The 61,526-nt window shown below is 26.3% G+C and overlaps 3 protein-coding genes across 4 annotated transcripts; all 3 read right to left on the bottom strand.

The window, feature by feature from the left end:
* Positions 1 to 3,668: 3,668 nt before the first annotated feature.
* LOC126907493 (uncharacterized) lies at positions 3,669 to 7,919 on the bottom strand. Of its 2 annotated transcripts, none has more exons than XM_050688836.1 (7): positions 7,332 to 7,919; positions 6,930 to 7,033; positions 6,521 to 6,670; positions 6,248 to 6,380; positions 5,955 to 6,173; positions 5,767 to 5,868; positions 3,669 to 3,822 (listed from the first exon to the last, which is right to left on the bottom strand). In XM_050688836.1, exons 1-7 carry the CDS (start codon positions 7,483 to 7,485, stop codon positions 3,794 to 3,796), a joined length of 891 nt encoding a protein of 296 aa, XP_050544793.1. In that variant the 5' UTR covers positions 7,486 to 7,919; the 3' UTR covers positions 3,669 to 3,793. The 2 variants fall into 2 exon arrangements, with proteins under 2 accessions (XP_050544793.1, XP_050544784.1); XM_050688827.1 differs by lacking the exon at positions 3,669 to 3,822 and adding an exon at positions 5,460 to 5,578.
* Positions 7,920 to 11,985: 4,066 nt separating this feature from the next.
* Positions 11,986 to 12,327, bottom strand: LOC126893542 (uncharacterized). The gene has a single exon (XM_050663857.1). It carries the CDS (start codon positions 12,325 to 12,327, stop codon positions 11,986 to 11,988), a length of 342 nt encoding a protein of 113 aa, XP_050519814.1.
* A 6,620-nt stretch (positions 12,328 to 18,947) lies between these two features.
* On the bottom strand, positions 18,948 to 50,972 carry LOC126893533 (uncharacterized). The gene is made up of 16 exons (XM_050663847.1): positions 50,776 to 50,972; positions 43,365 to 43,554; positions 38,515 to 38,647; positions 32,531 to 32,774; positions 31,349 to 31,501; positions 29,905 to 29,989; positions 29,277 to 29,419; positions 28,453 to 28,640; positions 26,865 to 26,871; positions 25,651 to 25,840; positions 24,596 to 24,725; positions 24,062 to 24,305; positions 23,857 to 24,003; positions 23,705 to 23,786; positions 20,224 to 20,366; positions 18,948 to 19,270 (listed from the first exon to the last, which is right to left on the bottom strand). The coding sequence occupies exons 1-16, from the start codon at positions 50,866 to 50,868 to the stop codon at positions 19,124 to 19,126; spliced, it is 2,319 nt and encodes a 772-aa protein (XP_050519804.1). The 5' UTR covers positions 50,869 to 50,972; the 3' UTR covers positions 18,948 to 19,123.
* Between the last annotated feature and the right edge of the window lie 10,554 nt (positions 50,973 to 61,526).

The following is a 61,526-nucleotide window of genomic DNA, read 5'->3' as shown; positions in this document are numbered from 1 at the left end:
TTTTTTTTTTTTTATTTTTTCTCCGACATTTTCTTTAAGATTATTTAAATGATACAATATAATTTGTAGTCTTGTATAGTAAATTATAATAATAAATTAAAATAATAATTAATATTTCTTATTCTATCTTTTCTAGTCACTCCACTCATCCATCTAAGCATTCTTATCTCTGCTACACTCATTTTCTGCTCTACTTTCTTATCAACCACCCAACACTCTGAACCATACATCATAGTTGACCTCATTACAGTCTTGTAGAATTTACCTTTCAGCCTCATTGGAATTCTTATATCGCATATGACGCCAGATGCTTTTCTCCACTTTAACCACCCGCACTTAAATCAGTGTCTTACATCCTCGTCAATACTACCACTCTTTTGCACAACTTACCCGAAATACTTAAAACTCTCCACCTCTCCAATCACGTCCTCGCCTATTGTCACTGAACTCCTCATTTCACCTACTTCGTGTTCTCCTTTGTCAAACTCGTACTCTATATACTCTGTCTTACTTCTAGTTATTCTTAAACCCTTTTCTTCAAGAGCTGATCTCCACACCTCTAGCCTTTAATTAAATTCCTCCCTATTTTCTCCTATTAACATTATATCGTCAGCAAACAACGTGCACCACGGCACCTCTCCTTGTATTTCTCAAGTAATTTCATCCATTACTATAGAGAATAAGTAAGGGCTTAAAGAAGAACCTCGGTGTACTCCTACTCTTACCCGAAAACCTTCTGATATTCCTCTTACGCTTTTTACTCTGGTACAACTGCCATCATACATATCTTCTATTATATTAATGTACCTTTTCGGGACTCCTTTTCTCATTAATGCCCACTTTAAAACCTCTCTCGGTACTCTGTCATACGCTTTCTCTAAATCTGTAAATACCATATACAGCTTTTTCTTTTTTTCCCTAAACTTTTCTATTAGTTGCCTCGAACAAAATACTGGCTCCATTGTTGACTTACCAGGCATAAATCCAAACTAGTTTTTAGATACCGATGTCTCATTTCTTACTCTTATCTATTACCTTTTCCCAAATTTTCATACTATGACTCATAAGCTTTATGTCTCTATAATTTCCACACTCTTGTATGTCTCCTTTACCTTTAAATATCGTCACCACAATACTACTCCTCCATTCATTTGGAATTTTCCCTTCTAATAAGATTTTATTTAAAAGTTCCTTCAACCACCTTATGCCAACACCGCCTAATATTTTCCATACTTCTACTGGCATTTCATCTGGTCCTACTGCTTTATTCTTTTTCATTAATGCCACAGCCTCCCATACCTCTTTCTCACAAATTAAATCTACCGGTCCCTTATTCCACGACATATCCTCTAATGTCTCTTTTGGGTACTCCTCATTCAATAATTTTTCAAAATACTCTTTCCATCTTTTGTTCACATCATCATCACTCATACATTTATATTAAAAACAAAAATTTGAGTTTTAAATTCTACAGAGATATTTTGTTGTTTCACGTTTTTTTTTTAAATTTAAGTTTATTATTAAGGATTAATTCTTAAGTTATAGTCATTTTTTTGTTAATAACATATGTATATATTTTAATTACTTAATAAAGTATAAACTAATATAGCTTGTAAATTTAATATTCAATAAGAAAATAAGTATAATAAAATATGGTAATAGGTAATGAATGATGCTCGAAGGAAATACACAACCACTAAAGGAAAGTTAATATCTAAATGACTCGATAAAACATTATTAAGATAAGAATTACATTATCGTTAAAATTTTAGCTAATAATTGTTTGGTCTATTTTATGACCCAATTAATAAATAATAAATTTTATGGACTTATATAGTTATTGATGAAAGCATGAGTTGAAGTCTGTATTCATATGTACATTGTAAATATAATAATTTATTTATTTATAGGGATTTTTTACCCCTATTGTGTGAACACGCACAGAAAAAAGTAATATATATGTTTTAAATATTACGTCATATATATATAAGTAAAATATGTATACAGGGTGTTCAGTAAGTCATCCTATGTGTAACAACTATTTTGTTGGTATAATAAGATAATAATAAGATGACAATCGGGTTATTGTAGTATCCTTGCACCTCGTAATAAACCTTTTGAAAATTTGTCTTAAGTTTTTTGTGAAAATTATTCATGTATTTGTATGTTTACAACTTTTCCAAACAGTGGCGTTTTTAGGGGTAGACCGTGGCCTAGGGTAGCATTTTTTTCAAATTAAGAACTAGACTTATTAAATTTATTATTATTATGTATTTAATTATTATATTAATTAATAATATAAAAATAAACAATTAAAGTTATAATATAAAATGTATGTAACACTTTATTTTCGAAAATTTAAGTATTGTTTTAAAGTGTATTAATAATTTTTAATTTAACATGTATGCAATTGGAAATACATTTTTTTTATAGTTTGTGTAATTAAATTATTTATATAATTTTAGCGAATTACGTAAACTAAATTCACATCAAGTAAATTAAATGAACAAATTATAAATGTATATAAATTAGTAATAAATTATTGTTATTAAAAAGTAATATATTAATTAAAAATAAATATTTTAATAGTAAAAATCAAGTTGTATAAATTTAATATTCAAAATATTTATTGATGTTATTACAATAAAATGCAATCAATCGTGGAACATAAACATTCATCGAACAATACCTAGAAGGCCGTATACCTAATTGCACAATAAGAATCTGTTTGACGAACGTATACGTTCGACGATCGTGTCCGTTCGAGGAACGTACGGACGATTCAAAAATAGGCCCTTAGATAATTTCAAATTTTAAAGAATACAACCAATCTCAAAAACAGAATGATAATAAACAAAAATTCATTCATCGTTGTATCAATTTTCGGGTGCGTTATAAAAGTTTTATGTGTTTGGTAAAAATACCAATGAAAATGATTTTAAAAGAAGGTGAAAACAGTCAATTTAAAAATTCAAATAATTTTACCTCTTTTATGAAGTGTGCTATAAGAATGTTAATACTAAACATTGACTAGTCTTAACATTAAAACTCTATAGTGTGTTATAATTTATAAGAAAACACTTCTAATATGTTAATATGATTTTTTTATGTAAATAACTTCAGAAAATAATAGCTAATTAAAATTTAAAAAGTATCCTAAGTAATAGCTATGTTATATTTTTATATTTTATTATTAGTTATATATTTTTTATTTTTAAAGAATAATAAAAAGTTGTTTTAATAACAATATAAATATCTAAAATTTATATTTATTTTTACAATTATAGTAACCATTGGTACAAATATTTAAATATAATTATAAAATTTTTAAATTTTAATATTTAATTTATATTGGAAATATTACGTGAAAAAAATTAGTAAATTGTTTTAATTTATCAAATTTTAAATCCTGATATCTTAAAAAATGAAAATTTAACATTTGAAATATTTAATATTGATAGTAGTATTAAAATACCCTTTCATTTTCTTAATAACAAGAAAAATGATTATGTCTGTTTCTATTTTAATTTATTATTATAATTTACTATACAAGACTACAAATTATATTGTATCATTTAAATAATCTTAAAGAAAATGTCGGAGAAAAAATAAAAAAAAAAAAAAAAAAGGTAACACGAGATAATTTTTCTCAATTTTTGAGGGTAATTTCTTCGACTAGATACATTTTGTATTGTTCATAAAAATTGGTCCAGTGAGAGCTGAGATTGAGTGGTAACAGACAAAAAAAAAGCTATCATAGTAATATTAATACCTCCTCAGCTTCGCGTCGAAGCTAAAAATTATAACACAACCAATCTTCACCTAAAATGTAAAACATATTAGTTTTTTTTTTGAATTCAGAATTGGAATAAAAACAAGAAATTATGTAAATTAAGTCTTTAGCAATCAGAGCACGAATTATTTCATTTAAATAAGTATAGAAGTATATATAAAACAATATAATAATTTAAATAAGATTTAGTAATAAACCTAAATAAATTATCTTGATTAGACTGACCGTGTAAATTAATTTCAAAACCAAACAAAATTAGTGTTTTTTTGTCTAAGAGTTTTCATAGTAAGGAGTCCTAATTCATTACTAATATCTTTATAATCTAGTTAAATTTATTTTAAGTACTATTTTCTTTAAGTAGGCCCGAGCTATTCGAATACATCAATGATAACTAAACATTCGCCTTTGCTTTTCTTAACCCTAATCAATTTATATTAATTTGGGTTTTAGTTTTGTGGTGGGGTGTTTGATCAGTAGAGTAAAATTAGGTCTTGAAAAAAGTAGATACATCAGTTTAAATTTATAATTGGTTGATTTTTTTACTTATTTGAATCCATTATTGTTTGCATAATTTACATAACATAGCTATTTGAACGTAAGTATACTTCAGTTAAGATAATTTTATATTAAAATAAAGGATCTTTTAACGATAAAAGTGTGTTGAAGAGAATTTTATTTATTTTTTAAACTAATGAGTTTTAAGCTGTTAGAAAAATTTAGTACTCCTTCCATTTGTCGATAATAATAAAAAATTACTGAAAACAAATTTTTATAAATACAAATTTAGTTATAAATTCAAAAAAATTGTGAAACTATTTATGAATCATCAATCAGCTATTATTATTATTATTAGTTAAAATTATTAAGAATGTAGATAAATCCATTAACATTAAAATTTGTAATTGACCAACTTTTTCACTTATATTTCCTATAATTGTTTATTATACAGTTTTTGTGTTCACACAACATAGCTATTTAAATATAAAATTATTTGATTTAAGATAACTTTATATTAATATATATATTTATTTAATAAAGCAATGTAACAAAGAAAAATAACATAAAATAATAATAACAATAAGCTTGTAAAACATAAGAAAATATTAGGAAGTATAAAAGTGTATTAACAAAAATATCAATTTAATGTGAAAATTAGGAAATTTTATATAAGCCATTTAAGCAATTTCTATCATAAGTAATTATAAAAATAGTTGGCCGGCTATAATTTCTTCTCTGTGTCTTAATCTTACAGAAGGCATAAGACTCGCATTTATAGGAGTTGTGTCTCCACGAGCCATTTTTTCGGCTAGCTCAACCGTAAATGGACCACAATCATATCCATTAGTTTGACGAGTCGTCTCACCGATTTTTAAAGTCCACGACGAAGCTGCTCCCTTTTTATCCATTTCCCAGTCAGTTAGATACTCTTTAAACACCTTAGGATAAGGACCATTATATGACTTAAGACTGTCATATGATGTCACAGTTCTTTCAGGTACGTTAACAACAGTCAATATCCAATGTCCCCCATACACATTCATTGGCACAAAAGGTAATTTTAATGTATGAATATCTTTTTTTATCCATTTTCTGACAGCTGGATAACCTCCTCGAAGATATGCTGGTATAAAATCGGTAACGACGCATGAACTTCGCCATTTGACCTTTTCACTATCAATTTAAGATAATCATTAATTGTATCCGAAGTGTACTAAGATTTAGGCGACTTAAACGAAGGTGCATTATACTGATCGTGAGTATTTGTGTTCTGATCATGCGTTACTTCTACAAGAGTAAACACATTTAAAAACTTCTCATAAATTACTTAAGCTAGCTAAATGGTTTAATATGAGTTAAATTTTTACTAGGTTTTGGAATATAAGATTAAACAGAATTAAACATAATATGTGTTATGGATTTTTCTATGTGAAATAAATATTAAAGAAATTAATAAAAAAAAAATATTAATTTACCTATTTCTTTCTCCGGTATTTCATCAATTTCGACAACGGACACGGCAGGAATGTTAACGTCATTCGTATTTGAAGCCGAAACTTCCGAACTAACTTTCGGCTCTAAAATATTAATGTTTTAAAATAGTGTTTAATTGTTACAATAAACTAATGAAAGGTCAATTTTTTAAAATAGAATTATTGAATACTTTTTATGACTTTTTCATCTTTCTCCGATGAATTTCTTTTCAAATTTGGTCTTACAACAGTGTTACCGGATAACTCTAGGAGTTGTTCTTTTATTCCACATTTTGTGGGTTGTAAATTAATTATTTTTTCTTCTGGAGTTTCTTTTATTTTATCAGTGGACACGTCTGGTAATGTAACGTCATTTGAAGTTATTGAAGGTTCATTATTAGCTTCTAACTCTTTAAGTTTTAAGGGTTTAAAGTATAAAATAATTGTTTCAATAATCGAAATGTAGGTTAAATTTATTATGTACTTTTAATGACTTCATCATGTTCTTCAGATAAGTTACTTTCTATGTAAAGGCGACCAGTATCATTGGACGATACTTCAACGGGTTGCTTTTTTTCTTCGCATTTATTGCGATGCAAGTGATTCTTATGAAAACTCTTAACGTAACATAAGAACATATTAAATTATACGATAAATTTTAGTTCATTTATTTAAAAAATCTACGTTAAGTCAAAAGAAATGTTTAGAGTACATATATACTTTATAAAATATAAAAAAAATGCAGAATAAAATCTACTTTTCCTAATAAATATGCTGGTATTGATGGTGCTTTGTCATTTAGAATTGGTATATAACTTTTTTTTGCAGGAACTGATAGTTTTTCTTTATATTTTCCAGATTTTTCATTCTTAATGAGTGTTGCAATATCTCCTCGCTGTATCAATTTCTAGGCGTAACCAATGATAAATTAAAATGAATAAATGGAATATATTTAATATTTTAATATAATCTTCTATTAAATGTCTTTTTTCTATAAAAATCTTATTGAAAATTAACAAGATTAAAATATTAAAATTGAAATTATTTAACATTTTTTACTGATATATCGAAAAATAATACATTTATACAGCTGCTCTAAATAATTACAAATATTAAATTATTGCTGAATATTGTGAAGGTCGATATATCTATACAATTTTAATTACCACTTTTTCTGCAATAATTTCATCACTTTCAATTTGTTTTCGATAGTTACGTTTTTTTGGTTTAACCGAATTTGTTTCAGGGTTAATATTTCCACCAGAATTTGCTGTAAACAGAATTTTATTTTTAAAGTTATTAATGAAACGAATTTTGAAAATGTTTACGATGAAAAAATGCATTGATGTAGATATTATATCTACTCTGATGTTAATAATTTACTGAAATAATGAATAATATAAAAAAAAATTTTAATTAGATTATAGTACAATAAAAAAATAATTATTATTTATCAAAAAGAGAATAATATTTTTTAATTTGTTGTTATATTTTATATCAAAGCGTTTTCCCGTTTTTTGATAATTAGTTTAATTAATCTTAATAGTGTTTACAGTTATTAATTTCACCTTCGGACTTTTTTGATTTTTGGGGTTCTTCTGAACAATCAACGACTAAATTGGAACTCATGAAACGACGATTCCATAATTCTTCAATTCTGCGTTTCACAACATTCATATTTGTTTCATAAATATGACTTTCCGTATTGTTTTCGTTTGCCATATTAATAATTAGTTAAATAACTCTGAATGCTTACTCGAGATGATAGCTTATTTTTACGGGCAAAAACAAACTGAACTCAAATGTCAACATAGTCAACGTTTATATCTGATTGTCATGGACACTTAATTCATTGAATTCTTATATTATAAGCCACTTAAATATTTCAAAAATAATTGTAAATCATTTAAAGAATTGATTGGAGGTGATGTAAATACCATAGTGGTATAATTATCATTATAATGTTCGTATTATTTCAACAGTTATTTCTATGAATATCGAAAATTTGTATTAATTTATCTTTTATGTTAAAAACTTGACGTCTTACATAATGTGAAAAAAGAGTTAATAATATTACTACAGCTTTTTTTTTTAGTTTTAGGTGACTGTGTCCTTAATGCATTTTTTTAAAGGGTTATTAAAGATAGTGATAATTTTTATTAATCTAAAAATATATAGTATGATTTTTTGTTAAAATTTCAATTAACTTTAAAACGGTTATTTGTTTTAAAAATGATTTTTCGTTAAAAAGTAAATGATTTTAATATTCATTAAGTCTCTTTCAATAATTATATAAAATGAATATTGTAAGAAATCTTAGGATGATTAATCATATCCTTCTTAGATACACCATTTTACTATATAATTGTGTATTAAATGCCAATGGTTTGTAATTAAAAAGTGCATTGTAAATCTAATTAAATTCCGTAGGGTTATACCTTTAGTTAAATAAATTTTTGTGTTCAATTTGATTATTGATCAAATTGAAAAATCAACTTGATAATATAAATATTATTAAAAATAAAAAACAATAGAAACGCTATAAAAATATATTTATACCGCCAATGGAAAGTTATAGTATCACAATTTTTTGATAATATTCCTACTGTTATTTGAAGCAAACTCTTTACGATTATAAATAGCCACTTAACTCAATTAAAACAGACCCCATTCTAACGATTTTATCATTTATGATCTAACTTCCTCTGGCGTTATAAAGCTGACTTTGAACTTTTATAAGTTTACTAATACTAACACGACTTACGTCGCTTACTACTGACGCGTGGCCAAGTCAATACCTAGAGGCCGTGCCTCAAACTACACGATCGCAATGTAATTATTATTATAAGCGGGATTATTATTAAATTAATAAAAATTATTCGTACGCTCAAATTTATGTTTATTATTTTTTTTTATATTTCTCGTTACGCACGGAACGATGTCTCGCGGTGTACTGGTTTTAGATAAAAATACAATATGAGATAAGCATCATTTAGTTTAGCGGCCGTTCGATATAACATAGGCCGCAACATACTGCCTGACATTTTACGCTTTGCTAAAATACAGAATAATTCATAATAAATATAAATAAGAATAAATAACATCAACAATAAATGACAAATAGTAATTGAGAAAAAAAAAATAATAATAACAATAGGATAATAATAAAACGGTAGCACAGTGGGGTCGTGACACAATGGGAACGTGGCATAGTTGGGTCAAGTATAATGATATCTGACAGTGATTAAAAACACTATCATAAGAAACGCTTTGATGCAAATCTGTAGATAGTGTTTAATTTTAAGAGATTAGTAGATTATTTCAAAAGCAACCATAACTCTTATTCCCTTAATTTTATCCCGTTTTATAATTATAATATATGAATACATAATAACTATAGTAATTAAATTTAGTATGAAATTGATATTCAATAATATAATATTGTAATTTTTACGGAGATATTATGGAAATAAAAAGGAGTGTATGTTTATATACTTTTAACGCGTATAAAAATTTAAAGGCATTGATGCAATACTTTTTAATAAAAAAATTTTGTTACTTATGAATAAATACACAAGACTACAAGGAACTTTCATCAGAAACAAATATATACTTGTCTAAATCAACTTTTCGTGATGTTTTCAAATGTGCAAATAATTTTTTCTATTTAATTCTATAACTTTTCCTAAAAAAAAATAATTACGAACACAAAAAAATTTGTTTTAAATTAATACTGATTTTGATTATTAATATGTTAAAAATAAGGGAAATGACATTAATTAAATTTTAATTAATTTTAATTTTTAATTAGATTTTAATTTTTAACCTATTTTTGTAATCGTTTAAAGTTGATTTTTGTGAATGTTTGTAATAAAAAAAAAATTAATTTATTTTATCATAATTTTTAGCTCAATTGGCAAGTTTGAAATTGACATCATTAAATAGAAAATTTTATGAGAATTAAAAAAATTGTATCGTTAAGATTAATATGCAGTTAGGAAGTTTTATAAATACTAAATAGTATTTATTATACTAATTATAAATAAATATTTATAATAAATTTATCAGAATAGCTCAATATTTTTTTTGCATTTTTATCTTAATAGATAACTTAAATAGAAGTAATAGTAATCATTTCCTAATAACTTTTAGTGTTTAAAAAGATTCTGCAATTGAGATATTCAGTACTTAATTAATTTTAATGATTTGCTTTAACTAAATAAACCAATCAAAACAAAGTTGTTAGAAAGATTTACTCGATTGAGCGTATAATAAAATTTGATTATAATTGTAAAAATCCATTAAGAGAAACTAACAATCATTTTTTTTAGATATGATTTATATAGCAACATGTTACCAAAAAATTTGTAATATTATAGTCTAGTAGTAGCACACACAAATAGAGTAAAAAAATTATTAAATTACAAAGTAAAATGATTTAATTTTGTAGTTGAAACCTATCATATCAAACTTGATTCGTCAATAAATACTTTGAAAACATTAGAAATGAATGATTTTAATTGTTTGTATGGAGAACATGGGATAACTAACTGTTTAATTGATAAATTAGAATTTTTTTTTCAATTTTTGAGGGTAATATCTTCAACCTAGACACGAAATGTAGTCATTTGACGTATCGTTGAAAAAAATAGGTCAAGTTAGAGCAGAGAAAATAAATGATAGTCACAAAAAAATATCTTCTCAGCTTTGCATCGAAGCTAAAACTTAAAATATAGTAAAATAATTTTAATATGAATAAAAAATTTCTTCTCGCGAGTGGCGACTACAGTGATGGGATCCTTGATCATTATTCAAGTTATTGAATCTAAATGAGATAAAAATCAAAGCAGTTGAAAATTTATTCTAACTTAAAAAGAATTAAGAAAAAATGCAAAAAGTTTATTGCCATACGAGGGATGGAACCTTGTACCTCAAACGTGTAAAACACAAGTTTTACTAACTCGGCAATCGTACGTTGCTACCGTTGGTAGAATAAATTGGCTATTTAAGCTAGTTCAAATTTCAAAATTAATTTTCTCGACTTCAAAAATCAAAAAAATTTAAATAAACTTAACTTTCTATACTATATTAATTTTTTATTTATATAATATTTATGAAATCTGTACTCCCCTTGTCAGGTATTTTAAAATAAAATAAAATACAAAATTCAGAATTTTAACACAAAAATAGCTTATTTTTGAATACGGTAGTCATTTTTACTATGAAGACAAATCCAGAGGTCAAATTTTTATTTTCAAATAAAAGTATATTACATAAGCTTTAATTTAAGATATATATAAAAGTGTCAGTCTTTCCGGAACATTTTCAAAAGTTAAGTTGAAAAAGTTCTNAATTTAAGATATATATAAAAGTGTCAGTCTTTCCGGAACATTTTCAAAAGTTAAGTTGAAATAGTTAATTTTTTGTGAAAAACTTGTCATTTTAACTCCCCCCTGTGGGCTTGTAAAGGGTTAAATGTTCACAAAAATATATAAAATGATAGGTAAATACCTAAGGTATCTATAAAAAAAAATTATATTGATTTGGTCATTTTTAAAAAAGTTATGGCAATTTTAAGTAATAAAAATTGAAAAATTGTCGAAAATTAGCGATTTTTTAATTTTTAATTTTTTGTGGGATTTCCCCGTTTACAGGGAACGAGGGAATTTTTTTCAAATGATGAGGTTAATGTCTTCGACTAGATACGATTTGTGATCTTTTGACATATTTTTCATCAAAATCGGTCCAGCGAGAGCTGAGATTGAGTGTTCACAGACACAAAAAAAAAAAATAATAAAAAGAATAAAAAAAACACATCATAGTAAAATTAATACCTTTTCAGCTTCGCATCGAAGCTAAAATAAATAGTAATAACAACTATATAATATATGTACAAGCGACAAAAAAAAATAAAAAAAAAAAATCTATATATACATACATACATTTATAATTTTATTATAGCTGATCTTCTTGTGTTGGTAACGGACACAATAAACGAACTGACCGCTTTATCTCACCTTTTACAGTTTATACCCATACTATCCGTGTTATGCCGTCGTTTCCTGGCACTAATTTCACAATGCGTACCAGACTCCATTGTAGTGGTGAAAAATTGCTCTCTTTGATCAACACCATTGTGCCTACTTTTGGACTGCATCCTGTAGCCTTAGATCACTTTGCTCTGCATTATAATTGTGAAAGATATTCAGACTTCCATTGTTTCTAAATTTGCTGAACCATTTGAGTAACTCGATGCCACCTGCGTAATCTATTTGGCGTAGTTGTTATCAGTTTCGGCTCAGGTGGCTCATTCAACCAACCGTTATCTAAGAAATGAGTGGACATAAGAGTATTTAAGTCAGAGGGGTCCGTCGATAATGGAGTATATGGGCGTGAGATTAAGCATGCTTCCACTCTAACTAGACCAGTGTTTAGTTCTTCATACGTTAGAGTGGCTTCGCCAAATGATCTTTTAAAATGGGTTTTAATTGATTTGACAGCACTTTCCCACAGACCGCCAAAATGTGGACTGCGGGCAGGAATAAAATGCCAACTTACTACCATTTCATTAACGATACTTTGTGTTGTTCTGTTTTGAATAATACTTCTAGCTCTTTTAATTTGTTGTTAGCTCCTATGAAGTTCATTGCATTATCCGAGTATAGATATCGACCTACTCCTCGCCAACTCCAAAATCTTCGCAATGCACCCAAAAATGATTCCGTGGTAAGATCACTCACCAGTTCAATATGGGTAGCTCGAACTGCTACTAAAAGAGACTGTGGGCAAGCGTGCATCAAGCAGATATGTTTGTGCTCGAAGATTAATTTAGTTATATTTGATTTAGCCGGGAGAACTATTGGATTCTTCTTACTGTACGAAAGCGACGTAGCATTGTTTAGACGCCCTCCAACGCGAATTACACCGTTTTCATCTAGTAATGGATTAAGAAAATATAATTTACTGTTCGGTTTGACTATTTCTTTACATCTTAATTTTATTAAATCCTCTTTAAAATACAAATGTTGAACAATATTTAATAAAGTCGTTTTCGCGTTGTTTACAGGGCCGGATTTAACGGAGGGTTTTAAGGGCACTTGCCCCGGGCAGCAGATGTTTGGGGGCAACCGGATGCCGAATACTATAAAAAAATTTTAAACTTTTTAACCCTCGGCTTATGAAAAAATCAACTTTAAAAAATAAATATTGTTTTGTATTTATATAATTTTGGCTGCAAAATTAATACCGATATACGTCATATGATAACATTATGACATTGGGGCATACAGCACACATTGACCCCCTTACAAGGCATAAGGGATGAACTTAAAAAGTATTACATATTTAATAATTCAAGAATAATGTGTAACTAAAGATAACAAAAAAAAAAATGTTTAAATATATTTATTCTGTAAGTAATTGAGTGGGTTATGATAAAAAAATCACTCTGTATATGTTCATTTGTGATTTAAATATTGTCTACTCTCGTTACTTATTGGATATACCATTAGCCGTCATCTTCTAGGTGATCCACTCCCGCATCTATAATAATGATTTAAACAGGTTTAAGGTAAAACGGTATTCTAGTGCGGTGCACAACTAGCTGTCCTACGGTCTAGCTGCCTCGTACAAAACAACAATGAATATTTTCAAAATCAATTTTAATTTTATTTCATCATAATTCTGATTTTTAATATTGATTTAAATTTTTTTTTTTTGGTTTCGAATTTATAATCAAATATAGGGAATTCGAATTTCAAACTATGAAAAGAGTTCAGGCAAGTGGCGTTGCTAACCGAAAATTAAAAAAGCAAAAAGAAGAAAAAATTGAAAATGAAATTAAAAAAACAAAATGCATACCTAGTTTTTTAAGTCAGACTTATTACAAAGCGAAAATAAAGCTTCTGATACTTCTGAGACAATTATTAATCCGACATTCATGAATGATACTAGTATTGAAAAATCAACAAACATTAATGATACTAGTGCTGAAAAAATAGAATCTTTGAATGTCGAAATATTTACAACAGATTCTCAAATTTGTGAAAATGTTTCTGTCATGCTTAATGAAGAAAATTCAAATTATGTGGACAGTGTTTCGCATCTTGTTAAATTTAATCAAATACCCTATTCTCTTCAAATTCAAGATACTTCTGAAACAGAGACAACTCAAAATTCTCCAATTGAAATGATGACTGATATTGGATTATGGCCTGAAAATATGTCAACATATGTAGATTATTGGATTAACAAAGATATTATACATTTACAAAATTGCAATGAAGAGCTAATTAAAAAAAAATCTTTGGTGCAAAAAAATAGTACTGGTAAATGGACTCGTAAGTGTAACACTGGAATGTTTAAGCGAAAATGTAAAAATGGTGACTTAATTAAACGATCATGGTTATGCTTTTCCCCTTCCAAAGCCACCTTTTCTGTTCAATATGTAAATTATGTCATCAACTACATTGCGTACACAGTTTAACACAGAAGGATTTTTCAACTGGAAAAATTCTAACGAACAACTTCTCGAACATGAGACTTCAAAGAATCATCTCAATGCATTTATAGCGTTTAAAGATCGTTCAGTTATTCTAGGTCGTATTGATGCTGAACTTCAAAAACAAATGAGTGAAGAAAAATTTTATTGGAAAAAGGTTTTGACTAGACTTGTAAGTGTTATCAAGTTTTTATGCAAGTGTGGGTTGGCTTTACGACGAGATAATGAGATTATTGGATCTCAAAGTAATGGGAACTATCTTGGTTTGCTAGAATTTATTGCCGAATATGACGAGTTTTTAAAAAAACATATTCAAGAAACCGGTAATTGTGGAAGTGGCAATACTAATTATTTATCCTCAACTATTTGTGAAGAACTAAATGTATGCGATATCAAGTATTCAACACCATAATTTCGCGCATAAAAAAATCAAAGTACTATTCCATATCTATAGATTCATCGCCTGACTAAGGTCATGTTGATCAACTAACCATAATTTTTCGATTTATGGAAGGCCCTAATCCTGTTGAAAGATTTTTAAAGTTTTTGCCAAATCAAGGACATAAGGCTCAAGAAATGTTTGATGGTATAATGAAATTTTTTGAAGAATGTAATTTAGNATGAAGTTTTTTGAAGAATGTAATTTAGGCATAAAAAATTGTCGAGGTCAATCTTATGACAATGCGTCAGCTATGAGTAGGAAATATAATGTTCTTCAAAGCAAAATAATTGCTGAAAACAGTTTAGCTACGTGGGTTCCTTGTGCTGCCACCCATTCTTTAAACTTAGTAGGTAATAATGGTAACTAATTGTAGTGGTGAACGCTCTTTTTCAAGGTTGAAGATCATTCAAAATAGATTAAGGACTTCAATGCATGAAGGGAGATTAAATTTTTTATCTATTATGAGCATTGAAAATGATGTACTAATTTTTTTAACATTTGATGAAGTTATAGAAGACTGCAGGAAAAAAATCAAGAAAAGTACCAAATTTATAAAAATATATTTTTATTTAACATTTTTGATTTAAATAATTTTGATTGTACTATTTACTACCTACTGCCAATAAAAATTTTAAAGTATTAAATTTAATTAAACTTTTATTGTAATTTATAATTAATGTAGCTGTTATGGAGGTTGAATTTAAAAATTTTAATAAATTAAATTGTAAGATTATTATATTTATTTTTACTCTTCAAATTATGAAGGTTTAATAAATTTATTGTAATATTGCTATCTTTAAATGAATTTTGAAATTTGTGTTACATGAACAGCAGTGTTTCAAACTTGAAATAAACACGTTTTAGTTATTAAGTGCAAGTTTAGGAATTTTAAAACTTTTATCCTTAACTAATTCGATAATGAGTATTTTTTTATTATTTTACTGTTAGGGGCCTCAAAAAAAAATTTGCCCCGGGCATCCAAAAGTTTAAATCCGGCCCTGGTTGTTTAGCTCATTTAATTCAATTTCAACCGCTATTTTTATTTTTTCAATGACGCGCCTTTTCCGCCGTAATAGGTAAGTGGTAACGCGTATTAATTTTATAAAACAAGAAAATTTATTTAGTAGAAAATATTCCTTTTTGTTCGACGGTATTCTTAAAAATACCTGTCTTTCCTCAGTTGCTCCAATGTCGATTTTTTCTGGACTTGATGGCCAGACGTTTTCGTCTAGATTAATCCTTGCCGGACCATTCCACCACAATTCGTTGTTGCGTAATTTATTTGATTGACAGCTGATACGATCACATTCCTTTGGCGGTGCAGTAAAAACGCAAGTTAGAATTTAAATAAAAAACCACTTATGGCTTTTAATTCAAAGACCAAAGTTACTCCCCCAGAGGTATCGGAGCCTCAGGGGGTGACAGGAATGAGTGGAAAAGGTTCCAAAACCGTACCCAACTTAGTGGGCTCACTCCGGTCGTCACCAAGCGACCACGAAGTCCAACGCGTGGGCCTTTTATTGCTACTGGTGCAGTGCGGAGGAGAAGCCGCAAGAAGAAGAAGTGGGTTGGATGATGCGATCATTAACGGAGGACGACGTTAATAAACGGAGGACTTCGAATAGATGATCGACGACTGGAAGGTTTATTCCTCTTGGAAAAAGATTAAACCGTGGTACGAGCGCCTACCTTACTTGCGCATGAATAGCAGGAAGGACAGCGAAAACAATTTCTCTATAGGTCGCTTCATTGTAGAAACCGATTTATAGGGTGATAGAAGTTTTGCGTCCCCTGGCAAAACAACAAGCGGAAATAGTAGATGATCATGTAGCTAGCGATGAGGAGGCCATCACGAGAGATGTTTCGTTTGAAGAGGACCTGGTAGATCGGAGTACCAAAACTTTCGATGAGGACGAGGCGCATAGTATTAAATGAAAGGAGATGTCGCCAGCAAGTCCGGAGGGAGAGGTTCTAGATATGGACCACTCACCTGCTGCAGCACTCTTACCGCAGGTGACGCCAAGGATGTCATTGCAAGCAAAGCGGCGGAGGAAGTATGCCGATGAGGACATAGCTGCCCTTGAAAAAGCATTGGCCAAGCATAGACAGATCCTTGCGGATATGCGCACTTTAGTCGCCGCTAACCGCAACGTCCATGTGGGCATGAAAAATTGGACCACGCAGCTAGGAAAAGATCACACAGATAGTAGGCCTTTTGGAACCACTACGAGAGAACGTGTGCGAGTCGGACGGAGGACTTCCTGGTTCACCTACCTATGAAAGCGGAAGAACGGGTATTGAGTCTGAGGTGACGACCACACTGCCAAAGCCGCGTATATCAATGAATCCGTCAAAACAGGGCCGTGGGACCCACGACTGAAAAAGAAGAAGAATCGGAGGGGACTAGGAGAACAACGTGAGCTCGATAACCCCCCTCATCAGTTGCGATACAACAGGGGATTGAGCCCCGTCCAGCTGTAGCGTCACGGAGGAAAGCGCGGGAGCGGCCGCTCGCAGCTCCCTCCCCGACGGAGGAAAAGGTAAAGCTGACGACTAAAGCCAAGCTCTTACCTACGCTTAGTCAAAGGGTGAGGCAAGCTGTTACCTCAAAACCGGAAGCCGTACTGGTGAAGCTCAAGGGTGATCGGTCTTACGCAGAAGTCGCGAGAAAACTCATCCAGGCATATCCAGGCGTAGACATCCAGGCCCTTCAAGAAAACCAGACAGGGTGACATTGAGCTACGAGTTCCGAGAGGACAATTCGAGCTCGCTGTAGCCGCACGGAGCGCTTTGGGAGATGTTGTGGTGGTGACCACCATCGGGAAACCTGTGGAGATTACCATACAGGACATTGCACCGGAGACCACGATGGAAGACGTCGGCCAGGCGCTTCGGCAGGCGCAGGAGGCCGAGAACGTAGAGATAGTCCGGGTGGTCACTGGATTCGGTGGCAGCCTCACAACTGTTGCTCGGGTCTCTCGGACATTCGGACTACATTTAGACCGAGTCGGACGGGTGCTCGTTGGCCTGGTGCGCTGCCGGGTTAGACTCCGGTTTTGTCTAGAGCGGTGCTTCCGGTGTCATGGGTATGGCCACTTCACTCGGGAATGCAATGGGCCTAACAGATCGTCCCTTTGCTTGTCATGCGATGCGGCGGATTACCGTGTGAGCAATTCCACGGCTCCACCACACTGTGCTTTGTGAGGGGTGGTCCGGGGGTTCGGCGCATTTTCTGGGCATTACCTGAGTACAAGTTATACTTTTAAATATGCATTGACTTATTGCATCAAACGGGGAAAGAATCCAATATCACGCTGTCTTATTGTAAAAAAAATAAATTTTGGACCTGTGTATAAAAAGACAGAATGGTAATAATTAATTATCAAAGTGATTAAATGTGACGATTTTGGTAATAGTAACAGATGTGTAGCTTTTTTAGGTACCAAAGAGCACCACAATCGTCCACCAATGAGTAACAATCCATCTGCGTCTAAATTGTAGCGAGTTGAGCTATGGACGGCGGTTTGATTGTAGCATTTTGTTTTGACAATATTTTTAACAAACTAACAAAATAGGTTATTGCGTTAGACAAATAGTAACATGAATCACACAAAATTGTTCAATCAATATAATCGTACCTGTATTACATTTTCTAACTATACCAATAAAACGAAAACTCTATGAAATCGAATGCTGTATTTTTGTTAATGATAAGAAACAATAGATAATCATCAGATAATGTTTCGTGGATAATAAGCGATACGTGTTTTACGTCAAGCAAATCGGCAGTGTACAAGAGCATAAATTTCGAGTCCCAGCCATTCACTTTTAGATAGATGTAAAAATAATGGACCGTTTTAATGAACATTGCCCTGTACCATTGCATCAGATAGATTGCGAGACGAAGGATGAGCTTTATTCTCGGCTGTACTAACATGCAACCAATTGCAATCTGCTGTCAATTGATGAATTGACTAATGGATTTCCCTTCACACTACATGTTGTAGGTACTTAGTGAAAATATTTATAATCAAAATATAGAGGGCGATAGACAGTTAATTATTCCAATAAGATTCAAAATAAAATTAGTAAAAATTGAAATATAAACAATAATACTTTATCCTTTTGCGAAAACTAATGTGGGTTTGAGATTTGCTTTAATCAAAGAAGTCCTACGTAGGATTTGTTTTTTGAAATATATTTTATATCAGCAAATTTATAATACACATAAGTAGCCAACAATATTCGAAAAATTCAAAAGTAAGTTTATTTTAACAAAATGTTTATTTACACTATAAATATTATACTAAGAAAAATTGGCAACTTGTATTAAAAAAAATATTACCAAAATAGTCTCTTTAATATTTAAAAATAAAATATTCCTAATATAAAATACTTTCCATAGTTATAATTTCAAACTAATTATTCTTTAACAACATATTTACTATGTATAAGTTAACATCTTTTGCATAGGGACTCAATGTATATGACTGATGGGTAAATACTTCTGTGATAAAGTGAACGTCAATAACATTAGGAAGTTGTTTGGCTAGCCATTGATTATCCTGAAATAAATATAAGTTATAATTTAAAGCAAATGCAAAACTAATTGTCAATAATTGATTATAATACATTTTAATTTAAAAAATTTGTTTTTTTAAAACTTGGCGATATTAAAATTTTATGTTAAAGTAAACTGATGTAAAAGTGTGCACTTTTTTTTCTATCATATATAACTTGAAGTATAATCTAGTTACAAACAATTTTAATTTATTTTAGCTAAATAAACTATCTGAAAATACAGTTCAATATTAATTATGAGATAAGAACTCCATTTATCAAGTAATGAAATAAAACAAAATGAAAAATAAAAGCATATACTAACTCTATTAATGAAGTAAGACTTCAGTTATTATTGAGTTAAAATTGGAGTAAATTTAATTAAATTAACTGTCAAAGTTATATTAAATAGTGTATAAATCTTATATATCTTAAAATAAATATAAAATTTATTATTTTAGAGCTACGTTGGACAATAACCAAATCAAATTTTTTACTTTAAAATTTATGCTAAAAGTCGTATGAAAAAATAAAAATATCACTACTCAATATTGATTAATAAAAACATTCTAACTAAGTCACAATTTAAGTCTTATAAAATTATTTTCTGAACTTATAATATTATTCTTAAAAAGTGATAAATATATTATAATAGTATGAACGTTTTATCTTCAAAGCGAAATTGAGAAGGTATTATTTTACCATGAATTTTTTTAAAAACACTGATCTTAATGAAATTTCAATATAATATACAATAGGCAATATGATTTTTTTGATATAAATTTTTTTAAAAATTTAATGGAAAACCTAAGTATTTGAAGAGTATCAAAGGGAATACCCACGCACGTAAATTTTTTTTCAACTTGATTGTTAAAAATGTTCCAAAAAATTCTATTCATATCTTTCTATTAAATAAAATCACAAAAAAGTTAATTAACTTGAAAGTACTTGGATTTACCTTTGGTGTTGATACTGCATCATATTTGGAATGAACAATGATTGTTGGTACTTCAACTTTAGATATGTTGTAAACTGGTGGCTTAGATGAGTTGTAATGTTTGAAGTTTTCAACTTTACCGTAATCAAATTTAAAGAATTCGTCTAAAAGAGTTATAAAGTTTATTCTTCTGTTTTCTAGAGTACTAGATAAAACCGTAGTTGTTCCAATTTTATAATAAACTCAGGCCCGGATAAAGTGGAACAAAAGATAGTGACCGCGTCAAAGCCCATCAAAAATTATACTAGCCTATCATAATGACATACAGTTTTTCTGGATTCTTTCTTTTTTTTGCTTATACGTTTTTATTATGGTAGCGATATAAAGATATTATTATCTTTTTAGTGCCGAGGGATAATTATCTTAGCTTTCCATTAGATAAATGATATTACAGTTTTTTTTAGTAACATTTGCAATAAATTTTTAACACAAGTAAATTTAGTATGGTATTTAAAATTTTTACATTCAGTTAACTAATGATACATAATAAACTAAACAAAGTTATTAATTAATAAATATGTGTGTTAACAAGACAAAACAAAATGATAATAAAATTCAAATAATAATTTTAATACTTTTTAACAACCATAAAAATTAATCATCAAATCATTAAACAAATTTTTATCTTTACAAGTATCAAAAATGATATTAGATATTTTTTAGACTCGCAATCATAAAATTTTTAAGTTAACCCCGGAGGTGAAAATTATTAATTAAAAGCCTATTACGACAATTAAAGAAGTTTACTTGTTTTCAAAACTTACATTTGTACCGAGATTTACTGTAGACATTTCTTTAGAATAAAGCTATTAACTAAATATACTGTGTTCAAAATCAATTAGACATTCATTTTCTCAAAGACTATGGAAAATTTTACTGTTTTATAAAGAGAAAAATTATTTTGTTAATAATATGATAATATATTAATAATAATATGAGGGGAAATTTTTTTTTTATTACTTCAGGCTTAAAAACTTTAAATTTAATTTTCTTAAATAGCGTAGAATGGTCTAAACTACAATTCACTGATTATGGAATATGTCATTATAGAAATTAATTATTCAAAATTTTAAAAATAATTAAGATCTGCTATGTAATATTAAAAATATCAATAAAATATTTAATGATAAGTAACTAGAAAAAAAAACGAATTTTGAAAATTGGTAGAGCACATTTTCTAAGTACAGTAATGATTAGATTTTATAATAAAAATAATACTAACTTTGATTTTTTTTCAATTCATTAGCTAAATTAAATATTATTTAAATGCTATCATTATTATTATATTTTAAAATTATACACTAGCCCTTAAGGCGTTACATTAAATAAATGAATAAATAAAAAAAAATTACCAACAACTTTATTCTTACAAGTTTTTATCCAATCAACCATTTCACTTTTAAACGTGTTAAATTAATTTAATTCTATTGTCATTTCACTGTTTCAAAAATAGTAGTTTATGTTATTCTTTGCTTTCACATAAAATAATTCTTATTAACTAAGAGATGACAAATAAAATAGCAGAATAGAATGTTAAGATTAAATAGATTTCCTACCATAATTAATAATTTATGGGCTATCGAATAAGATTTTACAGGACTTCAAATAAACTTTATTATTTACAGATTTCATTTAATTTTTATAAGGAATTTTGACATTGATTCTGAATTTGTCTTCATATTTTTTCTGTCACATTTTGTGTTTGAGATAATTATTAAATAGTAATTAAACGAAAATAACACAATAAAATCATCATAAAAATGTATAATTTTTTTTTTATTTCCCTAAAATGATTTCATGGTGTTTAATTAACTGTTGTGTAAAATTCGATACTGCTTACTACTGTTTTTATTAATCTATCAATGTCATTGAAAAAAAAACTGAATTTTTGAGAATAATTTTTTTTTTGGTTTAACTTACTATAATTATGAAACTTCAACCAAGAAATAGATATTTTGTAAGGATTTAAAAAAGGATTAACTATGTATGTTTTGAGTAAATTTAAAGCTAAAAAATTGCTGTTAATATAAAAAATACTGGAAAATCTCGATTATTCATAACAAATATTGTTGTTACCTATAACTAAAAAGGAGTATTTAGATTCTATATATGATAATTATATAGTTAATTATTAATATAATTACAAAGAAAGTTTTGTAAGCGATTTGTTGAACACGCATTGATATTTTATTCATTTACACGTCAACTTACCTAGTAATCTAGTAATAATCGTCAGACATAGATTTTTACAATTTTAGAAGAATAATATTTAGAGGTGGCTAAAGGAGTAAGTGCTCACTTCTCCTAGAAAATCAGGTCACAACCAATATTCTATTGTAGAGTTTTTAAATTTAATATTTTTCCTCTTTACAAAAGTTAAAAACTTTTACATTTTATTACAAAATGAATGTCTTACCTGATCGATTACTCGATATATTGCCATTTCTATTCATAAACCACATCACTCGATTTTTGGAATTTTTACGTAGAAATAAACTATTAATTATATTTTATAGCTAATAATGGAAATAGGTTTTTTAATACATGATTATCACCCGAAAAATTGAAGATATTTCTTTAAATAATATAAAAAATTGTTTAAAATAATCCCCAAAAAAATTTAGAAATTTTAAAAAATTAATAACTAATGCAAATGTAACTATTTACTTTTGAAATACTTTACACAAATATTTTACAAAATGGGAAAACTAAATTTTGTCTCATTAAAAAGAAAATCGACTAACTTATACTTATATTTATCTGATTGTTGCAGTAAACTCTTTAATTTTCATAATTGTAGGAAATACTGGGAAATAGTTTAAGAATGGGGTAAAATGAAACAAACGTGTTGAATATTTAATATTTTTGAAACTGTAGTTTGACTTTGTGCCTGACAAATCTATATAACTTACAAAATTTCTATAGCTATGTCGCTATAATATGTAAATTTCCATACAAAATTACAATTTTATCACAAAAAAAAAATAAATTAATCATAAATTTAATCATTTAATCATGGTTAATGTCTTATTTAAAAGCTATAACTTGTACCAGAGAGGGTGGGATAACCTTAAGGGTAATATAATCGAACCCCGTATTTACGAAATGAGACAAGACGTGTTTCCAATTGAGCTAGGTAGGTTGCCTAAAATAATTTATCACTTTTTGTTTTTTATAACCAAATCGTCATTAATCAGTTAATTGGAAATTAGTTGAAGTGGATTAACTTTGCATAGTATGAAATATAGTAAAAATATGATGACAACTGTTTATGGAGATATTATCGTTATTCTTAAATAAAAAAAGTATTCCAACTATTTCCAAACTCTCGTTATGGTATTTAATCATATTGCTATTTTGATGAAGTTATAAAATTTTATTTATAGATAATTTTATTAAATTAATATTTAAAGGGTAATATGTGTCTTAAAATTTCACTTACCATTAAATGCAAGCTGAAAAAAATGCTTTACTAATTTCATTGACGAAGGTTGAGGAAACACTTTTAAAATGATAGGAGATTCCTAAATTTTGATTCATTATTTAACATTAATTCATAAAGCATTAAACAATTTTTATATAAAAATCTATTACTTTAATTGTTGGAGATTTTGAGGTTTCAATATGATAATACATAGCTAAACATAGCTTTTTGATTAATTTATAATTACAAATTATACCTCCGATTTGTTCATCCGGATTACTAACTCTTGGTAAGTAATTTAATTTGGCCACTGAATTCTTTGAAAATTAAAATGTGGTTTTATTTATATATCTTTTAGAGTAATAAAATAATTACCAAAATAAATGGTGGCATTTTTTTTGCTGGGGCGAATCTTGGATGTAAGTTCTTCATTCTGGTCGCAGGCGCCATTAATAATAATCGATCAACTTTTTTGTTATACTCTGGTCTTTCTGATAATCCAATTAAAGCTAATGTTCCTCCTAAAGAATATCCTCCTAAGTCAATCTTATTATACCCAGTTTTTTCCAGAACGTAGTCAATGCTTTGGATCATATCGTTTAAAGCCAAATCGTCAAAACTTTAAAGTAATTATACTTACTTAGTAAAAAAATACAAATTAAGTAAACATTTTTAGTTAAAATTTTAAAATAAAACATTTAAAATAAATAAAGTGAATATATCATGAATTTGTATTTGACTTTTTAAAAACTTTTAAGCAAAAATATACAATAGTCAACCTAATTGATTTCTATATCCATTTCAAGTACATAAAAATAATGTAAAAATTGACTAATGCTTTCTTCACTTATATCAACTAATTAATATGTATATGGTTAATTTACATAAATAAAACATATAAAGCCTTACTCAAAATTCCAAGACGCACTGGCCAATTTCATTATTTTTCCAGTCTTAGGATGTTTTAGGTGCTTAGATATACCTGTTAATCTATAATTCAGCATCCAAACATCAAAACCCGCATCCGCCAACATAAAACCTATATCAATCAAAATATAATGTTCAACAAAACCATTTCCAATGAGTAATCTAGTTTTAAAATTATAGACATTTCATACATATCTAAACTATACATTTTTTATGATTCATATTATTATGTATTTCTGTTATATTATAGAAAATCTTTATTTGTGATTTCTAATATTTTTTAGCTTTGATGTGTAGCTGAGAAGATATTGATTTATTTGTATTAATTTTTACTTTGTCTGCAAAGTAAAAATACTTCACTCCTACTGAATAGACTTTTATCAAAGATACGTTAAAAGATCCCAAATTGTATTTAGTTGAATTTATTAGCACTATTGTTTAAAAAAATTCTCTAACTCCCATAATAGAAAAAATGCTCCGAAAATTACAATTGTTATAAAACGGTCAATACTTTTCACTTTAGATGTAAATAACGTTTTCAAAAACTATTAAACCTCAAATCTGAATTTTATCAGTTTTATCATATTAACATAATTATATATCTATTAGATCATTTAAAAAAAATCTAATCAAAACCTGAAGTACAAGAACGGTTTAAAAGCAATAACTTATGCGCAGTTCTTTTTTTCCTTAAAATTCAATAATGTTTCACGTAACTGCGTTTTTTAATTTTAAACTAAACTTTTTTTATGTAATAGAAGTAAATTAAAATTTTTATTCTTTTTTTCTAATTATTCTTTATAAATAATCACATTAAAGCGTTTTAGGGTAGTGATGGTAATCATTATCAAATTTCAATACAATTATGCTGAATCCTCCCTATACTGGGTCCCCACTGTATAACTAAATTTTTTTCGTTGTCCTCATCAAAGAAGAACATATCATAATCTCTTTTCATCATTTTTTTTAATCATCAATTAAATTAGAAAAGTGAAACATCAATTAATATAATTATATTTTATATTTTAAATACCTACTTAGTGAATTATTAACTAGCGTAAACTGTATTGAACTCCCAAATAAACCATGTAATAGAATTATAGCTTTTCCAATTGTTCTATTGCTATTTTTTCCATGAGGAATACGTTCCAAACCTACTACATAATTGTCTTTGGTAAGAATCTGATGAATTTCTATTGGATAACCATAACCAATGACTAAATCGGCCTATTTTTTAAACATATAATAAAAAATATCAAAAGTAATTAATTATTCTTAATTATTTATCAATTATAGAATGCGGCCTGCCTAGATCAGTCGGTAACACGTCGTGTTCCGATGCAAAGGATTGATTCCGTTGAACTGGATTATGTAAGTTTTCCTGTCTTCACTAGCACAAAAAATAATTTTCAGAAAGGATAATAGTAACAATTAGTTCTTGGCATTAAAGTACTCATGATGACGGCGGGTATAGGATTTAAAATGATGTCAAATAAGATATAAGCCACCCGGGTCACTAGATTTTACCACTCTATGGAAAACTCATAATTTTTTTTTAAGTAAGTAAAACAGGTCTTCAATTTTGTAAATCCATATATCTTTACACTAATAATACTGTTAGTATTATTCGGGACACATGCAATCAATGCCTCTTTTGATTGTGACATAACTTATGCTAACAATAATAATCTTATGCCGCATAAAATATTTTACCTTTGGCATGAAGTCTATCTATATCATTTTATTTTAGTGTCTACTAGACTGAAATAGTTAAATAATATAATACCGTCAAAATTATGAATTGTTAGTCATATAACTTTGATTAAAAAAGTCAATAAAAATTAAAACACATGAACTAATAAATGCTAATTATTTCAATTAGTGGTAAATTTTGTTTTCCGTTGTAAAAGAAAGTTAAAATTTAAAATCTGCCTATAAGGATGTGTAACAAATATTATGTACAATAAAATCTATTTTTTTTTTTTTTGAGAAATTAGTTAATTATTTTTGAGTATTTTACACATAGTTTCTGGTAATACACATTTTTACTACAGCATTATAATTGTAAAATTCACCAACGGATTATCAGTACTCGTTTACATTCGACAGTTGTCGTATTTTTCCATTGATCTATAAGGTCAATCATTAGTTTATAAGATCTATAGATTTTTCACAAAATATCAATTGATTAAAAAAAAAATATGTCTCATGTTAATATTTTGCTTCATTAGTTTTTTAATAATTGTTATACGTTAGGACTATAACAATAATACAATATATAATAATATTATTATTTATTAAAAAAAAACATCTTTTTTAAATATTCGAAACATCTAAACAAAAATTTTGTAAATTAAACTCATACAAATTAAAATTTTAAATATTACAGAAATATTAATACTGAACATTAATACGATATATCTTGAAATTTGATTTATATTTTTGTAAATTAAAAAAAAATTAATTTTAATTAAGTTTTAATTTAAAAATTTAATTTTTAAATTTAATTTTATTAAAATTAACTCTTGTCAGTACACACACACACAAAAATATTGGAGTTATTTTAACTAAAACCCACGATTTTAGATAATCTAGGGTGGAATAATATATTTTAGAATGTACGTGAACTACGCCGTTGAATTGAATCCATTATGTTGAATATTGATACACTTCAAAATAATATATATAAAAGTTAGAGTAAATAAAAATATCAAGTTTCTTATTTTAAATTCTAACGGGTTTAGATTAATTTGAATTCAAGTTTACCTACAACCAATATCCTCAAAACAATAAATTCGCAAATCACAATAACTCTATAAACTATTGTTATTTTCTTCCCGTAAATATAATTAAAGGCAACACTCTTTTAGTGCTAGGTAAATATATACGTGCAATTGTGTATGACTACAACCGCACGTGGAGTTAATAAAACTATCCATTTTTGTGTGTATACATTCTGGACTATTTTGTGTAGTTTTAGAAAAAAAGTTGTCGTTAGTAATAATTTGTAAAGTCCAAATTATTTTTATTTTATTTAGTTTAATCGAGTACAAATTATTCCAAATTAAGTAATGTTAAAGCCGTGTAAACATTTCCATCTTCATAAAAATAATATTTTTTAATATAAAAATTAATTATAACTTACTGTCTGAAGAGATTCGAGGAGGTATTGAAAATTATTTACTATAATGAAAAAAATTAATAAATAAATAAATAATCTATTCATCATTATGTATTTTTAATCACTCAAATGTTTATAAATTTTGCAAACAAAAAATCTAAATATTTTTAAAAATTTTATTTTTCTATTAATGAATTACAATGTTAAATAGAAAGTCAATAATATACTGTATGATGAATTAACATATTAAAGTATAATTTTAAAAGATAAATTAAAACCAAACAAATAACAATCAAAATTTATTATTAGATATTTAATTAAAATAGAACCTTACTCTTAATGACCATAAAAATTATTATTTATGGTATCTAGTAATAAGCATACTAAAACAATTTTGAAAATTTTTATGATTTAGTATTAAATAATAAATAATGTTACAATTTTTGTAACATTAATTAATTATTCGCCTTTAAATTTTATAAAAATACATAAATGATTATTTATTATTATGTGATCATTTAATAATTGAAACTATCTGATATTTAAATAAATAAATAAATATATAATACTTTTAAGTTATTTAATTTTTTATGACTAGCCACTTACTTACACATAATACGTTTGGAATAAACCAAATTATTAGTTAATTTAAAAAAAGTTAATAGAATTACAAATCCAAAATAAACATAAAGGACACTATTTTTATTATTGTTTAAACTAAATAGTATTATTGGGTTTTAATATTCGACTGTCGAAATTGTTTTCCTTAAAAATGTTTGCAATTGGTATACTCACTAGCTCCATACTATTTGGACTGATAGAGAAACTTAAATGACCAAATATTGTATTATTTATGTACCTGATATACTTAACATTAGGTAGATTTTTAGCCAACCAATCGACATCCTAAAAACAATAATATATCTTTATAAAACTGGCATGTCCTATATCAAAAATTAATTCTAATTTATATTATTATAAAAAATTTATTTGTTGGAGAAAATTATAATATGACAGCACATAATTTTTATTTTAATTGCGTCTGTAATTATGTATTTATTACCAATGATTATTTATTGATAAATAAGGTTATTTTTGATAAAAATATACGATCAAAAAATAAAATATTGATTGGCGACTTCATACTTAAAACATAACAACTGTGCCTTCAATTAATACAAAAAATAAACAAATAGAGAAGTTTAAGAAAACACCCTCCTCATATCATAGATATACAGAGTGTTCAATAAGTAAGGAATAAGGTCAATTGTTACAAATAATGAGAACAATAGATACCCGTTTCCTTACTTACTGAACACTTTATATTTACACATCTTCAATAACCTTAAAACGGAATTTTTCATTCATCAAATTTCAGAAACACAGAAATTTGAGTTTGAGAATGTATTCACCAATATTTACACGTTTAAATCATTTAAACAACTTTCTCCATTAAAAAAAATAATTCAAATATTTACATTTTTTGATTTCTAAAAATATTATTTTTAGACAAGTCATAGTACCATAGAAAAAAATTATTACCAAAGGAGGTACTATTGTATCATCTTTTGAATGGAAAATAAAAGTTGGAGAAGTCACATTTAATAAATTATAATCCGGTGCAAATTCTGTGCCATAACGTTTTATATTTTCTAATTTTCCATAATCATAATGAGAAAATCTACCTAATAAATAAATCAATAAATAACAATAATTATTAGTTTTTTATTATAGAATTAATGTTAAAAATAATTTTTTTATTTTGTTGTATTATGTCTAATTGTTTAGACATAAATTGTAAACTAATTTTTATTTATATACGATTTTTATTTATTATAAATTTTTAGATCATCATTTAAATAACTTCTAAATATTAAAATTATAATTTTTAAATGAATCTGTGTCAAAAAGGAAAAAAAAAGATTTACAGTAATATTTGGTCACGAATCCAATTTGTTTTTTTACGAAAATTTATTCAAAATTTTTCTTTTAGAAGAGGAAGTGCTAAATGTAATGTTGACAAATAAAACAAAGCCATTGCAAATAGCAGAGTCAGTAAAAATTGAATTTCTCAGTGTACATTTGGGATTTAGACCAACTGTAATTTCACTACAAAAATAAATTACTAAAATCTTCTAAAAAAGTAATATAATAACGTTAGATAACTCACCTGACAAAATTAGTTGAATGTAATGTTTTAATGTTTTGGTAGATACAGGTTGTGGAAATAATGATAATATATTTGCCACTTTATCCTAAATATAGTAAATACTTTGAAATAATTGGGTAACGTAATTTATGCCAAACTAAAGTGCTTGTTGGAGACATTTTCAGAAAAAAAAATTAGACACATAATAAAATCAATTAGTACGTCTGAGTTATTCATTTAGCCTAAACAATTGAAAAAGAATATCTTATAATATTTTTTAACAAATTATTAATGTTAAGCCACGTATAATACATTTATATTGATTATTAGTTCATACAGTTTCAAAACAATTGAAAATTTTCAACTAATTAATATTATTTAAAATTTTCTATAGTTTTATTGTTAAATTAGCAAAAAATAACCAATTATACAAAGTATAAAATAAAACTGATATATGTTGTAGTTTTTTAGGAACCGGAGACGTTTATCCGAAGTTTAGTAAAATTATAATTACAATAGTTTTTATCTGATATTAATTGCAGTGATCTATCCATAAAACATTTATTATAACTTATAATTTTAACAAACGATAATTTTGAAAATTAATGAAAATTACATATTTAATTAAAATTCATTGAAGAGGTAAGAATATTTTAATTTTTAAAATTTACAGCAGATACATTATTAATTTTTTATATAACAAATTAAAAACATTTTTCAGAGTCCAAATCAATATTGTGATTCTTACTCACGTCTATAATAATAGCTTCATTTTAATTTATTTCAGTAATTACATGCAATTAAAAATCGGAGTTGTTACTCAAATATGCCGATAATTTGTGTAGCCCAGGTAAATATATTTCGGAATCAAAATCCAGATTATTTCCAACGCTAATAGTTTCCTTTCACTGGCGGAATCAAGGTTGGAATAAATCTAGAGGTTTAGAAATCAAGATTTGTCAAAGCAAAGATACTTTTTGTATTTCAATGACTATGTTATTTATGGTCATATATAAGCTGTTTAATGTGTTACATTGCACAATAAATATTTCTAAAGAATCTAATAAATGATCATCATTTGCTCAAGCTCGCAGTTGTATGTGGTGTAGCCCTTATTGTTTATTAAGATAATTTTAACATAAGTACTTTCTTTAATTGAAAAATTGCTTTTTTTTTTCATCATACACCCAAAGAAAAAGCTCAATCAAAATTGAAAGAGAAATTTTATCAAGGGTTTATGATAATGTTTTATTAATACGAACAAAATAACTATTCTTATAAATAATTATTGTTCAAGACAAGAAAAAAAAATATCATATTGATAAATATATCATTGATTCAATAGTAATGATATATTTATCAAATTGAACAATGAATTTATTATATAGATCGAGGTTTTTCTCTGGGTGTACCCATTTTAAATTATTAGCAAAATAAGGTAAATGAAATATTTAGAGTTACATACATTACTCATCGGAATGCTTATACCATGAGCAAAGTCAAAAAACCATTTGCAAGCGTCATGCATAATTCTCTTACGACACATAGTTCCAATCAATTTGTATGTTAAGTCTGGATCCATTGTATAAGGAAAATAATCAAATTGATTTAAAAAAGTCTACAAATACATATTTTTAATTTAATAACCTTTAACATATTATTAAACATTATTAAATTAATAAAAATATATTTTTCATACTAGCAGCCAGTTAATAACTTTTTTTAATTACGGGGAATTACTTTTAAGAGTCTAACTAATTTATCACAAAAACATTGATATCATGTTTTGCTTATCAATTATTGGGATATAGATCTCATTATATGTATGTATGCTAGTATCATAATTAAAAAATTTAAATATTATTTTAAGAACATTTTTATGCCTCTATTAGAGTAGTGGCAAACCTATCTCTCTTTACTTGCATACAAATATACAGGTTGATTGGTTTGTCATAAACCATTCGATTACTTGCAAAATAAATATAATATTGGAAAAAAATGTTTGATTTTTTTTAGTTACACATATTTTATGATGTATCAGTTAATAATTACTTTTTAGAATTATCTTGTATAACTTAAAGTGGTATCAATTTTTTTAATGACAACATACATATTTAGCTAGTTTATAAAATATAAAATAGTGTAATTAAGAAAATGACTGGTTGATAAAAAGTTTTAAATCAGTTTTTTGAAAGTTATTAATAAGTTAAAATAATGGGCGTAGGTACGGAGTTAGTGCTGCTATTTTTATCATTAGTCATTTCCTAATCGTAAGCTTCGTCCCATCTAAATATAAAAATGAGAATAACTTCCAGTGTATTGAACCAGAAATTGTTATCAACCAATAATTTTCTTAATTTTCTTAATTAGCTTAATTAGCTTATTTTCTATTTTATAAACTAGTATGTAAATATGTATATTGCCATTAAAAAAAAATGGAACTAAAAGTAATTAATTTTTTTTTTTTTAATATTTTATATTTTGTATTTATTTTGCGAATAATCGAATAATTCACGATAAACTGATCACTCTGTATTCATAAAGACATGAATATATCTGAAAATATTCTAAATAAGATAAATATTTTGTTGCACCCGACTGTAACTTTTGTAAATACCGCCTGAATATCTAAAATATAAAACTTTACCATAATTAGTGAAGTGTATCTCTTTATTAAAATAAGAGGTGGGCCAACTGATTTTAGTCGTGATGTTGGAGCCATTAATACAAGATTATTAACTTTATTATTGTAATCTGGCCTATCCGATAAACAAACTAAGGATATGGTTGTCCCTAATGAATATCCAACAATGTTTAATTTTGTGTAACCAGTTTTATTCAAAACGAAATCAATAGCTGTCGTAAGATCTGAAATTCCCATTTCGTGCCAACTAAAAAAAAGGTTACGGTAAATAAATAATATTACAAATCTATTTAAAAATCATTAACTTTATTGTAAACAAAAATATATTCAGTGAGACGGAGAAAAATCGAGAGTTTTTGTTAAAATACCCTTTTATACTTAACTGTGAGTTAAAATTTATAAATATTATATTATTTATGTTAGAATAATCTGCTAAATTCATTAGCCTTCAGATTCATTTTATAAAACCAATCCATAGCTATCAAAAACTATTGAAAAAAATTGTTAATAAGCAGCATTAATAACTTATCGATGTTACCTGGTAATCCTAGGCGATTTTTAGCTTCGATACGAAACTGATAAAGTATTAATTTTACTATGATGTTTTTTTTTTTTTGTGTCTGTTACCACTTTTTCTCAGCTCTCACCCAACCGATTTCTTTCAAAGATACATCAAAAGATCACAAATCGTATCTAGTCGAAGACATTACCCTCAAAAATTGAAAAATTTTCCCTCGTTTCCCGTAAATGGGGAAAATCTCCAAAAAAATTACAAATTTAAAAATCGCTAATTTTCGAAATTTTTTCAATTTTTTTTACTTAAAATTGCTATAACTTTTTTAAAAATAACCAAATCAATATAATTTTTTTATATAGATGCATGATATCATTACCTTTCATTTGCTATATTTTTTTTTTATATATGACCCTTTATCTGCCCACAGGGCGGGATTTAAAATGACAACTTTTTCACAAAAAATACATTTTTTCAACTTGACTTTTGAAAATGTTCCTGAAATACTGACTCTTTTATATATATCTTAAATTAAATCTAATGTAATATACTTTATTATGAAAAAAAAAATTTTCTGACTTTATTTTGTCATCACGATGAAAATGGCTACCGTATTTTATTTTTGTGTTAAAATTGCCGATTTTATATTTTACATTTTTAACTTTAAAATGTTATAACTTTTTAAAAAATGTATAGATCAATACAATTTTTTTATAAGAAATAATATTTATATATTTCTTTCATTGGACATACTTTTTTTTTAAATCGGACCATTTCCCTTAATACAGGGGGGTTAAAAACATAAAAATGCATATAGAAAATAGAAATTTTTCAATTTAATTTTTGAAATTGTTCCGGAAATACTGACACTTTTATAAATATCTTAAATTAAAGCTTATTTAATATACTTCTTGGTGAAAATAACTACTGTGTTCTAAAATATGCTATCTTTGTGTTAAAATTCTTGGTTTTATATTTTATTTTATTTTAAAATACCTAAGAAGATATTTTTTTGTGACTATTATTTATTTTCTCTGCTCAAACTTGACCTTATTTTTTCAACGATACGTCAAATGACTACAATTCGTATCTAGTTGAAGATATTACCCTCAAAAATTAAAAAAAAATTCTAATTTACAATTAAACAGTTACTTATCCCACGATCTTATGATATAATGTAATATATAATATTTATATATTTCTTTCATTGGACATACTTTTTTTTTAAATCGGACCATTTCCCTTAATACAGGGGGGTTAAAAACATAAAAATGCATATAGAAAATAGAAATTTTTCAATTTAACTTTTGAAAGTATTCCGGAAAGTCTGACACTTTTATATATATATCTTAAATTGAAGCTAATGTAATATACTTTAATATAAAAAAAAAAAAATTCGGACTTTATTTTGTCATCACGATGAAAATGGCTACCGACTGCTATTTTTGTGTGAAAATCTCGATTTTATTTTTTTAATTTTAAACATTATAATGCTATAACTAATTGAAAAGTGTATGGATCAACACAATTTTTTATGAGAAATAATATTTTTTAATAGTCCCTTTTTCATTCGACATACTTTATCTTAATCAGGATATTAATAAAGAACTAGCAGATCATGTAACTTTTGCAATAATTCACCAACTTTTTAAAATGAACACTATCTAAAGATTTGCATCGAAGCGTTTTTTTTTAATAGCGATTTTAATCACTGTCAAATATCATTATACTTGATCCAACTATTCACGTCACCACTGTGTCGCGACCCTCCTGTACTGGGGTTTTTTTTTATACATGCATAATGTCTTTACCTATCATTTAGTATATATATATTTTATTATAAATTTAACTCTTTACCTGTCCATGGGGAGAGATTCAAAATTATAACTTTTTCCCAAAAAATTAACTTTTTAAAGTTTTCCGGAAATACTAACGCTTTTATATATACCTTAAATTTTAAAGCTTATGTAATATACTTTATTATGAAAAAAAAATTTCGGACTTTATTTTGTCTTCATATTGAAAACTAACATCAAAATTGATAAAAAATACAATTTTTGTAAAAAAATTCTTTTTTATATTTTCAACTTTATAACGCTTTAACTTTTTGAAAAATGTATGGATCATTATAATTTTTTTAAGATAAGGACTATATGATATATAGTCCATATATTATATGGACATACTTTTTTTTTTTAATCGGACCATTTATAAAAGAGGGCTTCAAAATGTAAAAAAAATCTTTTTTATATTTTTAATTTTATAATGCTATAACTTTTTGAAAAATATATAGATCAATTCAATTTAAAACTATTTATATACCTTTTTTATTCGATATAATTTTTTTTTAAATAAAACCATTTCTCTTTATATACATTTATATATTTATTGTATTTATGTATTTATATATTATATATATATTTACATTTATTCATATATTAAACTTATAAATTATAAAACTTGTAATCAGGATATAAATAAAAAATAGGAGATCATGTAGCTTTTGGAAAGATTCATCAATTTTGTAAAATTAAACACTATCTACAGATTTTTTTATGATAAAGATTTTAAACACTGTCAGATATCATTATACTTGACCCAACTATGTCACGTCCCCACTCTACTGGTTTTTATTTTTTATAGTCTTTATTAAAATAATAATCAGCTCAACAATTAAAAAAAAAAAAAGTGAAGTATCACAATAACAATGTTATGTTATAATGGTACAACAAATACGTCAATAATTGTTAGTAAACTCAAAAATAGAGAGAAATTAAACATTATTTATAATTATTAGTAATAGAGATTGTAATGTATAGACTGAAAAATTATTAAATTAAAATTTTTATTTGAAAAAATGTAAGAAGAGAAAAAAAAGTAAATAAGTAGAAAAAAAAATTATAATAAAATAATTAGAAATTGAATGACAATGCCGGAATTCCTCGAGAAAAATATGGTGGAAATTATTATAATTGGAGAACGGTAATTAAGAGTATTAGCTATTGAGAGGAGATTAATCATAGGGTTAACAATCCTACATCGTAAAAAATGTCCTGTTAAAAAATCACCAACAAAGACTCGGACTAGAGATACGGATAACCCAAATAGTGAACGGAAACGGAAGAACAAGGAGATTAAGATCGCGACTTGGAACACCTTAAGCGTATATCGTGCGGGAGCATGTCGACTCTTACAGAAATGTTGTGTCAGTATACATTGTCAATTGCGGCATTATAAGAAATTAGATGGAAAGTAGAGGGACAGATAAAGATTAACGACTACATTATTTACTATAAAGGAACGGAGAATAGACATCATTTTGAAACGGGTTTTTCGGTCCATAAGAGCTGTGAATCTTGTGTACGTGAATTTAATCCAATATCCGAACGAATTTGCACGATACGATTAAGAACTAAACCTAAAGAGATATGCCTAATTAATATACATGCACCAACGGAAAATAGTAATGAAGTAGATAAAAATGAATTTTATGAAGAAGTAAACAGATTTTATTACCTGGAAGCGTAGTAAAAATTGTACTAGGCGACACAAACGTAAAAATAGGTAAAGAACAAATGTTTGTGTCATCGTGGTACCACTACACAAGAAAGGTGACAAACTTAATTGTAATAACTATAGAGAAATATAATTATTGAACACGACATATAAGGTGTTTCAAAGATATTATTAGGAAGATTACAACCTTTTGCAAATGAGTGTGTGGGGGTGTACCAATGTGGGTCCCGGAAAGGAAAAATCAACTATGGATCAGTTATCGGTGATTGGCTAATTTATAGAAAAAAAGTATGAATACAGGCAAAATATGTGGTAGGTATTTGTCGACTTTAAAAAGGCATATGACAGCATTCATCGGGAAAGTCTTTACAATATAATGTACGAATTTGGAATTCAAAAGAAGTTTATTTCCCTAACGAAAGTATGCATGAATGGCACAAAATACTAAGTAAGAGTCGATAATGTACTATCCAAAGAATTTCAAGTGGTAACAGGCTTAAAGCAAGGGGACGCTCTTTCACCGCTACTGTTTAATATAGCACTGGAGAAAGTCATACGAATTATACAAAGGGATAATCATGGTATCGACATCGGAACAAACAAGATTGGTATTTTAGGTTTTGCAGATGATTTGAACATAGTTGATGATAATGGAGAGAGCGTGGCACAGAGCACCGCAGCCCTCATAAACGAAGCAAAAACCATAAGGTTGAATGTAAATGATAATAAAACCAAAGTTATGGAACTATTACCAGAAGACAACCCGGTCGAAAATATAATTATTCAGTAATAATGACTGGTCAATTGAATTAAATAGCCGTATCATCAAGGCGGAAAAGGCATCTTTTTCGTTGGTCAAAAATTTAAAATCTGAACTGTTTCCAGTTCAAAGAAGGACCAAAGTACATATTTATAAAGCGATAATTAGACTGACGCTGACATATGGATGCGAGGTGTGGCCTTTAACAAGCAGAATGGAACAAAAACTGATATCGTTTGAAAATAAAATACTGAGAATCATCTGCGGCCCAATATACGACAATGAACAGGGGTGTTGGCGCAGAAGGATGATTAAAGATACTCTAGAATTGAAAAGAGTATTAAGAATAACCAACTTTGTAAAGGCCCAAATGATACATTGGCTTGGGCACGTGATGAGAAGGTCTAACTCAGAGAACCTTAAAGTGGCGGCTGAATGGAAACCCACAGGAAAAAGGCCAAGAGGACGTCCAAAGTAGCGATGGATAGATGGAATAAAGCAGCATTTAGAGAAACTAGGGATACTAAATTGGAGAAAAAAAATACAAGATCGAGAAGAGTGGAAGGCAGTGGTGGCAAAAACTCTTGAAGGGTTGTATGCCAAGAAGAAGAAGAAGAAGAATAAATTTTATATATTATCACCTCACCTTATATTTTGTCTGACCCAACTCTAATAGAAAGCCCACTAAGATTTTCTTGGTCGCTTACCTATCCAATCAGTCAAAAATATATGTACACAAAATAAATTTTGGAACTATTATTGGGTAATTTTTTTTTTTGAAATTTCAATTTTACTTTTGACAAAATATGTAGTATTACAATATTTTGTCAAATGAATTAATGAAGTCAGTTGGATCTAGAGTTGTAGACAGGTAAAAATATGATTCAATTATAAAATTATTGTTTTAAAATTTACTCATATTTTATAAATAAAACAAAAATGTGTTTAAGGGATAAGTATTTTGAGTTAAGTATTTTTAATATTTTTTAGTTCTAAATATATATATATTTTAAATATGCTTAATTTTTAATATATAAAAAAAGTTAAATCAATAAATAAATTATTGGTTTAGACTAAAATAGTTCATCTTCTCTAAAATCAAATTTAAAATTATAGTTCTGCTATTTAGGTGTATTGAATTCAAACAACTTTAAGTTATATATAATATTTCTATATTATTAATTATAGAAATTTCACCTGAAGTCCCAAGATATTTTATTCATTTTTGGTTTGACTTCATTCTTTGAATAAATGTTTAATGATCTAGATAAACCAAGACCTCTAGCATTAAATAACCATACATCAAATCCCGCATCCGATAAAACAAAACCTAAAATATATATAACTTTCACATAATAAAAGTACATAAAAATACAATTAATTACAAAATAATTGATAGTATATATAATCAGAAACAAAAAAAAAATTATTTCTACTACTAAATTTTTTTTATAAAAAACTTTTATATTAAAAGGATAAATACACAATTTCTTTTTTTAACTTTTAATCTTATGTAGAAGATTTAAAAAAATTTTCAAATATAGTGTTGTTTTGTAAGTTGATTATCTACAATAAATAATAGAGTTTCATCAGCAGTATATGAAATAGGTTTTTTTCTTATAAGATTTTTGAATTGTTATTCTTATTTTGGTGGTAGTAAAAGGAGACGGACATAATCTATTTAATAATCTTATTTACTGACAAAGTAAATACTGAAAAAGTAAAAAACTTTTTTTTGTTACAAATAAAACTTCAGGTGTATCAACAAAAAATTGACTAAGTATTAGTTTAGATTATTTTTTATTGAAAGAAATTTTAAATAATATAATAAACTATTTTGAATAATATGTTGAAAACATTTGATTATGACCACTAACTAGACCCTATACTAGAAACTGCCAAAAAAAATCACTAAGATATATTTAATCCAACTTTTAAAAAAATGTGTATCTAGTAATTTTTGTAGGGTATTTTATAAAAATTCGATGCGCAGCTGAGAATGTATTAATTTTACTATCATGAATTTTTTTTTTATTTATTTATTTTTTTGTGTCTGTGAACGCTCAATCTCAGCTCTCGCTAGACCGATTTTGATGAAAAATATGTCAAAATATCACAAATCGTATCTAGTCGAAGACATTACCCTCAAAAATTGAAAAAAATTCACTTATCATCCGTAAATAGGGGAAATCGCTAACAAAATTACAATTTTATAAAATGGTATTTTTTGACATTTTTTCAATTTTCTTTCTTTAAAACGGCCATAACTTTTTCAAAAATGAATAAATCAATATCATTTTTTTTTTTAGATGTTTGATGTCTATACCTATCATTTGGTATATATTTTTTATAAATTTGACCCTTTACCTGTCCAAGGGGAGAGATTTAAAATTATAACTGTTTTCCAAAAAATTAAGTTTTAAAAGTTTTCCGGAAATACTAACACTTTTATATATATCTTAAATTAAAGTTAATATGATTTACTTTATCATGGAAAAAAAAAATTTCGGACTTTATTTTGTCTTCACGATGAAAATGGCTATCGTATGCTATTTTTGTGTTAAAATTCTCGATTTTATATTTTACATTTTTAACTTTAAAATGTTATAACTTTTTGAAAAGTTATTTTAAGTTATTATAAAGTCATTTCTGAAAAACTATTTAAGGTGCTTACTTTTTTTCCATGAACAAATTTCATAAATAAAATTTTTCTCATGGTTACATTATAATATAAATAATATTATTTATAGTAAAGACCTTGCTCGTGTGATGGTGTCACGTTACCATTATCGTGAGAATTATTTTAATAAAATACAGACAGCACATCCGCTGCTTGAGACTGATGAATTAACAAATAATATTTATTGCCAATTTGGCAATAGTTCTAATTATTATAAAACCCCAAAAGACCTGACCATCGTGGTCAGTCGACTCCAGTGCCTTGTGTCCTTCATCAACCTCAGTACTCGGTTGTCGCTGTCCGGCTTACTGTTTAAAGTAAAGTCTTTGTTTATTCCTTTTTAAACCTATCTACGCTCTTCCACAACATTTCAGAGTACTTGTGTCTTGCACTTCGTCTGCATCTCATACCTTGGTGTTACCCTTATTCCCTTCCTATAACAACAGCCTTTCGACACCCACAGCTAACCCGGAGTGTCAGTCGAGCACGGTGACTGCTGTACGACAACACGCACGTGAATACCTAGACAGCAGGCACCACATGCTCATCTTTATCTTCGTACACATTACCTCTTCATATACACATTCAATATACTTTTGAATAAGAGTGATAAGTAATCATTGCCTTATCTAATTTCTTATCATGGTATTAATGCCAAGTTTGTAATGTATACACATTATCATCATATGTATACACAGTAATCATGAAAAGATAGCGTTTTCTTCTGTCCTTTTCTCAATACGTATTTCAATGTTTAATACCGTAAAATAATACATGAAAATTCAAATTTTCACAAACTTCAAAACGCTACAGAATATTTACTACTGAATATTAATAAGATATTTTTTTACTAAAATTTTTCTTAAATTCTACTCTACAAAATAGCTATCTTAGATTTTTTTTTACATTTTATTTAAAATTTAAAAATAAATAATATTTTTAATAAAATGTAAAAAAATTAATTGTTGAGATATAGCCATGGACCTAACGTATAACTATTATTTAAAAAAAAAATCAGCTAAAAATAATAACTGGATCAAAAGTTATTTAAGTTGTCAGTGAGTGGTGGGCCACCCTGTATAGTAATAATTAAAAATATGAAATAAGTTATTGAAAAATTTAATTTAGATTCACATGAAATAATTTTTGTATTCATTGTAATTGTAGTATAATAACTGTAAAACTATGCTACTATCGCACTATGTTAGGTTTTTTTCTGAATTTAATATACGTAAATTGCTGTATTACATTAAATGATAAAAGTATTGTAAAAACGTCTATCCAACTCAATATATCAAAATAAGTTTTATACATTCATATTCTTACGTAATCATTATCCTTTCAAAATATCTTTTCTTATTTTATTGTTGTTTTGAGCTTCAGCATAAGTTATTTGTCCATTTACATTTATTAACAAGAAGCTAATTATTTACAAAGGTTTTCTAATATTTTAAAATATAAATATGTTCTGGTTGAATTTTATTACTTTATTTGTATTCTGTATATTGTCTACGAATACTTTTTTAATGAAATTTAGGTATTTTTATAAATAAAATTTAATAAACTGAAATTCAAATGTATTATAAATGTATTAAACCTGTAAGAACATATATAAAAATGAATGTTAAAAGAAGAAGAGGTAGAGGAAGACCAAAAAAGACATGGAAGAATATTGATTGCGAATGAGGACTGCTGATGTGTGCCTAGATTATTTGGGAGATAGTGTCAACTGGATGGTTTAGGATAAAGGTGGCCGACCCCAAGTAGTTGGGATTAAGGCAATGAAAAAAACTTAAGTACTAATTTTCTATAGTTCTTTAATTCTTGATGGAATATTACAATTTTCATAGTTTTTATAATGAAGTTTAATATTTTTTCGTTGGTCAACTTCACTTTGTCTTTTATTTCTCCATTTTTTATGTTTTTTATGGTTTATTGCGTTAAATAATTTTAATATTTTTATATTTATTAAAATATTTTAAGTATATTATTCATTTTAAATTATAATAGTTATAAGTAATAAACTCATATTACATAAATATTATATTTTAAGATTAAAAAAAAAAAAATGATTTATCAGAGGTAAATGTGAACTATGAATAATAAACTACTTGGAATAAAAAAAATAATTTAATTTTGTATTTGAAACCTATCATATCAAATTATCATGTCAAACTTGATTCGTCAATAAATACTTTGAAAACATTAGAAATGAATGATTTTAATTTCCTATATGGAGATCGTGGGATAAGTAACTGTTTAATTGTAAATTAGAATTTTTTTTTAATTTTTGAGGGTAATATCTTCAACTAGATACGAATTGTAGTCATTTGACGTATCGTTGAAAAAATAAGGTCAAGTTTGAGCAGAGAAAATAAATAATAGTCACAAAAAAATATCTTCTTAGGTATTTTAAAATAAAATAAAATATAAAATCGGCAATTTTAACACAAAAATAGAATACGGTAGCCATTTTCATCGTGATGACAAAATAAAGTCAGAAAATTTTTTTTTTCATAATAAAGTATATTACATTAGATTTAATTTAAGATATATATAAAAGAGTCAGTATTTCAGGAACATTTTCAAAAGTCAAGTTGAAAAAATGTATTTTTTGTGAAAAAGTTGTCATTTTAAATCCCGCCCTGTGGGCAGATAAAGGGTCATATATAAAAAAAAAATATAGCAAATGAAAGGTAATGATATCATGCATCTATATAAAAAAATTATATTGATTTGGTTATTTTTAAAAAAGTTATAGCAATTTTAAGTAAAAAAAATTTCGAAAATTTCGAAAATTAGCGATTTTTAAATTTGTAATTTTTTTGGAGATTTTCCCCATTTACGGGAAACGAGGGAAAATTTTTCAATTTTTGAGGGTAATGTCTTCGACTAGATACGATTTGTGATCTTTTGATGTATCTTTGAAAGAAATCGGTTGGGTGAGATCTGAGAAAAAGTGGTAACAGACACAAAAAAAAATGAATAAATAAATAAATAAAAACAGATCATATTTAAATGAATACCTTCTCAGTTTCGCATCGAAGCTAAAAAAGAAATTAGAATTTTTTTTTGTTTTAAAAAATAAGTATTTATAAACAATTATATTTTAAAAGACCTATAACTGGTTCTTAACCGAAATTCCCTTATTGAAATATATGTAAAAATCCTTAAGGTTCCTTATGACTCGAAGATCCCAACTGCCAATCTTAATTCGGTTCGTAATAATTTATAACTACCATACAACTATTTACAATTTAATTCGTTATCTATAAGTATATTTTCTATGCACTTGTATATAAAAAAATTTCTTGTACGACTCTATAGTAAGTATTTAATATAGATAAATAAAGATAAATTTACTCACTAAGCGATGTATTTTCGAATGCAAAAACAATAGAACTAACAAAAAGTCCATGGATTAATAAAACAGGTGGACCAGTGATACTACTTTCTCTTTTATTGAATGGTATTCTTTCCAGTCCTAGTAAATACTTGTCAGGAGTCCAAAATTGATAAGTTTCTGCTAAATACCCATACTTTCTAATTTGACTAGTCTAACATAAATATTAATGGAAATATTAGTACTATAAACTAATTTGTAACAAAAAAAAAAATGAATTCAAACAACTGGATTAAAACTATACCTTTAGCCATGTTAAACATTTCAATATTTCAAAAAGTAACTATTTGATTAGTATTCCAAAAACAAATTAAATTTTTTAATTTACTTAAGCGACTACATTTATCTTTAACCTTGTTCGCGCCAAGCGTGAGCGCTGCATTAATAGTGTTTGACTGAATGGGTGAGATCAGGTGATGGTGCTTGTGCGCCATCAACTGTTAGGACGCCTTATCAGCATTCGGTTGTTCGGTCGTTTTTTATTCAAAATGTAATGTAAAATTATACAGTTTAGGTTATGTTGGTTTGTTAGTTAAGGGTTGTTTTTTTTTTGTATTTTTAAAAAAAAACGTTGTTCATGTTTCATGTCCCAATACATTTTCATATCATTATTGTAAATGCATTGAATTGTTTTCTTTTTTTTTTATTGTTTTTTATTAGTTGTAACATTATTATAATAAGAACTGCAGATTTCACTGTTATACAGGGTGGCCCACCACTCACTGACAACTTAAATAACTTTTGATCCAGTTAATATTTTTAGTTGATTTTTTTTTTAAATAATAGTTATACGTTAGGTCCATGGCTATATCTTAACAATTAATTTTTATACATTTTATTAAAAATATTATTTATTTTTAAATTTTAAATAAAATGTAAAAAAAAAATCTAAGATAGCTATTTTGTAGAGTAGAATTTAAGAAAAATTTTAGTAAAAAAATATCTTATTAATATTCNAATCTAAGATAGCTATTTTGTAGAGTAGAATTTAAGAAAAATTTTAGTAAAAAAATATCTTGATAATATTCAGTAGTAAATATTCTGTAGCGTTTTGAAGTTTGTGAATATTTAAATTTTCATGTACTCTTTTACGGTATTAAACATTGAAATACGTATTGAGAAAAGGACAGAAGAAAACGCTAAAAATTGTTAATTAATATTAAATTTGCATTAGTATGATGCATTCGAATTTATCACAGTAAATATTGAGAAGCAATTTTTATTATTAAGTTTGAAAGCATATTTCTTACGACACATTTAATTGATTTCTGACACTTGAAGGTAAATACTTATCAAGTATTACTTATGCTAAGTAAATTAAAGGGTATAAATCAATAGTTGAGATAACAATATTTGATTTTATGGACTTCTTAGTAACTGTAATTTCAAATTATTTTTTACAATAAATAATTTTTTTTTGTTTAAAAATTTTTACTATAGAAATTATGTTATTTATTTATAATGTATTAAAGTTATGAATAGTTAAATTTTATATTGTTGATAAATTATATGAATATAAATTTAAAATAAAATAATAATGAATAATATTCCTTAAAAAAAGAAAAGTTAATTGATAATATTCTTGCATTAGAAGTTTTAATACATCATGTGTACTCATTAACCCACAAATGCCATTATAATAACTATATCAATTACCCCATCAACACTATTATATTAAGTAAGTTTATAATTAAACTTAAAAATTAATATCAAAACATTAAATAATCTGAAAAATATAATATTTTTTAATAAAAACACTTTTTTTATTATTTAAAAGAAGAAAAAGTATTCAAAAAACTTTTTGAACCAATTCATATTTTTAAAGTGAAACTTCTTTATAGAAGGTCCGAAAAAAAAACAGATTATCGAGTGTCACAGTCGGTCACGGTCGGCAGTAAAGTATATTTTATATTATAATTTAGTACTGTATTTTCGAAAATTAAAGTAATTTTAATTAAAATATATTAAATAATTTAATTTCAAACAATTTTGATTGTGCAAAAAAAAATTTTAAAGAACCGCAATAGATGCAATTTTTACATGATATCTTCTTAACGAAAGAAGTTTTACTTCATCCGCACGTATTCGTAACAGGGTCATTCCATGTGAAATCACCTTATGTGTGTGCTGTTATAGTTTAGAAATTTATGAAATTTATATCATAGACTTCTTAAAGGTCATTGACAACAAAAATAATATATTTTTTTTTTTATTATTGTTTTTTTACCAGATAGTGCATTTTTTATAATTAAAAACATGAAAAAACTGCCTATGTTCTGGAGCCTATAAAACTTCACATCCAAATAAGCTATCACTGTGGAACTAGCACTGTTTTACTCATATTAAATAGTACTTCAATTTCATTCTTAAGTTTATAAATTTTGAATTTTTTTGAACATAGAAATTTTGATTTAAATTCTTTAAATTTTGCAGTATTTTAATAGCAAAATTTGAAGAACAAAAAATTTTTTAATTAAAATTTTTTTTTTCTTTTCAGAAACTTTTAGTAATGTTCTTTTAACCCATGTCATATTTGAATCGATTTATAATTTTTTTTGTATCGTTTTACGGTCTTGAACATGCAAGGTTTGCTGAAAATAGCCAACTTTATCATCTCATTACACAAAAGTGACTGAACGAATTTTTTTCAAATTTACATAGTACTTTCCTTTAGGCAATTAAAACGTCTGATGAAAATTTTATGATGGAGAAATAATTTTAACGCTACTTATAGAATTTACAAAATTTACAATTTGCGTATTATGGAAAATCCATAAACAACATAATTTTCAACACTCAATTTTAATTTCTTGTATTTATTCTGTGTTCTGTAGTATATTAAGTTATTGGGACTCATAAAAAAATCCTAGGAGCAATGGCTAAGTTCGGAAAAGCTCCATTACTTTTCTCCATAAAGTTAATTACATCAATAGATATTGTTGATTCTTCGACTACTATGCTGTAGTATATAAATATTTTATACCAAATATATAAAGTCATAAGGATTTCTATTGTACTAATCTCCGAATTTAATGAATTAGTGTGATTTTAATTAGCGGATCATGTGTAGTATATAATATTTCATCTAACGCATCAATAATTTCTTGAATGTGACATGAAACTGTATTGCTTTGATACTATCACACCTTGTTTCTGNACTTTATACCAAATATATAAACTCATAAGGATTTCTATTATACTAATCTTCGAATTTAATGAATTAGTGTGATTTTAATTAACGAATCATGTGTAGTATATAATATTTCATCTAACGCATCAATAATTTCTTGAATGTGACATGAAACTTTATAGCTTTAATACTATCACACCTTGTTTCTGACTATTTTTTTACTGTGCTCTTTTGGTAATATTAAGATAATATAATTTTAACACCACCTATAGAGTTTCAAAATTTATCATTTACATATTATGGAATTGTTTGCATTGTTTTGGTGCACAATTCCAGTAAACTATGTAGTTTTTCGTCTATAATTACTATAATTTGGAGGTGTGTACCTTTTTCCATGAAAATGACTTATACTTTTGAATGAGAGTGATAAGTAATAATTGCCTTATCTAATTTCTTATCATGGTATTAATGCCAAGTTTGTAATGTATACACATTATCATCATATGTATACACAGTAATCATGAAAAGATAGCGTTTTCTTCTGTCCTTTTCTCAATACGTATTTCAATGTTTAATACCGTAAAATAATACATGAAAATTCAAATTTTCACAAACTTCAAAACGCTACAGAATATTTACTACTGAATATTATCAAGATATTTTTTTACTAAAATTTTTCTTAAATTCTACTCTATAAAATAGCTATCTTAGATTTTTTTTTTACATTTTATTTAAAATTTAAAAATAAATAATATTTTTAATAAAATGTAAAAAAATTAATTGTTGAGATATAGCCATGGACCTAACGTATAACTATTATTTAAAAAAAAAATCAGCTAAAAATAATAACTGGATCAAAAGTTATTTAAGTTGTCAGTGAGTGGTGGGCCACCCTGTACATTAGGATTGTAAAAACTACATTTCAGTCAAAGTTAATACTATTATTGATGAATTTAATTACAATGACATTATAGTTTTTTACTATGACTAATTTGTTTTTAGATTAATCCAATTGTAACTATTTTTAATTTCTAGAAAAATTGTTTTAAAATAAATTAAGTGAAATAATAACGCATAACATAAATTGTCTGAAAATTATATTATAAAATCAAAATAATTTTATTTTTAAAATTTAAAAAACAAACCAATTAAAATATTATATCAAGGTATATATATTTTTTAAGATTAATTGGATGGAACAAAAAAGTTCCATTATACATATTAACAAGTTCATTATATTTTTGAAGACTCGTCTTGATGAATAAACTTGAATTAATGATTACTAGTGTGTAACATTTCGTTATTTAGAGGGGATTCAAGGTTTTTTTATGAAAATACGAGAATAACGTATTCTAAATGAACTTATAGTGTACTTGCTCATAAGATTGGTTTCAAATCTGTAGAGGGATTCGAGTAATCTGGATCTTCAAATTTGAAATAAATACCGAAGGTTTAACTTTATTTTAAAAATTATATAAAAATATAATATTATATATTAGATTATCTATAATGCTCCTATGATAAAACTATTATATAATAGAACAATGCCAAAACTCTATTCTGGGTAAATTATTGGCGAAGGTCGGAAAAGTTTTGCCGCTCGCCTGCAAGCGTTTTAAAATTTTGACAGTTTTCGAAAAAAACGTTCGCTGACGACACCGTTTTACGACCTAAGGTTTGAAATTTTCACCAGACCCGCTCAATGACATTTCTGAGACATACAAAAATTAATTCAATCCATTTTTTTTTTTTAAGTCATGTGCGTGGTTTTAATATGGGCATTGACTCATTTCTGCGCATATGTTTACTGTGACCCTTAATTTGTAAAATATGAATTTTTATGACGATTTAATTTTCTGTTCAATTTATTATTAATTTATTGTTATTGTTGTCATATATGAATTGATTGTGTTAGTTATATATATTATATATTTTTTAATGTTATGTATATTATTTTTATATAGTATGTTTAGTTTATTAAGCATACGTTTATTAAATTATTTTCTGTCGATTTTTTTTTAATATGTTTATAATACAAATTTGTTAATATGAGGACAGCTGATGTAAGCGTTGATGATGTGAGAGATCGTGTCAATTGGAAGTTTAGAATAAGGCCAACCCCAAGTAGTTGGGATTGAGGCGAGGAAGAAAAATAAGAATAAGACAAATTTGTTGATATATTTAATCATGTTTATTGTTATATTTATCTTTTGTTTGAATTATTGCTTTAAAATTGGCTTACTGTAGTTTTAGCTTCGATGCGAAGCGGAGAAGGTATTAATTTTACTATGATGTTTTTTTTTTTTATGTCTGTTGCCACTTTTTCTCAGCTCTCACTGGATCGATTTCTTTCAAAAATACGTCAAAAGATCACAAATCGTATCTAGTTGAAGACATTACCCTTAAAAATTGAAAAAAATTCCCTCGTTCCCCGCAAATGGGGGAAATATCCAAAAAAATTACAAATTTAAAAATCGCTAATTTTCGAAATTTTTTCACTTTTTTTTNAAATTTAAAAATCGCTAACTTTCGAAATTTTTTCACTTTTTTTCCTTAAAACTTCCATAACTTTTTAAAAAATCAACAAATCTACAAAAAAATTTTTTATACTAAAACCTTAGATATTTCCCTTTCATTTGATATCATTTTTTTGAAAATCTATCATTAACCTGCTCAATGGGGGGGGATTTAAAATAGCAACTTTTTTACAAAAACTAACTTTTTCAACTTAATTTTTGAAAATGTTCCGGAAATACTGCGTCCTTTAAACATATATAAAATTAAAGCTTATTTTATGTACTACAAAATGAAAAAAAAAAATTGTCCCTACGACCTATCTTCTATACGCAAATGGCTGTCGTATTAAAAAATATGCTATTTTTGTATTAAAATTATGGGTTTTATATTTTATTTTAATAGAACTTGATGTTGATTTTGCAATTATCCATCAATTTTTTAAAATTAAACACTATCTACAGATTTGCATCGAAGCGTTTCTTATGATAGTGATTTTAATCACTGTCAGATNAAACACTATCTACAGATTTGTATCGAAGCGTTTCTTATGATAGTGATTTTAATCACTGTCAGATTNCGTTTCTTATGATAGTGATTTTAATCACTTTCAGATTAAATCTATACTGGACCAAACTATGTAATGTCTCCAATATGCCGCGACCCCACTGTGCTACCGTTTTTTTTTACTTTGAACTATGTTTTATCCACACAGATTTTATATTAGGATACTATTTTGCATTTGTGAATAGCATTATATTTTGTATATTTTATCAAGAAATGTTATATATACATTTCAGGGTGGTAATATAAGTATAGGTGTTTTTACATACATCATCAGAATAGTACAGTATTAATAATCTTATTAATTCATATATGATGTATTAGTCTATGAGTTTATCGTAAAAATTGGTATCCTTCTATACTGTCCAATGTCAAATAACAGTAACTAATATGATTATTAAAATTAAATTTTTTACATAGTCTTAGGTAATATAACATGTCGAATTTTTTTGTAATTATTCTATAATATAAATACAATTATTATAATTAGAATATTAATAATTATTGTATATACCAGGGCGTATTTAAGGAGGACTTGGGCGATTTAAGGAGATCCATTGAACCAGCGCTATCAATAATTTTTTATGCAACTTCTAAGAAATAAGGACCTAATGACCTTTTTTTTGATCATCACTTTGATTTTTAGCAAAAAAAAATTAAACACCCTCCTAAAATAATTTCTGACTACACTCAAGGGGAATCCCTTATTAAGGTATTGAGGTATATAAAGAGGCTTATGTGCCGAAGGCTTGTGAGGCACGTATGGCCCCAGTTAGGCCAAACTTAGTATATGAATATTATTCTTATTTTATTATGTAAAATAAAATTTATTTATAATACAATAATTACATTTCTAACTGTAATTTTTTTAATAATAATTCGTAATTAGAATTTATTATTTTTGAAAATAACACATTATAAATTGCTTTCTATCCTACACGACGCCTATAACTATTGTTAATAGGTAATATTTGTCTTACATAAGATTTTGAGATAACTGTAAAGTTGATAATATTTCAAAACTAGTAAAAATCATAATTAATTAAAGTGAAATATTAGCAATATTTAAGTCTTAATAAAAAATAAAATTTATTATACGATAAAAAGCAACAAAAATAAATTATTCCTATGCTTATTATGTAATACTGTACTATAATTGGTACTCACGGTGTCAGCAGAGTAAACAAAATTTGTATTACTCGTTAGCATTAAAACATTAAATGTTAAAAGATACAACAGAATATTTGAAAAGTGCTGCATTATACTATTTTAAAGTAAATTATTAATAATTTGTTGATAATAAGTAATGTAGTTAAAGAAGTATTTTTATTTTCAAGTAAGATTATGCATAAAAATAAACCATTTATAAGAAAAATAAATATATATATATATTCTTTATTAGATTTATAGATAATAAGAGTCATTATGAATAAAATATACTTTTAAGTAGACATACCTATACGCAGTGACATACATAGAGGGGCTAATAGGACTATAACTCCTTCCATTGGTCATGTTACTTATACTTATCATAAAGTGATTTTGACGCTAGTAAGATTAGGTGATAAAAAATAAGAAAATTAATTGATAGTATTAGAAGGCAAGTTATAATTTATTGACATTCAAAAAAGACAAGGCCAAAGAAAAAATAATTTAGTTCATTAATTATATGTATTTAACAACTTCAATGTAATACAATTATATCACATTATATTGCAAAATCATGATAAGCAAATTTAAGTTAATAATTGCATGACTTTTATTTTACTAATGAGAGAATGTTCAGTGTATACACATATTGAATCAAGCACAAGTACAGAATTTTATATTAGAAGATTATCAAGTTCAAATTTTTATAACACCCACCAACAACGGTGTGTCTATACATACAGGGGTGATCCTTAGTGGAAAATCTTCAAAAATATTAGAGCTAATCATTATTTTATTTTATTAATTAAAGTGAATCTTTGGTGAACAACTTTATACGAAAAATTAATTTCTGTCATAATTCTTACTCTAAACAAAGTCAAATATATTAAGTCACCAGAGGCATATTCAGAATTTTTCCGGCATGCGTTGGTTAAAGAAATATAACAAAATAAATTGTTTTTAATTTTGAGTGATTTTTAATATGCATAATTATAATTAACGGGAAACCCAGAGTAAAAAGTTAAGTATTGAAACCTTAAGAGAAAATATTTGCAATACCATTTGAAAAGGATAGAAAACATTACTCTACTCTCCCATTTGCAATGAACTGTAGTAGACCATTAATATTTACTATAAGCCAGTTTGATATTAAATGTACATTAATTTAAATAAAAATATGTTTTTTAATTATCTTTATAAATAAAATAATTGTATAATGAAATAACTTTAGAAGTTATCTTAAGACTTGGTGATATGATACCGTGCATTTGAGAAAAGAACAACAGTATTAAAATGAGTGTAATTAGTGTGGTCAGAATATACAGTAACTTTAAGGATATTTTATAAAAACGTTTATAATTTAAAATTAAGCTATACTAGCAAAAAAATGTAATTGACCAAAAGTATTCAATATAAAATGATAAACACGACGATCTAATTAAAATTAATTTTTTAAATCTATCATGTTTATTATTTTATTTTGAACAAAAGCTTAATGAACAAAAATTTGAAATTATTCTTAGATTTATCTTAAGTTTTAGAAAATATTTTTATACTACGCATGTATCACAGAAGTCAGGCGAATTTCCTTTGCTACACTCATTCTCTACTTAATTTTGTAGTCTACCGTCAAACACTCTGATCCATACATTAGTTGTTATCACTATATTCCAAAGACGCAATAAATGTTTTGAACTTCGGGGTGCTTAAGTTCTAAAGACCAAAGCATTATTTTTCATTTGAAATAGTGTATCCATCCTCTTTTTATCTATTTATAAATAAGCAATTATGTATAACATTATATACAAACATTTTTTTCCTGACGCTTAATATCTCAAATATAATAGTTCAAACCAAAATACTTTACCATTCTTAAATGGTAAAATGCACTTAATATGCCAATGATATGCACACTCACCAAGTAATTATTCATACAATATTAGAAATAATTAAATTTTTCTTTAGAAAATTTTAATGGTGAATGGTGAAATATTCTTGAAATTGCTAAGTAGCCAAAGCACTCCTCTTTTTTGGCTATTTTACAATATTATAGAACATACCTTTTGGCCTCATTGGGATTCTCTTATCAAATAAAACACCAAGTGCTTCTCACTATTTCATTACAGACTAGAGTAGTTTTAGATGAATATTAAACATTTAATATTAAAAACTCTTCAAATTTATCAATAGGCAATGTCTATAACTTCCGAATAATTGGTACAAAAGTTTTAATTGACATTAATTTTCTTGAGAATCTAAATTCTAAATCTAAATTTTTAGATCATTTTCTAACATTTAATCTATTAAAATATTAATGTTCACATTAAAGAATAAAGTTTCTATCCTCACAAGGAATATAGTATAAATGTAAACATACAAATTATTTAACCACTTATAAATCAATAAATAAATAATACTAAACCAAACCAAAAAAAAAATTTAATTTTTCAAAATTATTATATTAAGTCAAATTTAGCGATCAACGATAAATCATCATCATGTATACAAAGTGATTCTTTAACTACATCTCACATAATATCTTTGAAAATATTAGAGCTAATCATTATTTTATTTTTTTAACAATTATGGTTATTTGTTAAATAGCTCTACACAAAAATTCTGGTACCATTTCTTATACTACAACTTTCGATTTTCAAATGGAAACTCAACCTTTTTTTTATATTATCATATTTACTTAATAGAAAAAATATATTTCGTTTAAAAAAATTATTATTATCAATTTGTGAGCCAAATACTGAAGCTGAATAGTATTTTAAAATAAAGTCTATCTAAAAAGTATTTTCGGCAAGTTTATTACAAGTAAGTAATAGAAGCAAATTTACTTATAATTTTCAGTATAATTCAATTAATAAATAAATTTCAAAACATGTTCACAGATACTTGTTAAAACATAGATTTCTTCATTGTCATCCAAAAAAGGAACAAAAATCATTAATGCTTGCATGTGCATAATAAATAATACACAGATAATTACACAATAATATACATTAAATTGAAATGGGAATGTTCTTTGAAAAATACACAAACTAATAATATAAATCCCAATGGAAATAATGTACACAAGGCCGATAATAATTTTGGTCATTATTCATAAATACTATGTAAAGAAAAAGAGAACATTTATCATATTTAACATAATTATTATTCCTTATATTACATTTCTTGTAAATCTTATAAAAAGTTAATTTTAAAATTTAGTTGTTTAACTAAAGTTGATATTATATTATTATAGTTATTATAAGGTACTATCGTTACACTAAATTAACGTACAATTATTTTTCTAAAACAAGGTACTAATACTGTAAATTAGTATTCTTAATTTCAAGGGCTTCCGTAATACGTTGAAATTATATATATTTTATATTTTATTTTTAAAAAATAAAATGTATTACCTAATAGTAATATTTTTCGTTTTAGCGGGGTGATTAACTCTCTTATCATCTCAAAACTTTAACACCAGTACAACACATTACTAAGTTTTCAAGTTAATTAATAAAGATTTCTATTGTCTATGTATTAAGGTAAAGGATACATACAGGAGTTATAGAGACATAAAGCTTATAAGTCATAGTATGAAGATTTGGGAAAAGGTAATAGATAAGAAAAGAGAAATGAGACATCGGTATCTAAAAACCAGTTTCGATTTATGCCTGGTAAGTCAACAATGGAGCCATGATGTTATGGAAGACAACTAATAGAGAATATATGGGAAAAAGAAAAAAAAATTAAATAAGTTTAACTTTTTATGTCTTATGAATTTTATTCTATGTCAATTAAATTTATATTATAATAATTAAATTTAAATTCATGAAAGTCAGTGTATTTCCCTTGTAAAATATTTTTAAATAAAATAAAATACAAAACACAGAATTTTAACACAAAAATAGCATATTTTTCACCAAGTAGAAAATATATACTTCGATTTTTTTTTCATAGTAAAGTATGTAATATAAGCTTTAATTTAAGATTAAACAAAAGTGTCAATATTCTGGAATATTTTCAAAAATTTAATTGAAAAAGCTTTACTTGTATGCAAAAATTGCTTTTTTTAATCCTCCCCTGTGAGTAGGTTAAGTGTTAGTTAATAAAAAAATTATATTAAATAAAATGAAAATATCTAAGGTTTCAATTAAAAAAAAATTATGTTGATTTGTTAATCTTTGAAAAAGTTATGGCAGTTTTAAGAAAAAAATGACGAACTTTACCAATTTTAAAAATTGTAATTTTTTTAAAAATTTCCCCCATTTACGGGGAACAAGGGAATTTTTTTCAATTTTTAAGGATAATGTTTTCAACTAGATACGATTTGTGACCTTTTGACATATTGTTCATCAAAATTGGTCTAGTGAGAGCTAAGAAAAAGTGGCAACAGACACAAAAAAAAAACACATCATGGCTGTGTATGAAATTTGTAGATTTGGAAAAAGTGTATATTAGAGTACCGAAAAAATGTTTAAGGTAGGCATTAATTAGAAAAGAAGTCCCAAAAAGAGGTTCATTAATATAATAGAGGATTTGTTTAATACACTCGTACTCGGGTAAAAACGGTATTGTAAAAATTATTGAGCTTGATGCATGGTTCCAGAAGGGTGTATTTTTAATTTTTTATCTGAGTCATAATTTAAAAAAATTATAGATAACTCTAGCATTCTTTATAATCGTCTATAAAATAACCGATTCTCAACATTTCCCGAGAAAACTGGAGAATATCATTTTGAAAATTTTCAAGCATTATTCTACGTCATTTATTTTTATAGGTCGTATTAGAAATATCAATGTTATTCCAATTTTTTTAAAGTTTTTTAACATGGGAATATAATGTTACCCGAGGTAGTTTTGTTTCGAAAACATCGCCTAAAATCAGTTCATAGATGTGGTTTCATAAAACCAATGAATCTTTCTCTAATTTTTGCTCTAGTAAATTTTACTAGAGTAAAAAAAGAACACTAACCTTTTAAACGTTCTATATTAGATGCGATAGTATCGCAACATATAGCATGGACTATATTTAATAAGTCCCAATCGTCTAACGCACAATAAACATCATTAGCTTATTCAAATTCCGTCGACTTTTTTAGTCGGTATACCGATTAATAAATAGAGATTTTTACTTGTTAACACAATTGGTGATCTATCAATGCCCGAGTCTCTTACATCTAAAGTTGATAAAATCTCTCCATTCCAATGCACAGTCACATATAAAAGGGCAACTTCTATATATGGGAAATTTTGTTTTCATTAAATTAGTCCGTTCAATTCACATAGCATCATGGCATCTATGTACTCAATGTACACTAAAATAAAAACACAATATGAAGCAGTTCAACCTAATACGAGACTGAATTTGTATAACAGATCACTACACCTATTGCAATTTGAAATAAATTTACGATTTTCAGTTAATTATAATTTAAAAATAATAAAAATACGTTAATCCTATACGCGATCATACAATAGTATTATCGACAAACTTTTACTAACAGAATCTAGCAATAAAACTCATATATTTAGTAAAAATCGTAATATATTCGAACTATTTAAACTAAAGCAATAAAATTCAAAGAAATGTTTACTTAATACTTGTATTTTGTAAAATTTAATTTTAAACAATTTTTGTAAGATGCATTAGGTTGTATCACATATGGTTCATCAGATTTGATAAAAAAATATTCGTAAATATGCCAATTTCGACAATTTTACGAAATATTACATATTGACAATTTTAATAATTTCAATAATTTTTTGGGGGGAAAGCGCTAATTTGCAAGTTAGTCGCTAAAAACTAAACAACTATCCCTTTTGGCCGATTTTAAACTCAAGTCGGTACAGGTTAAACTTATCTGATAGGCCTGAATTTTTTTGTAGCCACTTTTTATATGTATTCACATAAATTTGGGTGGTGAGCCCAAAGAATTCCTAAAATTTAAAAAATAAAGGAGACTATTATAGATATTTGGGTATTAAAATAAAAATATTTCAATTAGAAAAACGTGATTTCTACCTTTTTTTCATTAAAAAAACGTCCACATAATCAAATGCTCTTTAAGTATTTTGTATTGAAATATTTTTAAGGTTATACATTTACGAATAAATTATTTATTCAAGTAAAATGCATTTAATGTAAGAAAATATAGTTAATAAAACTTATAACTTTTATATTTTTAATTATTAATTTATATAATGTTTAATGTAACACGTTTTATAAAATTTCATTTTGTACGTGTTCAATGTATAAAATGTTACTATTTTGTAATGTGTATATTCATTTACATATACAGTAATATGTTTTGATCGCAAGTTTTAGAGCTTCAATAGAATAGCAGCTATATTTAAGAATGCTAACAAATTATTTGTACACTAGACAAATAATTTTGTTACTCTTATGAGCATAAAAGAAATTAGATTTTTGGCCTTTAGAAAAATATCATTCTAAATTCTATAACAAATCAATAAATTTAAATCAAATTCTATAAAAAAATCACTACTGTACAGTGATGATGCAGCTAAGAAAAACTAAAATCCATAGTAAATTACTTATAATTTTACAATATTTAGATATTAGTAAGTCTAAAAACCCAGCACAGGGGGGTCGCGGCACAATGGTGACGTGGCATAGTTGGATCAAGTATAATGATATCTGACAGTGATTAAAATCACTATCAAAAATAAACGCTTCGATGCAAATCTTTAGATAGTGTTTAATTTTAAAAAAATTGGTGTTTTATTCCAAAAGCTACTTGATCTGCTGGTTCCTTATTAATATCTCGATTAAGATAAAGTATGTCGAATGAAAAAGGGTTTATTAAAAAATATTATTTCTCATAAAAAAATTGTGTGGATCCATAAACTTTTCAATAAGTTATAGCATTATAAAGTTAAATATAATATAAATAATAAAATCGAGAATTTTCACACAAAAATAGCATTCGGTAGCCATTTTCGCCGTGAAGACAAGTCCAGAGGTCAAATTTTTTTTTTTCAAATTAAAGTACATTACATTAGCTTTAATTTAAGATATATATAAAAGTGTCAGACCTTCCGGAACATTTTCAAAAGTTAAGTTGAAAAAGTTAATTTTTTGTGAAAAAGTTGTCATTTTAAATCCCCCCCTGTGGGCAGGTTAAGTGTCAAATTTACAAAAAAAATATACCAAATGATAGGTAAAGACATCAAGCATCTATAAAAAAAAAAATTATATTGACATGGTCATTTTTGAAAAAGTTACGGCAGTTTTTAGTAATAAAAATTGAAAAAATTTCGAAAATTAGCGATTTTTAAATTTGTAATTTTTTTGGAGGTTTCCCCCATTTACGGGGAACGAGGGAAATTTTTTCAATTTTGAAGGGTAATGTCTTCGACTAGATACGATTTGTGATCTTTTGGCGTATCGTTGAAAGAAATCCGTTCGGTGAGAGCTGAGAAAAAGTGGTAACAGACACAAAAAAAAAAAAACATAGTAAAACCAATACCTTCTCAGCTTCGCATCGAAGCTAAAATATAAAAATGATTAAAATTTACTTTACATAACTATGAGGCTTATATGTAGAATGCAGAATTCTTTGCGTTTATAAATGTTTATTAATTACTTGAAAATTTTGTACTACCTTTTATCGGTGTTAAAGTTTTGGGAATGATTAGTGAGTTAATCCTCCTTAAAACAAAAAATATTTCTACGCTACTTTATAATCCCATGACTAAAAGTTGCACAAACTTGGGACCCTTCAAAAAGGTTTAAACAAAATTTATAATTACATATAATTCTGCTCTCTACTTATATCCGTATAGACATAAAAGTGGTGTTTGAGATTTTATACAATAGGAGTTGAGAATTATACTTTTTATTGTTTCCCGAAATTTAATGAGTCAATTTTAACCAGATAATTTGTTTAATGCACAATGATATAAAATAAAAAAACGGTAGCACAGTGGGGTCGAGGCACAGTGTGGACGAGGCATAGATGGGACAAGTATAGATGATATCTGACAGTGATTAAAATCACTATCATAAGAAACGCTTCGATGCAAATCTGTAGATAGTGTTTCCTTTAGAGAAATTGGTGAAATATTTTAAAAGCAACATGAACTCTTATTTCTTTAATTATATCCTGATTAGTAGTTCTTTGATTTTAAAATATAATATATGAATAAATACTAATTATAGTTTTTAAATTTAGTATGAAATTGTGAGGCCAGCTATGATGTATGGTTCATAGTGTTGGGCGGTTGATAAGAAAGTAGAGCAGAGAATAAGTGTAGCAGAGATGAGAATGCTTAGTTGGATGAGTGGAGTGACTAGAGAAGATAGGATAAGGAACGAGCATATAAGAGGAAGTATAGGTGTTGCGTCAATCGTGGATAAGATGACAGAAAATAGACTTAGATTGTTTAGTCATGGTATGAGGAAAGAAGAATCGAAAGCTGTAAGAACAGTTATAGAAATGAATGTTGAAGGAAGAAGAGATAGAGGAAGACCAAAAAAGAGATGGAGGGATGCTATTGAATGCGATTTGAGGACAGCTGATTTGAGCGTAGAAGATGTGGGAGATCGTGTCAAGTGGAAGCTTAGGATAAGGATGGCCGACCCCAAGTAGTTGGGATTAAGGCAAAGAAAAAGAAAAATAATTCCGGTGGCAATTGACATAATATGATTGTAGTTTCGGAATGTACAATTTAGCGTTTAGTTGGGTTTAAATAATATAGCGTCAAATCAATTACCTACTCTATCGCTTGTATATTAATATACACTACACTTTAATGATACAATAAATAAATAAACTCACACATACACACATATGCATTTATAACATTGTGTCTAACGTAAGTGTAACATGATAAAAAGTAACCGTAAAATGAAAAAAATGGAATATAAATTTTAGTACTCATATTAAATGTAATGTAACTCGAAAAATATTTGTTTAAATGAAAAAATATACGATACTTTTTTTGTTTATAATTGTCTTTTAAACAACTTTTGTACGAAACTTTTTTTTGTAAGTTAAATATTTTTTGAGAAAATTAAAAAAGCTCATATTTTTGAACTTTTGCGAGGCTGTAAAAAAAAAGCTCAATTCCAATCTTGTGGACTATTAGTATGTCATTATACATATTTTAATTCAACTTTTAAAAAAACAAAATTTGTTTGAAAATTTTTCCACAATTTGTTGTGTCCTTTGTTGACTGGCCTAGATGTCAATTTTAAACTTGTAATTGAGTTAAATGTTATGGTAATATATTCAATTTTTTTTACTATAAACTTTCATAAATCTTTATCAAAAATTTTTCATCAACTTTAAAGAACCAAAAAAATAGGTTAAAATTGAAAATTTGGACTGATTATTTTTAACATATTAAAAATCAAATCAGTAATAATTTGAAAACAAATTTTTTTTTCTTTTAATTATTATTTTATATATATAATTAGTAATAATATAAAAAATTAGAAGTGATAGAAATAGTCTACTTGCAGATTTGAAAACAACGCGAAAAGTTGATTTAGAAAAGTATATTTTTGCTTCTGATGAAAGTTCCTTGTAGTCCAGTGCATTTTTTTATAGTAACAAACAGTTTTTATTGAAAATTATTGTATCAAGCCCTTTAAATTTTTATACACGTAAAAGTAAAGCAAAATATAACTTCTTTATTATTTTTATAATTTCTCCGTTTAAATTACAATATTAAATATCAATTTCATACTAAATTTAATAATTATAATTAGTATATATTCATATATTATATTTTAAAATCAAAGAACTACTAATCATGATATAATTAAAGAAATAAGAGTTGATGTTGCTTTTGGAATAATCCACCAATTGCCTAATTAAAACAAAAAAAAAAAAAGTTGGTTGGGAATTTTTTCTGCTATTCTTCAAAATTACTCCTTCGTTGACTAGAATAAATCATTAAATAGAAAATTTTATGAGAATTAAAACAATGTTATTTTTAAGATTAATATGCAGTCAGAAAGTTTTATAATTACTATTTATTGTAAATTTATCAGAAAAACTCATTATTTTTTGCATTTTTATCGTAATAGAACACTTAAATAGAAATCATAGTAATCATTTCTAAGTAATTTTTGGTATTTAAAAAGATTCTACAATTGAAATATCCAGAACTGAATTAATTTTAATGATTTACTTTAACTAAAAAAAAAAAGTTATTATTTTGAATCCCTATTGTGGGCAGGTAAAGGGTTAGAAGTAATAGTAATAATTTCCTAGTAACTTTTGTTGTTTGTAGAAAAGATTCTACAATTGAAATATTGAGAACTTAATTAATTTTAATGATTTACTTTAACAAAATGAACCAATCAAAACAAAGTTATTAAAAAGATTTACTCAATTGAGCATAGTATAAAATTTGATTATATTTGAAAAAATCAATTGTTAATTCAGGAGAAAAAACAATAATTTTTTTTAGAAATGATTTATATAGCAACACGTTAGAAAAAAATTTGAATATTATAGTCTAATAGTAGCACACACAAACAGAGTAATAAAATTATTANGTAGCACACACAAATAGAGTAAAAAAATTATTAATTTACAAAGTAAAATGATTTAATTTTGTAGTTGAAACCTATTATAGCAAACTTCATTCGTTAATAAATATTTTGAAAACATTAGAAATTAATGATTTTAATTGTCTTTATGGAGACGATGTAATAACTAACTGTTTAATTGATAAATTAGAATTTTTTTTTCAATTTTTGAGAGTAATATCTTCAACTAGATACGAATTGTAGT

The sequence above is a fragment of the Daktulosphaira vitifoliae genome, unplaced genomic scaffold (genome assembly GCF_025091365.1).
Source record: "Daktulosphaira vitifoliae isolate Bord-2020 unplaced genomic scaffold, ASM2509136v1 Scaffold_1, whole genome shotgun sequence".
Classification (NCBI taxonomy): Eukaryota; Metazoa; Arthropoda; class Insecta; order Hemiptera; family Phylloxeridae; genus Daktulosphaira; species Daktulosphaira vitifoliae.
This window is presented reverse-complemented; position numbering and strand designations above follow the sequence as displayed.

Coding starts and splice junctions, on each gene's coding strand:
- LOC126893542 (XM_050663857.1), bottom strand. CDS start 12,327: ATGGTAGTAAGTTGGCATTTTATTCCTGCCCGCAGTCCACATTTTGGC.
- LOC126907493 (XM_050688827.1), bottom strand. CDS start 7,485: ATGGCAAACGAAAACAATACGGAAAGTCATATTTATGAAACAAATATG. Junction 6,671..6,929: donor AAATTATTGCAGAAAAAGTG/GTAATTAAAATT, acceptor GGTTACGCCTAG/AAATTGATACAGCGAGGAGA. Junction 5,579..5,766: donor AATACCGGAGAAAGAAATAG/GTAAATTAATAT, acceptor TTACTCTTGTAG/AAGTAACGCATGATCAGAAC.
- LOC126893533 (XM_050663847.1), bottom strand. CDS start 50,868: ATGCAGCACTTTTCAAATATTCTGTTGTATCTTTTAACATTTAATGTT. Junction 43,555..50,775: donor TTGTTTACTCTGCTGACACC/GTGAGTACCAAT, acceptor TATTTATGTTAG/ACTAGTCAAATTAGAAAGTA. Junction 24,726..25,650: donor GCTAGTTAATAATTCACTAA/GTAGGTATTTAA, acceptor TGATTGATATAG/GTTTTATGTTGGCGGATGCG.